The sequence below is a fragment of the Oncorhynchus gorbuscha genome, linkage group LG16, assembly GCF_021184085.1.
Source record: "Oncorhynchus gorbuscha isolate QuinsamMale2020 ecotype Even-year linkage group LG16, OgorEven_v1.0, whole genome shotgun sequence".
NCBI lineage: Eukaryota > Metazoa > Chordata > Actinopteri > Salmoniformes > Salmonidae > Oncorhynchus > Oncorhynchus gorbuscha.
The window spans coordinates 80641635-80711881 of record NC_060188.1 but is presented as its reverse complement, the minus strand read 5'-3'; the positions used below and the strand labels follow the sequence as shown (position 1 = coordinate 80711881).

General features: G+C 43.3%; 6 protein-coding genes across 14 annotated transcripts in view; 4 read left to right on the top strand and 2 right to left on the bottom strand.

Moving 5' to 3' along the window:
- Positions 1 to 25462, bottom strand: part of sbno1 (strawberry notch homolog 1 (Drosophila)) — a 34106-nt gene extending 8644 nt beyond the window's left edge. The window contains exons 1-16 of one of the 3 annotated variants that reach the window (XM_046306104.1): positions 25161 to 25462; positions 23517 to 23633; positions 21963 to 22049; positions 21369 to 21605; positions 21005 to 21143; positions 20103 to 20200; positions 19853 to 19943; positions 19498 to 19658; positions 6711 to 6844; positions 6514 to 6604; positions 6164 to 6325; positions 5815 to 5950; positions 2531 to 2636; positions 2046 to 2199; positions 1753 to 1935; positions 1418 to 1515 (exon numbers count right to left, since the gene is read on the bottom strand). In XM_046306104.1, the coding sequence (XP_046162060.1) occupies positions 1418 to 1515; positions 1753 to 1935; positions 2046 to 2199; positions 2531 to 2636; positions 5815 to 5950; positions 6164 to 6325; positions 6514 to 6604; positions 6711 to 6844; positions 19498 to 19658; positions 19853 to 19943; positions 20103 to 20200; positions 21005 to 21143; positions 21369 to 21605; positions 21963 to 22049; positions 23517 to 23633 (1994 nt within the window). In that variant the 5' untranslated portion in view covers positions 25161 to 25462. The remainder of the gene's footprint in view (positions 1 to 1417; positions 1516 to 1752; positions 1936 to 2045; positions 2200 to 2530; positions 2637 to 5814; positions 5951 to 6163; positions 6326 to 6513; positions 6605 to 6710; positions 6845 to 19497; positions 19659 to 19852; positions 19944 to 20102; positions 20201 to 21004; positions 21144 to 21368; positions 21606 to 21962; positions 22050 to 23516; positions 23634 to 25160) is intronic. The other 2 variants (XM_046306106.1, XM_046306105.1) reach the window with 2 other exon arrangements.
- Positions 25463 to 27501: 2039 nt separating this feature from the next.
- kmt5aa (lysine methyltransferase 5Aa) lies at positions 27502 to 34526 on the top strand. Of its 4 annotated transcripts, none has more exons than XM_046305597.1 (7): positions 27502 to 27763; positions 29313 to 29463; positions 29916 to 30195; positions 31792 to 31879; positions 32950 to 33009; positions 33220 to 33410; positions 33602 to 34526. In XM_046305597.1, exons 1-7 carry the CDS (start codon positions 27755 to 27757, stop codon positions 33810 to 33812), a joined length of 990 nt encoding a protein of 329 aa, XP_046161553.1. In that variant the 5' UTR covers positions 27502 to 27754; the 3' UTR covers positions 33813 to 34526. The 4 variants fall into 4 exon arrangements, with proteins under 4 accessions (XP_046161553.1, XP_046161552.1, XP_046161551.1 ...); XM_046305596.1 differs by having other exon boundaries at positions 29313 to 29469; XM_046305595.1 differs by having other exon boundaries at positions 29313 to 29469; positions 29913 to 30195.
- Positions 34527 to 34775: 249 nt separating this feature from the next.
- On the top strand, positions 34776 to 36872 carry snrnp35 (small nuclear ribonucleoprotein 35 (U11/U12)). The gene is made up of 2 exons (XM_046305461.1): positions 34776 to 35721; positions 35806 to 36872. Exon 2 carries the CDS (start codon positions 35837 to 35839, stop codon positions 36641 to 36643), a length of 807 nt encoding a protein of 268 aa, XP_046161417.1. The 5' UTR covers positions 34776 to 35721; positions 35806 to 35836; the 3' UTR covers positions 36644 to 36872.
- A 30-nt stretch (positions 36873 to 36902) lies between these two features.
- On the bottom strand, positions 36903 to 51473 carry LOC123999565 (RILP-like protein 1). 2 transcript variants are annotated; one of them, XM_046305459.1, is made up of 9 exons: positions 50878 to 51473; positions 46443 to 46590; positions 44025 to 44143; positions 43513 to 43611; positions 43260 to 43406; positions 39695 to 39745; positions 39452 to 39606; positions 39176 to 39283; positions 36903 to 38702 (listed from the first exon to the last, which is right to left on the bottom strand). In XM_046305459.1, exons 1-9 carry the CDS (start codon positions 51163 to 51165, stop codon positions 38570 to 38572), a joined length of 1248 nt encoding a protein of 415 aa, XP_046161415.1. In that variant the 5' UTR covers positions 51166 to 51473; the 3' UTR covers positions 36903 to 38569. The 2 variants fall into 2 exon arrangements, with proteins under 2 accessions (XP_046161415.1, XP_046161416.1); XM_046305460.1 differs by lacking the exon at positions 39695 to 39745.
- A 10014-nt stretch (positions 51474 to 61487) lies between these two features.
- Positions 61488 to 69185, top strand: LOC124000339 (density-regulated protein-like). Of its 3 annotated transcripts, none has more exons than XM_046306623.1 (7): positions 61488 to 61665; positions 63743 to 63861; positions 64000 to 64104; positions 64218 to 64298; positions 68190 to 68306; positions 68418 to 68557; positions 68870 to 69185. In XM_046306623.1, the coding sequence occupies exons 2-7, from the start codon at positions 63753 to 63755 to the stop codon at positions 68912 to 68914; spliced, it is 597 nt and encodes a 198-aa protein (XP_046162579.1). In that variant the 5' UTR covers positions 61488 to 61665; positions 63743 to 63752; the 3' UTR covers positions 68915 to 69185. The 3 variants fall into 3 exon arrangements, with proteins under 3 accessions (XP_046162579.1, XP_046162578.1, XP_046162577.1); XM_046306622.1 differs by having other exon boundaries at positions 64209 to 64298; XM_046306621.1 differs by having other exon boundaries at positions 61488 to 61696; positions 64209 to 64298.
- Positions 69186 to 69337: 152 nt separating this feature from the next.
- The window catches only part of LOC124000338 (hydroxycarboxylic acid receptor 2-like), a 2563-nt gene continuing 1653 nt past the window's right edge, over positions 69338 to 70247 (top strand). The window contains exon 1 of the mRNA XM_046306620.1: positions 69338 to 70247. This exon is cut by the window's right edge and continues 1653 nt beyond it. Coding sequence (XP_046162576.1) covers positions 69904 to 70247 — 344 coding nt within the window. The 5' untranslated portion in view covers positions 69338 to 69903.

The window sequence follows — 70247 nt, the reverse complement described above, 5'->3', positions numbered from 1 at the left end:
ACCGTCCAACAACTGTCCCAGAGTCTGTTTGGACTAGTTCCTTCTCAACAGTCTGACCAATAGAATGGGTACACTTTTCTACTATGTGGGATGATCGACTGACATAGCCTTATGGACGCGTCACCTACGAGCATAAGGGAAACATTCCCGAAGTAAATGGAATTATATTGCCAATATTACTTAGCCTACTCCGGTCTATAGAGAAATACATAAAAATCATTCATTAGGCCACTAAAGCATGATTTGGCCACAAGATCATTAGCGTTGTCTAGCCTTAAAAAATAAACACGTTTTAAAATCGCATTACAAACAGTCGGAAGGAAAAGCAGTGCACACAAATACCAAATAGATGATTGTGACTGTCAGTGAAAAGTAGAGGCCCAGCCAGGCATATCGAAATATTTTAAAATTCAATCGTGGGACAACAGCTTGGAAAGCAAATGGCTATTACTGTAAAGAAAGACTAACGTCTTATCAAAATTCTCTACTTAAATAGAGTGAACAACAGTAGGCCTATAGACTTATCTTATTGACACCAGCAGAGCAAATCGGCCATGTCCCCGGTGAGTGCGCACTCCACATATTCACTCCATCATTGTTGGGTCAGTTCCACTTTAAAGTTAGTTTTTGGACAATAATTTCTTCCTCCAGTTTAGACGGATGTCATTCTATTTGTGTCTCCTTTTATTCATCTGTTAGTCAGTGTCAGCAGAGTAGGCAAAAAAAAAAAAATCCTAACATTTCTAAAAACCCATTATGCGGTATTGTGTGTAGATTGATGAGTACAATTGTTTTATTTAACCCATTTCAGAATAAGGCTGTAACATAAAATGTGGAAAAAGTCAAGAGGTATGAATATTTTCCGAATGCATTGTATATTACTACATTATGACTATTCAATCTACTCATCACATTACGAAGAGTAGACTTTTTAACATGTAAATGCGATGATGCATGGAATGCATTATTATAAAGGTCCATTGTTATGGCAAAAATGTGCATCCCCAAACTTGAAACTTGCGTGCCGCCTATGTATAGGCTAGTGACTTTGCTGTTGGTTACTGGTCTTGTTGACTGAGGAAAAGGAAATGTGGACAGTAATTCTAACATCTTCAAAGTGCACAGTAAGGTCACAAGTCATTGCATCCTTTACTTGCATATTCTGTTAAGATGAATTACCATCGTCTAAATGTAATTACCGTCATCCTGAGCACCGTGGGTAGACGTCCTAATCAGGTTATACACTCTATGCATATGGGTCCAGTACATTTCTCAAATGTCCGGTGCCACATTTTCCTAACAGAAACCCTGGTTTGTGTGTATGCGTGTTTGTATATCAGTGGTTGGATTCAAGCAGAAGACATGTCCATCACATATGGACTAATCAAGTATACAAAGTCTGGGTGAAAAAAATTACTTGGCGGTGGAGACAAAGTCGTTGAGCTCTCCTCCTCCTTCCTCCAGGGCCTCCAGTGTTCTGGCCTCTCCTGTCGACTGGAGACCAATCACAACACACTGCAGAGAGCGAGAAAGACAGGACGAGAGTCGCACACAGTCTGACGGTAAACAGCTAAATGTCTGGGGGACCACCAGTCACCTCTCCCCAAACCAACCACAGGAACTCAAATACACCAGAACCAATATGCAGTAATATGACAAAAGTATTCCTGATCTCTAAAATCTGAAGTCAGAAAATGTATGATTTCTGGAATAACAATCTCATCTTTCTACCTTCTGAAACCTCCCACCCACCTTGCCGTTTTTGACCTCCTCCCTGGCGAGCTGCACCACCCTGCGGACCTTGGACGCAATGCAGAGGTACTTGAAGAACCTCTGGTGGGCCGACCAGAACTGACCCCACATGGACTTCTTCATCCGCTGCTCTGCATCCATCAGGTTAGCAGCCGCCTGAAACTTCTCCCGCGCAGCCACCCACTGAAACATGGAGAGGACGGGGTTAAAACAACAGTTTCCGTTTCAAGCTTACTGAAAAGAGCCCAGGGAAAACTTATGTTTAGGTTTGGGATTAGGTCAAGGTTCCTTACCAGGTGTACAGACTTGTTGTACATCTTGATGTAGTGGGTTGTCAAAGGAACCTGCTCAATCTTGAACGTGACACCCGTGAAGCTCAGCTGCCTGGCGATGTACATCCCCCTCAGCTTCATATCCATGGCAACTATCTCCATAGCACCCACACCTCTGAGGACAAGGCAATACAAGGGAGGATTTAAACATTTGTTGAATAGGTATTTAGTTAAGGATAAATGTAATTTGTGATATACTAGATATCAATAGGTATAGAGAAGGTGAGGTGTAACAAGACTTTGCAGGAGAAGTTGTCCTACCAACAGACTTATTGGCATAGTCGTGTTTTGTAACAGTTCTAATGGGTTGAAGACGTTCTGCCTCTACAGATTCCATCTGCAAGTCAGAACTTTAAGGTGGCTTGCTGCATCCATTTCGTGGCTGTTTTTTAAAAGACACATACTCTGCACCACTACGAAGAGTTACGAGTGTCTGTCTCGCTCACCGGCGCTCCACAGCCTGAATGAAGTTGCTAAACTCTCTGAAGGGGGTCCCCTCCCCCCATATGCCCAGCCGGCTCATGTAGGCCATGTTACGGGGCTCAGACGCACCTGGACACGGACACACACAATTAGATGGAGAACACTTCCATTCATTTAAAACTATATTATTCCTGCACGATATACAGTACCTGTCAAAAGTTTAGACAAACCTACTCATTCAAGGGTTTTCCTTATTTTTACTATATTATAAAATAATAGTGAAGAAATCAAAACTATGAAGTAACACATATGGAATCATGTAGTAACCAAAAAAGGTGTTACACAAAACGATTCTTCAAAGTAGCCACCCTTTGCCCTAATGACAGCTTTGCACACTCTTGGCATTCGCTCAACCGGCGTCATGACGTAGACACCTGGAATGCATTTAATTTAACATGTGTGCCTTGTTAACAGTTAATTTGTGGAATTTCTGTCCTGCTTAATGCATTTGAGCCAATCAGTTGTGTGGTGACAAGGTAGAGGTGGTATACAGAAGATAACCCTATTTAGTAAAAGACCAAGTCCATATTATGGCAAGAACAGCTCAAATAAGCAAAGAGAAACAGTCCATTACTTTAAGACGAAGGTCAGTCAATCCAGAAAATGTTAAGAAAATTTCTTCATGTGCAGTCGCAAAAACCACCAAGCGTTATGAAGAAACTGTCACTCATGAGGACTGCCACAGGAAAGGAGGACCCAGCGTTACCTCTGCTGCAGAGGATAAGTTCAGTAGAGTTAACTGCACCTCAGATTCCAGCCCAAATAAATGCTTCACAGAGTTCAATTAACAGACATCTCAACATCAATTGTTCAGAGGAGACTGTAAATCAGGCCTTCATGGTCGTATTTCTGCAAAGAAACCACTACTAAAAGGACACCAATAAGAGACTTGCTTTGGCCAAGAAACTCGAGCAATGGACATTAGAGACTGGTGGAAACCTGTCCTTTGGTCCAAATTTGATTTTTGGTTCCAACCGCCTGTCTTTGTGAGACGCAGAGTAGGCGAACGGATGATCTCCGCATGTGGAGTTCCCACCGTGAAGCATGGAGGTGGTGGTGTGATGGTGCTTTGCTGGAGACACCGATTTATTTTGAATTCATGGCACACTTAACCAGCATGGCTACCACCGCATTCTGCAGCGATACGCCATTTCATCTGGTTTACGCTTAGTGGGACTGTCATTTGTTTTTCAACAGGACAATGATCCAACACACCTCCAGGCTGTGTAAGGACTATTTGACGAAGGAGAGTGATGGAGTGCTGCATCAGATGACCTCAACCCAATTGAGATGGTTTTGGATGGGTTGGACTGCATTGGTTGGACTGCAGAGTGAAGGAAAAGCAGCCAACAAGTGCTCATCATATGTGGGAACTCCTTCAAGACTGTTGGAAAAGCATTCCAGGTGAAGATGGTTGAGAGTATGCCAAACGTGTGCAAAGCTGTCAAGGCAAAGGGTGGCTACCTTGAAGAATCTCAAATATATTTTGATTTGTTTAATACTTTTTGTTACTACATGATTACATATGTTTGATTTCATAGTTTTGATGTCTAGTTATGGCCTAAAGTTTTGAGAATGACAAATATTCATTTCCACAAAGTTTGCTGCATCAATGTCTTTAGTTATTTTTGTCAGATGTTACTATGGAGTATTGAGGTATAATTACAATCTTTTCATAACTGTCAAAGGCTTTTATTGACAATTACATGAAGTTGATGCAGAGTCAATATTTGCTTTGTTGACCGTTCTTTTTCAAGACCTCTGCAATCCGCTCTGGCATGCTGTCAATTAACTTCTGGGCCACATCCTGACTGATGGCAGCCCATTCTTGCATTATCAATGCTTGGGAGTTTGTCAGAATTTGTGGGTTTTTGTTTGTCCACCCACCTCTTGAGGATTGACCACAAATTCTCAATGGGATTAAGGTCTGGGGAGTTTCCTATCCATGGACCCAAAATATTGATGTTTTGTTCACCGAGCCACTTAGTTATCACTTTTGCCTTATGGCAAGGTGCTCCATCATGCTGGAAAAGGCATTGTTAGTCACCAAACTGTTCCTGGAAAGTTGGGAGAAGTTGCTCATGGAGGATGTTTCGTTACCATTCTTTATTCATGGCCGTGTTCTTAGCCAAAATTGTGAGTGAGCCCATTCCATTGGCTGAGAAGCAACACCACACATGGTCTCAGGATGCTTTACTGTTGGCATGACACAGGACTACTGATGGTAGCGCTCACCTTGTATTTTCCAGACAAGCTTTTTTCCTGATGCCCCAAACAATCAAAAAGGGGATTCATCAGAGGAAATGACTTTACCCCAGTCCTCAGCAGTCCAATCCCTGTACCTTTTGCAGAATATCAGTCTGTCCCTGATGTCTATCCTGGAGAGAAGTGGCTTCTTTGCTGACCTTCTTGACACCAGACCATCTTCCTAAAGTCTTCGCCTCACTGTGAGATGCATTCACACCTGCCAGCTGCCATTCCTGAGCAAGCTCTTTACTGGTGGTGCCCCAATCCCTCAGCTGAATCAACTTTAGGAGACGGTCCTGGCACTTGCTGGACTTTCTTGGGCGCCCTGAAGCCTTCTTCACAACAATTGAACCGCTGTCCTTGAAGTTCTTGATGATCCGATAAATAGTTGATTTAGGTGCAATCTTACTTGCAGCAATATCCTTGCCTGCGAAGCCCTTTTTTATGCAAAGCAATGATGACGGCACGTGTTTCCTTGCAGGTAACCATGATTGACAGAGGAAGAACAATGATTCCAAGCACCACCCTCCTTTTGAAGCTCTGTTATTCGAACTCAATCAGCATGACAGAGTGATCTCCAGCCTTGTCCTTGTCAACACTCACACCTGTGTTAACGAGAGAGTCACTGACATGATGTCAGCTGGTCCTTTTGTGGCAGGGCTGAAATGCATTGAAAATATTTTTGGGGTAATTCAGTTAATTTGCATGGCAAAGAGGGACTTTGCAATTAATTGCAATTCATCTGATCACTCTTCATAACATTCTGGAGTATATGCAAATTGCTATCATACAAACTGAGGCAGCAGACTGAAAATTAATGTGTGTCATTCTCAAAACTTTTGGCCACGACTGTACACTATTATAATACAATGTAGAAAATAGTCAAAATAAAAAGCCTTGAATAAGACGGTGTCCCCAAACTGTTGACTGGTATTGTAATATTGATTCCACTCAACACTGAAAGTGTGACAACATCAGAAGCCTGTGCTTAGTGACGTACCAGTGGCACTAGCGTACACCACCCGCGCCTTGGGCAGTTTGTTTTGCAGCTCCAGGACGGCCAGTCCAGTCTTGGTGGGTTTGGACGAGCCGATGGGACAGACATTTTTTGCTTTGTGACACTCGTCATAAACAATCTGAACGGGCTTGGGTTAAGGAAAGGTGGTGTTATCTTCACTAAACAATTGACATTTCTAACTACCAGTTACTACTACTTCTAAGGGCAGTTACATAGACCCAGATGACATTCAATATAATTTGGACAAATTGAATTGAGAGTATCACAAGGGAAATTAAGTTTCTATTTTTTTTCTTTACAGTAGTCCGGTGGTCAGCCAATGAAAAGATACGACTCCGTCAAAGACCTGTCCACACCAGTGGAGCAGCTGTTTGAAGCGCGTCTTATACTTCCCTCCAGACTGGCTCTCTCCTATCAGAGAGGAGTACGTAGCGAAGATCACCCCCTTCTTCACACTGCCGTTGTGTTTGGACGAGATCTTACCATACTTAAACTGGGAAACAGACAAAATAGGACATGTTTTTAAGTGAAGGAGAACAATACCCTTTTATGCATGTTAACATCTCTTTTTGTCAGGCAAATATGAAAAGGATATCCAGTGTAAAGGAACCTCCTCAATTTTTGACCACGTACATCACCATGCATGTTTCTTACATCTGCACCCACTGGACAACCTCTTACCTTGTTGAGGGAATAGACTGGAATGTTCTTGGCTCCTATGTCTTTCAGATCCCTCTCTGCATCATATTTCAGGTCATTAGAAACACTGAACCTGTGAAGGAGATGGAATAGCTTTTGTGAAATGGGAAAGTGTGTGTGTGTCCCATCATCCCCCTTAATTGGCGGGACGTATCATATAATCCTAGTTGTGGTGTTACCAGAGTGATCTCTTTCTGCCCAGGAGGTAGTTCTCGTAGATTATCCCAGCGATGGTCCGGCCCTTCCCCACTCCGGCCCCGTCTCCTATCAGATAGGATGCTCGGTCGCCATTAGGGAGGAATGTTTCATGTTGCTATGGAGACAAGAAACATTTCAGTACATTCAGTTAATTCCCAGTACAAGGTATGCGAATACTTATCTACACTGGTACATGAAGTAGTGCCAAACTGTGGTAGGGTCTATATCTGGCCAGGCGAGCGTGACAGTGGCAAGCTGTAGTAGGGTCTATATCTGGCCAGGCGAGCATGCAGTAGTGCCAAGCTGTAGTAGGGTCTATATATGGCCAGGCGAGCATGCAGTAGTGCCAAGCTGTTGTAGGGTCTATATCTGGCCAGGCGAGCATGCAGTAGTGCCAAGCTGTGGTAGGGTTTATATCGGGCCAGGCGAGCATGACATGGCGCGAAGATGTAGTAGGGTCTATATCTGGCCGGGCGAGCATGAAATAACGCCAAGCTGAAGTAGGGTCTAGATCTGGCCGGGCAAGCATGAAATAACGCCAAGCTGAAGTAGGGTCTATATTCAGACCTGCCAACCTAGTCCAACGCGTGAAAAATTGGAGTTCTTTCCCCCAGAGAGTCTTGATTGCAATTATAGAATTGTACCAAATCAAGTCTATAAAAAGGTTGGAATACTTTTTCTTGACAGCATTCCATTTACACACATAGTGACTTTAACCAACATCTAATTAGAAAGAACACACAAAGGTCCTTTATTCTTGGAGATTTTATTAAACAAATAATAAGTTATTTGTTTAGGTACAAAAGTCTATGATAAAAATAATTTTTTTAAACTGATATGATAACAACAAATGTTTGAAGTAGAGGTCGACCGATTAATCAGGGCCGATTTCAAGTTTTCATAAATCGGAAAATCTGTATTTTTGGACACCTATTTGGCCGATTTTTTTCTTTAACACACCTTTATTTAACTAGGCAAGTCAGTTAAGAACACGTTCTTATTTTCAATGACGGCCTAGGAACAGTGGGTTAATTGCCTTGTTCAGGGGCAGAACAGATTTTTACCTTGTCGGCTCGGGGATTCAATCTTGCAACCTTCCAGTTATCTAGTCCAACGCTCTAACCACCTGCCTCTCATTGCACTCCACGAGGAGCCTGCCTGTTACGCGAATGCAGTAAGAAGCCAAGGTAAGTTGCTAGCTAGCATTAAACTTCTTATAAAAAACAATCACTAGTTAACTACACATGGTTGATGATATTACTAGTTTCTGGCGTGTCCTGCGTTTCATATAATCGGTGCGGTGCGTATTCGCAAAAAAGGACTGTCGTTGCTCCGTGTACCTAAAAATAAACAAATGCCTTTCTTAATCAATACACAAGTATATATTTTTAAACCTGCATATTTAGTTAATATTGCATGCCAACATGACTCGTTGCGAACTGTGTGAAGACTATTGCTTCCTAACAAAGACAGCCAACTTTGCCAAACGGGGGATGATTTAACAAAAGCGCATTTGCGAAAAAAGCACAATCGTTGCACGACTGTACCTAACCATAAACATCAATGCCTTTCTTAAAATCAATACACAGAAGTATACATCTTTAAACCTGCATAATTTAGCTAAAAGAAATCCAGGTTAGCAGGCAATATTAACCAGGTGAAATTGTGTCACTTCTCTTGCATTCATTGCACGCAGAGTCAGTGTATATGCAACAGTTTGGGCCGCTTAATTTGCCAAAATTTTACGTAATTATGACATAACATTGACGGTTGTGCAATGTAACCAGAATATTTAGACTTATGGATGCCACCCGTTAGATAAAATACGGATGTAACGGCATTCTTCGTCTGTCAAAAGAGATTCGGACCGAAATGCAGCGTGGTGGTTACTCATGTCTTTAATGAAGGAAGAGCGATACATGAAATAACTATACAAATGCAAAACAACAAAACGGAACGTGAAACCTAATACAGCCTATCTGGTGACTCCCGGACGCACCTCAAAACCATAGGGAGGGTCCGGGTGGGCGTCTGTCCATGGTGGCGGTTCCGGCTCGGGACGTGGACCCCACTCCATTAATGTCCTAGTTCCTCCCCTTCGCGTCCTGGGATAATCCACCCTCGCCGCTGACCATGGCCTAATAGTCCTCACCCAGAACCCCACTGAACTGAGGATCAGCTCGTGACTGAGGGGCAGCCCGGGACTGAGATGAAGAGACTCAGGCAGGTTGTAGGCTCTGGAAGAGACTGGTTGACTGGCGGATCTGGAAGAGACTGGTTGACTGGCGGATCTGGAAGAGACTGGTTGACTGGCGGATCTGGAAGAGACTGGTTGACTGGCGGATCTGGAAGAGACTGGTTGACTGGCGGATCTGGAAGAGACTGGCTGATCTGGAAGAGACTGGCTGATCTGGAAGAGACTGGCTGACTGGATCTGGAAGAGACTGGATCTGGAAGAGACTGGCTGATCTGGAAGAGACTGGATCTGGAAGAGACTGGCTGACTGGCGGATCTGGAAGAGACTGGCTGACTGGCGGATCTGGAAGAGACTGGCTGATCTGGAAGAGACTGGCTGATCTGGAAGAGACTGGCTGATCTGGAAGAGACTGGCGGATCTGGAAGAGACTGGCTGACTGGCGGATCTGGAAGAGACTGGCTGACTGGCGGATCTGGAAGAGACTGGCTGACTGGCGGATCTGGAAGAGACTGGCTGACTGGCGGATCTGGAAGAGACTGGCTGACTGGCGGATCTGGAAGAGACTGGCTGACTGGCGGATCTGGAAGAGACTGGCTGACTGGCGGATCTGGAAGAGACTGGCTGACTGGCGGATCTGGAAGAGACTGGCTGACTGGCGGATCTGGAAGAGACTGGCTGACTGGCGGATCTGGAAGAGACTGGCTGACTGGCGGATCTGGAAGAGACTGGTTGACTGGCGGATCTGGCTGCTCTATGCAGACTGACAGCTCCGGCTGCTCCATGCAGGCTGACAGCTCCGACAGCTCCATGCAGACTGACAGCTCCGACTGCTTCATGCAGACTGACAGCTCCGACTGCTTCATGCAGACTGACAGCTCCGACTGCTTCATGCAGACTGACAGCTCCGACTGCTTCATGCAGACTGACAGCTCCGACTGCTTCATGCAGACTGACAGCTCCGACTGCTTCATGCAGACTGACAGCTCCGACTGCTTCATGCAGACTGACAGCTCCGACTGCTTCATGCAGACTGACAGCTCCGACTGCTTCATGCAGACTGGCAGCTCCGACTCTGGAAGAGACTGGTTGACTGCTTCATGCAGACTGCTCTGCTTCATGCAGACTGACAGCTCCGACTGCTCATGCAGACTGACAGCTCCGACTGCTTCATGCAGACTGACAGCTCCGACTGCTTCATGCAGACTGAGACTGACAGCTCCGACTGCTCCATGCAGGCAGCTCCTTGCAGACTGGCAGCTCCTTGCAGACTGGCAGCTCCTTGCAGACTGGCAGCTCCTTGCAGACTGGCAGCTCCTTGCAGACTGGCAGCTCCTTGCAGACTGGCAGCTCCTTGCAGACTGGCAGCTTCCTTGCAGACTGGCAGCTCCTTGCAGACTGGCAGCTCCTTGCAGACTGGCAGCTCCTTGCAGACTGGCAGCTCCTTGCAGACTGGCAGCTCCTTGCAGACTGGCAGCTCTGACTGCTTCATACAGACTGACAGCTCTGGCTGCTCCATGCAGGCTGACAGTACCCTGCAGACTGGCAGCTCCTTGCAGACTGGCAGCTCCTTGCAGACTGGCAGCTCCTTGCAGACTGGCAGCTCTGACTGCTTCATACAGACTGACAGCTCTGGCTGCTCCATGCAGGCTGACAGCTCCTTGCAGACTGGCAGCTCCTTGCAGACTGGCAGCTCCTTGCAGACTGGCAGCTCCTTGCAGACTGGCAGCTCCTTGCAGACTGGCAGCTCTGACTGCTTCATACAGACTGACAGCTCTGGCTGCTCCATGCAGGCTGACAGTACCCTGCAGACTGACAGCTCCTTGCAGACTGGCAGCGCCTTGCAGACTGGCAGCGCCTTGCAGACTGGCAGCGCCTTGCAGACTGGCAGCGCCTTGCAGACTGGCAGCGCCTTGCAGACTGGCAGCGCCTTGCAGACTGGCAGCTCTGACTGCTTCATACAGACTGACAGCTCTGGCTGCTCCATGCAGGCTGACAGTACCCTGCAGACTGACAGCTCCTTGCAGACTGACAGCTCCTTGCAGACTGACAGCTCCTTGCAGACTGACAGCTCCTTGCAGACTGACAGCTCCTTGCAGACTGACAGCTCTGGCTGCTTCATGCAGACTGACAGCACCTTGCAGACTGACAGCTCCCTGCAGACTGACAGCTCAGGCTGCTCCGAACAGGCAGGAGGCTCTGGCAGCGCTGTAGAGGAGGAAGGCTCTGATAGCGCTGAACAGGCGGGAGACTCCGACAGCGCAGGAGGGAAGGAAGGCTCTGGCTGTGCTGAACAGACAGGAGACTCCGACAGCGCAGGAGGGAAGGAAGGCTCTGGCTGTGCTGAACAGGCGAGGCGCACAGAAGGCCTGGTGCGTGGTGCTGGAACTGGTGCTACAGGATCGAGGACACGCCCAGGAAGCCTGGTGCGGGGAGCTGCTACCGGAGGACTGGTGTGTGGAGGTGGCTCTGGATAGACCGGACCGTGCAGGCGCACTGGAGCTCTTGAGCACCGAGCCTGCCCAAGCTTACCTGGCTCGATGCCCACTCTAGCCCGGCCAATACGAAGGGTTGGTATGAACCGCACCGGGCTATGCACCCGCACTGGAAACACTGTGCGCTCCATAGCATAACACTGTGTCTGCCCGGTCTCTCTAGCCCACCGGTAAGCACAGGGAGTTTGCGCAGGTCTCCTACCTGGCATAGCCATACTCCCATTAAGCCCCCCCCCCCCAATATTTTTTTTTGGGCTGCTTTTCGGGCTTCCATCCGCGTCGCCGTGCTGCCTCCTCATACCAGTGCCTCTCCGCTTTTTCCGCCTCTATTTCCTCCTTGGGGCGGCGATATTCACCAGGCTGAGCCCAGAGTCCTTTTCCATCCAGTTCTTCCTCCCATGTCCAATTCTCCAAGTAGTAGTGCAGGTAACGATGCTTCGAGGGTGGCTGTTGTCGATGTGTTCCTGGTTTGAGCGAGGAGAAGGCTATACTGTTACACTGGCAATACTAAAGTGCCTATAAGAACATCCAATAGTCAAAAGGTATATGAAATACAAATCGTAGAGAGAAATAGTCCTATAATTCCTATAATAACTAGAACCTAAAACTTCTTACCTGGGAATATTGAAGACTCATGTTAAAAGGAACCCCCAGCTTTCATATGTTCTGAGCAAGGAACTAAAACATTTTTTTTTTTACATGGCACATATTGCACTTTTACTTTCTTCTCCAACACTTTGTTTTTGCATTATTTAAACCAAATTGAACGTTTCATTATTTACTCGAGGCTAAATTTATTTTATGTATTATATTAAGTTAAGTGTTCATTCAGTATTGTTGTAATTGTCATTATTACAAAAAAATAAAAAATAATATTCCGATTAAATCGGTACCCGGCTTTTTTTTGGTCCTCCAATAATCGGTATCAGCGTTAAAATCATAAAATTGGTCGACCTCTAGTTTGAAGCATAGCGTCAGTATCCATTTTTTATTATTATTATGGATAACATGTTTAAAAAGCTATGATAGGAAACAGTGGGTGAGAACAAATATTCTGGAGACCTTCAAATGTTAAGGAAATAATTTCCTAGACAGATTTGCCTTAAGCAGCAGGGCTTCAGTGTCAACTTTTCTGTGGTAAACAGTTCCTCTGGCAATCATTGCAACCTTGGTAACAAGGGCACTCAGCAAGTCTGTACGGAGGAAGGCTCTGTACTGGGTTTTGTTCTTGTAATGAGACTGAATACACATTTCAGTCGGCATTGCAATGGAATATGACCAAAACCCCAGCATCACAACCAAAAGGTGGGAGTAGACCAGGCTGCCCCCCCCCTTTTCATTGTGCTGATTTCTCTCCAGGCCTGATGCGTGCGCATGTTGACCAGACTCTGCTCAAAGTTGTTGCCTGATAGAGTCTAAACTCATCTTCCACCAGCTCAGAGGCTCCCACAGGAATAATGCAGGGAAAGCGTGCCATGAAAAGGTTGAGGGATGAGAACTTGGCAGTCTGCCTGTTGGCAATGTTAGCAACCACTGCATGCTGGAGGAGCACATCTCCAAATGTAAATTTCAGCAACATGTCGTCAGAAACGTATTTTCTTCTGCAGTAGACATCTGCATAGAAGGTCTTCAGATCCAGCTTGCCTTGGCTTCCTATGCAGGTGCGGATGTCCTGGTCAATGGACAGCTCCTCGTCAGGAAGCTGGTTGTCGCTCTCCAGGGAGGGTGTAGGCTTGACACCACTACTCGTTTGTGCCATCATGGTATTGACAGTGTCTGACTTGCAGAAGGATAACATTAGTTTCAGCAGTTGAGAGTTAAATTTGAATGCACGGCTCCTCTCATTGTAGAATCATACCAAAAATTGGTATGACTCTAAAAAGTATGCATAGATTTTGATACCGGTTCTGAGAGAAATAGCTGGACTTACATGTTTTGTAAGATATTTTGGTCCTTCGCTTTATTTTTTGCCTTTTGTTTTGCCACTTTGTCCCAATATCCCTTTGCTTGAACAGATACGGAGTCAGGTCGAAGGTTGTCAGTAGGTCCACATTTGGTGGGGGGGTAGCGTGACTTTGCTCCCAGAGGAGCCAGGCGGGGGTATTGGCAATGTGGTGATGGTGGAGGAGGAGGAAAAACGCTTGGGCTGCCTAGCAGAGGGCTCAAGTGAGGACGAGGAGGAAGATATAGCTGTTGTGGTGGAGCTTGGGGGCACAGTGGTCTTCTTTCCCGATACCTCATTGGCAAAGAACACTGTGAGATGATCCCATTGCTGCAGAAGGCGGTTGATACACTGGCCAAGGGATAACCACCTTGTAGATACCAGCTTCAAAATCTTCCTGACAGTGTCCTACAGGATCTGTAGGTCACGCAGAGAAGCTTTTCTCTTGCTACTCTTGTCGAGATAGTAAAAGATGGTTACGAGAAAGTCTTCAGTATTAACAATGAGCTGCCTCGACAACTTCTCTGCAGCTATGTGTATCAAATGGCAGGCACAACCAACCAAGTACTCATTTTCATTTTGGGTCTTCAGAAATGCTGCCAACTCTTTTCCCAGACCTTGCATGACAACAGTCTTATCTGCTGCAAAACTCACAATTGGACCACGGAATGTTCTTCATTTCAGTGTCAATTATGTCAAATACAGCTCTTCCTGTAGACTCTCTCGATTCACATAGCTTAAGCAATAACACTACTACCATGCTGATACTTGCACTGAAGAACCGTAATACATTCGGATACATTTTGACATCCTCCATGTCAGTACTGCCATCGGTAGCCAGGCTGAAGGGACACCTCTTCATCGGTTCTGTGATTCCTTGCTCATCATCAAGGGCCAGTGTCTTGATTATGTTTGCAGTCTTCGTCCTGGCACAGCCATACTGCACTGCGATGTCACTGTCGGGAAACATCTTTTGAAAAAGTGGCCCTGCATGGTCTGCCACAGCCAATGGCAGGTTGTGTTCAACAATATATACTACCGTTCAAAAGTTTGCGGTCACTTAGAAATGTCCTTGTTTTCCATGAAAACATACATGAAATGAGTTGCAAAATGAATAGGAAATATAGTCAAGACGTTGATAAGGTTATAAATAATGATTATTAATTTAAATAAGTGTCCTTCAAACTTTGCCTTCGTCAAAAAAAAAAACAAAAAAAATTGTCCGTTTGCAGCAATTACAGCCTTGCAGACCTTTGGCATTCTAGTATTCAATTTGTTAAGGTAATCTGAAGAGATTTCACCCATACTTCCTGAAGCACCTCCCACAAATTGGATTGATGGGCACTTCTTACGTACCATACGGTCAAACTGCTCCCACAACAGCTCAATAGGGTTGAGATCCGGTGACTGTGCTAGCAACTCCTCTGTACAGTGTCTGTTCTTTTGTCCTTAAATATTTTTATTGGCCTGTCTGAGATATGTCTTTTTCTTGGCAACTCTGCCTAGAAGGCCAGCATCCCGGAGGCACCTCTTCACTGTTAATGTTAAGACTGGTGTTTTACGGGTACTATTAAATGAGGCTGCCAGTTGAGGACTTGTGAGGCGTCCGTTTCTCTAACTGGACACTAATGTACTTGTTCTCTTGCTCAGTTGTGCACCAGGGCCTCCCACTCCTCTTTCTATTCTGGTTAGACAGTTTGCACTGTTCTGTGAAGGGAGTAGTACACAGCGTTGTACGAGATCTTCAGTTTCTTGGCAATTTTTCGCATGGAATAGCCTTCATTTCTTAGAACAAGAATAGACTGACAAGTTTCAGAAGAAAGGTCTTTGTTTCTGGCCATTTTGAGCCAGTAATCAAACCCACAAATGCTAACGCTCCAGATATTCAACTAGTCTAAAGAAGGCCAGATTTATTGCTTCTTTAATCAGAACAGCAGTTTTCAGCTGTGCTAACATAATTGCAAAAGGGTTTTCTAATGATCAATTCACCTTTTAAAATGCTAAACTTGGATTAGCTAACAACGTGCCATTGGAACGCAGGAGTGATGGTTGCTGATAATGGGCCTCTTTACGCCTATGTAGATATTCCATTAAAAACCTGGAAATGGCAGCAACAAAAGTAATTTACAACATTAACAATGTCTACAATGTATTCCTGATTAATTTTATGTTATTTTAATGCGCAAAAAGTGCTTTTCTTTCAAAAACAAGGACATTTCTAGGTGACCCCAAACTTTTGAAAGGCAGTGTATGTAGTAAAGAGGGTTTCAGATCACTGGCTTGGTGGAAAAAGGTTGTTATAGCTGGGGTTGATACTGTAGCTGCCAGAAGCTTCTGATGCTTTTTCCCATCCACATGACTTTAACAATCTAAAAGTTGAAAGAGCAACCACATTGTACAATAAATTGGGGGGGGGGTTAATAACATGGCCATAGTATTCTTTTCAAATTTTCACGATCCATTTATTCAAGTCGTTAAGTAATATGCAGTGGGGCAAAAAAGTATTTAGTCAGCCACCAATTGTGCAAGTTCTCCCACTTAAAAATATAAGAGAGGCCTGTAATTTTCATCATAGGTACACTTCAATTATGAAAGACAAAATGAGAAGGAAAAAAATCCAGGAAATCACATTGTAGGATTTTATGAATTTATTTGCAAATTATGGTGGAAAATAAGTATTTGGTCACCTACAAACAAGCAAGATTTCTGGCTCTCACAGACCTGTAACTTCTTCTTTAAGAGGATCCTCTGTCCTCCACTCGTTACCTGTATCAATGGCACCTGTTTGAACTTGTTATCGGTATAAAAGACACCTGTCCACAAACTCAAACAGTCACACTCCAAACTCCACTATGACCAAGACCAAAGAGCTGTCAAAGGACACCAGAAACAAAATTGTAGACCTGCACCAGGCTGGGAAGACTGAATCTGCAATAGGTAAGCAGCTTGGTTTGAAGAAATCAACTGTGGGAGCCATTATTAGGACATGGAAGACATACAAGACCACTGATAAGACCTCGATCTGGGGCTCCACGCAAGATCTCACCCCGTGGGGTCAATGATCACAAGAACGGTGAGCAAAAATCCCAGAACCACACGGGGGGACCTAGTGAATGACCTGCAGAGAGCTGGGACCAAAGTAACAAAGCCTACCATCAGTAACACACTACGCCGCCAGGGACTCAAATCCTGCAGTGCCAGAAGTGTCCCCCTGCTTAAGCCAGTACATGTCCAGGCCCATCTGAAGTTTGCTAGAGAGCATTTGGATGATCCAGAAGAAGATTGGGAGAATGTCATATGGTCAGATGAAACCAAAATATAACTTTTTGGTAAAAATTCAACTCATCGTGTTTGGAGGACAAAGAATGCCGAGTTGCATCCAAAGAACACCATACCTACTGTGAAGCATGGGGGTGGAAACATCATTCTTTGGGCTGTTTTTCTGCAAAGGGACCAGGACGACTGATCCATGTAAAGGAAAGAATGAATGGGGCCATGTATTGTGAGATTTTGAGTGAAAACCTCCTTCCATCAGCAAGGGCATTGAAGATGAAACGTGGCTGGGTCTTTCAGCATGACAATGATCCCAAACACACCGCCCGGGCAACCACGGAGTGGCTTCGTAAGAAGCATTTCAAGGTCCTGGAGTGGCCTAGCCAGTCTCCAGATCTCAACCCCATAGAAAATATTTTGAGGGAGTTGTAAGTCCGTGTTTCCCAGCAACAGCCTCAAAACATCACTGCTCTAGAGGAGATCTGCATGGAGGAATGGGCCAAAATTACAGCAACCGTGTGTGAAAACCTTGTCAAACGTCTTCACCTCTGTCATTGCCAACAAAGGAAATATAACAAAGTATTGAGATAAACTTTTGTTATTGGCCAAATACTTATTTTCCACCATAATTTGCAAATTAATTAATAAAAAAATCCTACAATGTGATTTTCTGGATTTTTTTTCTCATTGTCTGTCATAGTTGAAGTCTGCCTATGATGAAAATTACAGGCCTCTCATCTTTTTAAGTGGGAGAACTTGCCCAATTGGTGGCTGACTAAATACTTTTTTGCCCCACTGTATGAGTCACTTAAAGGCAATAGTAATATTATGCAATATATCTTAGGATCAAATAATTTAGCATCCTTATATGAAAGCCCTTACCTGAGCTTCCTTGATGATTGATGTCAACATCATCCTTGTACAAAAAGCATGATCTGGTAGCTTGGATTGCGTCAAGCATGACCACTTCTCCTGGTATCGAGGAAGGAAGGTCTGAGGCGCGTGTACTCTGATTTTTTTGGGTTCGGGGCTACTGTTGCTGCTCTGTCTGTTTCTCTCAGTCTCCTCACTCTCATAGTGTGACATCGCTTTACTGACTGGCTGCAGTAACAATGATTTGCCAAATTAGCTGCTCATTTGGTTATTGCATGGAACCTACACTTGTTTTTCAAGAGCACGTGCTTAGACAAACATTATGGATCACACCTGGTTCAGTTCAGTCTTCTGAAAAGGTATTTACAAAATTCATACTGATAAGTACAGACCATACAAAATAAATATGTTTTGTGGAATTAGCACAGATTGGCTATGTTTATTCCATTACATGTACAGTATAGATAATTATTTTATATAAATAAAATGTTTTTCTTAGCACATGCCCCCAAGTTTAGTCTCTATAGTAGAGGAACGCTTGTCACCTCTCAAACAGGGCCAATCACTAGGGCCAGCTCACAAGTATTGGGGTGGCAGGTAGCCTAGTGGTTAGAGTGTTGGACTAGTAACCGAAAGGTTGCTAGATAAAATCTGTCGTTCTGCCCCTGAACAAGGCAGTTAACCCACTGTTCCTAGGCAGTCATTGTAAATAAGAATTGGTTCTTAACTGACTTTCCTACTAAAAGGTAAAAAAATATATTTAATTGCTTTTTAGACACGTTTTCTAATCAAAACTATAAGCTAAATCATTTTGAAAACAAAAAAAACGAAGGATTGCATCGACACAGACCGCCAACTGGCTACACGAAGTGCAGTATGCTTCCGCAAAGGGAATCTGAACGCTGTTCGCTAGAAGAGTCTGCTGTTTCAGCCTATGTAAAATACTATTGTATTTCTTTGCAGCACATACATGATTTTAGATATTGATAAAATCTCAAATCTAGTGCCACGGTATTTTAGAAGAACTGCCTCTTTAGCGAATACCGGACACTCATTCATTCTTAGTTACAGTCTTCTAAACTCCTCACTCCATTTAATGCCCAGATGTATTCTTTTATTATACTTTTATAATGATTGTGACGTGGATCATAATTACAGTTACAGTCTATCAGGTTGTGTGATCCTCGTAATGTTACATGGAAAATACAACCAATGGGATGCAGAATTAAATGTATATCACACTCGCACAAATGCGACCAGTTATTTTTCACATTTGCATTTAATTTCTCCCACTAGCAAATGCGAGTGAACTGCTGGCACTTTAGAGCCCACTGAAAGTTCATCTTATATTCACTAACAGCTTGAAACAATTACTTTCCACAACACACAGAGTCGAAAAGGGAGTTGTCCATGTGTTTACGTACAGCTGACAGTCAGAAAACTCTGCATCACAACAAACAGGAGGGGCAAACACGGTACTACGTCCAATAATGATGTACTCATCTCCATATCCGTTGACAAACTCTCTACATGTCTGTGTGTTGCAGCTCGAGAATCGGGATGTTAGATTTACTCGATATATTTTTTATTAAAATGTTATATATAAACAAATATTTACAACAAAAAAAAATATATAAAAAAAAAAAAAAAATCAGGCCCTATTCATTTCTGCTTAATTTTTTTACTCGGATCTCGTACCTGAACAGAGAATTACGTTTTTGATATGCAAAATACGTGCATGTTGGCAGGTCTGTATATCTGGCCAGGTGTTCATAAAGTAGTGCCAAGCTGTAGTAGGGTCTATATCTGGCCAGGTGAGCATAAAGTAGTGCCAAGCTGTAGTATGGTCTATATCTGGCCAGGTGAGCATAAAGTTGTGCCAAGCTGTAGTAGGGTCTATATCTGGCCAGGTGAGCATAAAGTTGTGCCAAGCTGTAGAAGGGTCTAGATCTGGCCAGGTGAGCAGTAGTGTAAAGGTGTAGGATCTTTACCTGGGAAGCGTATGTGATGGCCTCCAGCTGTAGAGCAGACAGCCAGCCACGGTCGATGGTCTCCTCCGGTATGGACATTCTGTACCACACGTTGGGAGGATTCACACTGGACAGGGAGCTTGTCTCCACAACCGGGTCTGGGTGACGCAGCCCGATCCGCACTGGAACAAGCAACATGATCAGTCAGTCAACCAACTAATCAATGAAACCATTTTGAATCAACTCCTCTGCTCCCCAAAGACAAAGTGACTCAGTGTGAACCTCTGCATGGGCTCCACCCATCTTTCATCAGTCAATAGCTTCAGTAAAGGTGAAAGAACACTAAATAGTTGGGAGTACTCATATTAAAGCCTACATTTCATGGGCATGTACTCGGCGTATGTCTCAGCATGACCCAACTCTTCATCCTCCTCTTCCTCAGCCTCCTCCTCCATTCCTGGGAGTTTCTATAAAAACACATCACTGATTATAAAGCAGACTGAAGTATTTCAAAGAAACTCAGGTTCTGTCATTCAACATGGAGAACGGGTAGAGATTTTATTAGGACTACCACGACCTCTGCCTTTTGGTTAAGAGTCAGTGATTGGACGATGCCACAAACTCACTAGTGTAGGTGAGAAGCTCCGCACTTTCACGTCGTCGTTCACCCAGACCCGAGCGGAGTCTTTACCCGACACCTCCTTTATCCCGTTGTTCAGTTCCGCTGTGAGAACAGACAGAATCATTAGTGTAAAAACAGACAACTGACCAAGTCCATTATAAACAAAGACATTCACACACTTAGGCATGATTCACTTGAACTGAACAGCCCAGGGTCACTTAAGTCACTTCACTGCTTCCCAAGTGTAAACCAACCTTAAGTAAAGTGGGTGTGAACTGTGGAAGTGCCATACAGGTGTGAAAACTGGACCCTTTTACAAAAACCCTTTCCTTTCCCATCCTGTGATACACAACACTAGTTTCTGAGAGGATTCCTGATCATCTTGTCCATACCCGTTTTATGCATCATCTTTGTCGAGACCAGTATTATCTCTGCGAGAATGAGAGCATTGAACATAGACATGTTTGGTACACATTAATGATCCTGTGAGTTAAGTTAATACTCTGTACAGTGAAGGGTTTTGACATGGCTGTTACATCCTGGTCAGCCTTTCCCAAACTAAACTTAAAAGAGCAAAATAGACATGGGAATGGCATGAATGGATTGAACACTGGTACTCAAAATAACATGGGCAGAAAATGTCTATGGCTACATGACCTCATTCTCGACCGCTTCTTCTAACTGAAATATCTGCACCTTTAAATAAGAGCAGTTTCAGCCCTTCAAAGGATTCCATCCCTTGACAAGGTCACCTCTGATCTTAGAAAATGGTATAGAATAGGCGAGACCCCTATGGTAGTGACATCGAGTGTTCTTGTTTTCTCAAAAAGCAAGAGGCTGGGAAAAGAAAAGCCATTTTTGGAGCCATTGGAACCCAGTCACGGTTCAATTAGTACTGTGACTCACTGGTACCTGTGGCTATTGCTGTGGCGACCGGCTGGGCGATGTCGTGAGGCGGCTTGAGCCTCATGAGTTCCACCAGACTACTACCCTTCATGGTGCTGCCCTTCAGACCGCCTGTCCTCAACAGGTCCTTCAGCTGGATCTGACACACAGGGGGAAAGATATGTTATAACACGGAAGGCTTTATATCTAAAGTTCAGTAGTCCCTACATTTAAAAAAATATATTTTGCAAGAGGCAGCACAGGAAGTGAAGAACCTCTCAGCCCTCCTGAACTCTACCAAATCAGAGAGCACACACACACATTTGTATATTTTTCATTTCCAGCTGCATTTTTGTCCAAGGGCAAAAGCATTTCCTCCACTGACCTGCTCTAGACTGGAAGAAACCACTGTGGAGACTGCGGAGGGGAGGGCCGTGGAGGAGGTGAGTGTGGAAGTGGACCCCCGCAGGGCTGAGGGAGTGGTATGGACTACCTTGGTGACTGTGATGGTATGTCTGGCAGTGCCTCCAGTTGAGGGCTTGGTCACAACGATTGTTCCCAGCGATGGCAACTGATTCAGTTGATTTAAGACAAATGTGGTGGTTGAGGGTTGAGGTTTGTGCTGGTGGACCAGTGAGCAGAGTAAAGAAACAGGGGAAGAGGGTGAGATGTTACCACACAGACAATATACTACAGTACAACACTAGACAATTAGAGTCAATACACAAATTGCAAATAGGTCAAATAGTTTTTAAATTGATGGTCTATGTTCTCAAAATGTGTAGACAACGTACAAATATTCTGGGTCCTTTTTAGATGGGAACAAACATGTGAAAACATTCTCAAATGGAAAGCAAACTTGCTGGGCAAGTTTAGGCAGTGGCTAGCTTCTCCATTTCAAAACCCTGTTTACCAGTTGACTGAATAGGTTTCTTAGTAACAGCAAACTAAACAATATTTAGTTGAATAGAGTTCCTACCCTGATTGTGCCTGTAGGATTGGGTGGAGCTGTGACTCCCGTTGGCTCCATCCCCGAGTCAACACCCAGGGCACTGATGGAGATGGACTGGAGAGAAACAAAACTCACATCAGCACCAGAGAACACTACACATTAAAAGCAGCGCCCAGGCTGTCCTTTAGTTATGTATTCATGCAGATCAAAGGAAAAGATACTACTGAGATTCTGGGAGGAGGCCACTATAACCTATCGAGATAACTATATAGTAGAGGTCGACCGATTATGATTTTTCAACGGCGATACCAATACTGATTATTGGAGGACCAGAAAGGCCGATACCGATTAATTGGCCAACAGCCACACTCGAAGCATCGTTACCCATCGCTCCACAAAAGCTGCGGCCCTTGCAGCGCAAGGGGAATAACTACTCAAAATCTAAAAGCGAGTGACGTTTAAACCAGTAATAGCGGACACCCAGCTAACTAGCTAGCCATTTCACATTGGTTACACCAGCCATTAGGCTGATGGGCTTGAAGTCATAAACAGCGCTGTGCTTGCGAAGCGCTGGTGGCAAAACGCACAAAAGTGCTGTTTGAATGAATTATTACGGGCCTGCTGCTGCTCGGTCAGAATGCTCTATCAAATCAGACTTAATTATAACATAATAACACACAGAAATACGAGCGTTTGGTCATTAATATGATCGAATCCAGGAAACTATCATTATGAAAACAAAACGATTATTTCAACGAAATACGGAACGTTCGAGTGGCATCCCTAAGTCTAAATATGCTTGTTACATTGCACAACCTTCAATGCATTGCATAATTACGTAAAATTCTGGCAAATTAGTTTGCAATGAGCAAGGCAGCCCAAACTGTTGCATATACCCTGACTCTGCGTAAAATGAACGCAAGAGAAATTACACAATTTCACCTGGTTAATATTGCCTGCTAAACTGGATTAGTAGTTATAACTACTGATTATGATTGATTGTTTTTTATAAGATAAGTTTAATGCTAGCCAGCAATTTACCTTGGCTTCTACTGCATTCACGTAACAGGCAGGCTACTCGTGGAGTGCAATGGTTAGAGCGTTGGACTAGTTAACTGTGCGGTTTCAAGATTGAAACCCCTGAGCTGACAAGGTGAGAATCTGTCATTCTGCCCCTGAACAAGGCAGTTAACCCACAGTTCCTAGGCAGTCATTGAAAATAAGAATGTGTTCTTAACTGACTTGCCTAGTTAAATAAAAGGAATAAAAATTAAAATTGGCGCCCAAAAATACAGATTTCCGATTGTTATGAAAAATTGAAATCTACCCTAATTAAATCGGCCATTCTGATGAATCGGTCGAACTCTACTATATAGTGCTTTTCATTCAGAAGAACTAGAAGTAGAGGTGGCACAATTACTGTGTAACCAACATTTATGGATGAAGATGGATGATAATAAAATAAGCTAGTCAAATGGTTATAACGGTGCCAGTGGTCATTTGGCTGATCAATGACCGTCATAGCTCTAGCTAAAAGACACTTTGGAGTACTGGGAAGATGCCTCCCTCAGTTTCACCTACCTGTGGGGTGGGAGAGGGCATTGCAGCATCCTGAGGGTCAAAGTCAAACAGGTCGTTGGGGCAGATGCCGCTCTCGCTCAGGGCTGCTAGGAGCAAATCCTGTCCAGGATCCATCATCTGCAAACAGCAACAAACTGGTGAGTGACATCCGCGGGGGACAGATTGGGCAAGGCCTCTCTATCCACTGCTAGTGATCTAACCAAAACAACCATCTTTAGTTAAGACTGTTGTACATTGGACTCTCTGACACCTTGGATTTAACAGTTTACCATCTGTAGCACACCCTGCTACAACACACTATTTCACACAGGGAAATAGAAGCATTATAGCGCAAAGAAAATAATTCAAACCACACCGAATAAAGGTTGGGAGTTTTCAATCAACAGATATTTCTCAGACAGACATTAGGACCATCTAATGCGCAGCACCATGTGGCAGGGGTGTGATCACTGACTGTGTAAACCTTATTTATCTAACAGTTAATAAAACCATCAGACCAGAGAACTTCACTCAGCTACATAGTGACTAGATGTGCACCAATAAAGTAGTGTTGGTTGTTGCTGTAGATGTTTGTTGGTCATTTAAAAAAATGATGCCATCCAGATGAGAACGAGCGTCTTGACTGGCATGTGGCACCTGCCGGAATGCTGCAGCATGTTGGACAGTTTCCAAAAACAACTCGGTCAAGGTAGACCGCAAAAATATTCTGTGTGTACACACTTAAATGCAATATGTAGATCCAGGAGTATGATCTTGAGAACTTGCCTGGTTACAAAGTGACTCAGACCCCGGCACGTGTTTGCACTGACCGACTCCCTCGTCTCAACTTCCTGGTGTGACGTGGTTGTTCGCTAATGTTAAATCGAACTTGTTCTAAAACGTGCTTATTAGGCAAAGACAGTCAATTATGAATAGGCCAGCTAGAAAACCACACACCCTCTAAAAAAAGTGAACAGCGTTACAATATTCGTACTCACTGTGTGGCAATATTAGCTAACTAACGTTAGTTCACTAGCTAGCATGCTTCCAACTAAATTGATCATTAATAACAGTTAACGTTATAGTAACTGGCCACATAAATAATAAGTAAAGTTACTATCGTATCAAAAAACATCGATATGCAACGGTTTCTGTGGGAGACATTTGTTTGCATGCAACATAACTAACGTTAGCTTGGCTGGTCGCTAGCTTGCTGGATAACCTAGTTAGCAGGCTAACCCCTATACATTTAACTACACTCAGCAAATCAATGTAACGTTACTAAAAGATAACCCCATATAACGCAGTCGCTAGCATTATTAGCCATAGCTAATGTATCTACAATAACAATAAACAGTTTGCTAGCTGATACTAGTAATGTTACAAGAGTATTTAGCTACCCAAAGTTAGTTAGCTCAAGTTACCCTAGTTAGCTAGCTAATATCAAACTAAGATGTTTTGTGTTATGTTCAGTCACAGTTACTAAAGATAGCTAGCTACTGTACAGTAAGTTAGACGCTAACAGCTAAAGGTAACTGTCATGAATTGAAAGAGGGCACCAAAATTCAATTTCACGAAAGCAACACGTCACAGCCTCTCTTTTACTGTGATCCTCGGGAAATCCTCAACCTTTTTCAGACATTTGTGCCTGGTAACAACACTCACATATCAGTGAACGGGCGTTCCGTTAATCGCTGCCTTAACCGGGATATTACCCTGTTGGCTCCTCTGTTTTCTAACCACCTTCCGCCATCTTTACCAAGCAGCCAGTCGCGGGTTGGTCACGTGACGTTTAACCCGAGCGCTGGAATTTTCAGTCGAGAATTCTTTCTGCTCCGTCGACAAAAACGTATTTCCAAATGGCCGCGGGGCGTCCGTTGGCGATCCTCAATCGATAAAGAAAATAATGTTGGCATTTCAAGCATAATTTTTTAAACCTCACAATCCAGAAACCGAGCGCTAAAACCGTGTCACGTGTCTTTGGAGGAAGTGACGTTTGGCACACATTTTGCAACATATGTAATTTGGAACGCCCATGTTGGTAAGGTCAAATATATAAATAATCACATTAAAACGTTAGCCGGTCTTGATCAGAGGTCTGTGTGTCATGATTTCAAATCATGAGAGAGAGAGAAAGAGATCCCAAAGCAGCAGCACAAAGCAAGGAAAATCTCCCTGGAAAGTACAAACCTTGAGAGGAACCAGACTCAGATGGGGACCCCTCAGGCTTTTCAATTCATGCTCTTACTAGCAGCAATAATAAACAGATAAATCTATATGATTCATAATAAAATAATATTTTACACAATCATTAAATGTAATACCTTTTAAGTAAAAAATGCTGTAAAAGATTTTGAAAAAGGCAGTCTGAAAAGTTTGCTTACAAACAAAACATGAAAACAAAATATAAAAGCCACAAACAAAACATGACACACCTGAACACAAAACTACAGAGAGCAAGAGAGATATGACTATGAATTTGATTATGTACAGACCTGGCTCTCAAGAGAAGACAGGCTATGTGCACACTGCCCACAAAATGAGGTGGAAACTGAGCTGCACTTCCTAACCTCCTGCCAAATGTATGACCATAATAGAGACACATATTTCCCTCAAATTACACAGACACACAAAGAATTCGAAATCAAATTGAGATAAAAGTGTGCCATCACAGCAGCAAGATTTGTGACCTGTTGCCACAATTAAAGGGCAACCAGTGTAGAACAAACGCCATCGTAAATACAACCTATATTTATGTTTATTTATTTTCCCTTTTGTTCTTTAACTATTTGCACATCATTACAACACTGCTTATATACATAATATGACATTTGAAATGAATATTCTTCTGGAACTTTTTTAAGTGTAATGTTTACTGTACATTTTTTGTTTACTTCACTATTGTTTATGATCTATTTCACTTGCTTTGTCAATGTAAACATATATTTCCTATGCCAATAAAGCCCTAACAATTGTATTTAATTGAGAAAGAGCATTTACACAGTTTAGTCAGAATATTCAGATTCTGTAAAACGATTATTTTCTTCAACAAATGATCAGGGTTACATAAGTATCAAACATACATTAGTAATGGAAAGGAAACAGACTCTTTGTTTACGTATTACAAAATACTCCTTTAGTAATATCATTTGTAGGTAGAAGTTGGTAAAGAAAACAGTATAACAGTATATGATATTTTCTCCCCAAGTTCTGCAAAATGTCTAAGACATCCTGTAACTCATACAGCCTCCCAAATCCCCCTTACGTAATTTTCCCTGGCAACAACATTTTAGTAAATCTAACCTCCCCCTGACAGCAGGAACCATCTCATCAGCAAGTAAAAACTCAGAAGTGGGTTTAACCGAAACTTGACCTTTCATCGCAAGTATAGATAGGGTCATGACAAGGTGAACGAGTGTAAGCATCTTCAGACAGGTGGCTATTTTCATCAGGTCTGTGGCAGCCTTGTGTTCTCATAAAACCAGATAACCACAGTGGGATCCAGACAGGAGGAGTCTGAATGTCGACGCCTTCTGACAGTGTCTGAAGGTCACAACACTCAAAACAGGTTTTAACACACACACACACACACACACACACACACACACACACACACACACACACACACACACACACACACACACACACACACACACACACACACACACACACACACACACACACACACAGGTCTCCTACATTTACATTTAAAGTCATTTAGCAGACGCTCTTATCCAGAGCGACTTACAAATTGGTGCATTCACCTTATGACATCCATGAGAATACCTTACAGTTTATCATAACATAATTTATTAACCCTTTAAAATGCATAAGGCCTTGGTTTAACGCTCTTTAGATTTGTTTAATGATGATTGATGATAATGATTTATGTTGATTAATAAAATCAAATGCTTTGTGTGAAAGCTCTCGGAAGCCAAATCCCCGAAACACTGTCAGACAGCGCCTCCTGCTGACCTTACATTATAAATACAGTCACAAATGTTGACATGGACCCTCGAGAGAATGAGTTACAATAAAAGATGGCGGAGGGAAGGAACCGTGGAAATTATATGGGCTGAATAATTTCAAAGCAAAACATACAAAAAAGTATCCTTTGTGGAGACGGAGGAGAGTGTACAAAGGCAGAGGAGAGATGACTGTTGTGTGACGCAGGGGCTGTTGGATATTTTTTTTACTGCAACAGAAGAGTGGACCGAAAGCCTTTCGCATAAAAAGACAAAAAACAAAATAAGACAGAAATGAACGGGGTACGTTGGCTGTAGCTGGCATGGTTAGCCAGCTAATCTAGCTGTATATGTTATCCTCTCTAACCCGGCACTAGCTAGCTACTCTATCGGTTGAATTAGCTTATGGTCGAAATTAAAAGTTAGTCGCTTTCAGTGGGCAATAGGCATTTGTAGCTGAATTATCCAGTCACGTTTGGCATGTTGTCGAAAACAGCCGTGTCACAATTTAACGTGATAAATGAAGGGATTCAGCTAACAACTATGGAGCCCGTAAAGGTGCATCAAAACTGACCGAGAGACTGAAAAATCAGCTTGTCTGATTTGTCACTTTACAACTGGTTGGTCACTTTACATGTTTACATACTTTTACCCACTCTATCTATATAATGTATTCTAGTCAAGGCTTATCTTATATAACCACAGCTGTACACACTTTCTATTAATTTACTGTGTATATATATATATACACACACACACACATTGAGTGTACAAATAATTAAGAACATCTTCCTAATATTGAGTTGCACCCCTTTCGCCCTCAGAACAGCCTCAATTTGTTGGGTATGGACTCTACAAGGTGTCGAAGCATTCCTCACGGATGCTGGCCCATGTTGACTCCAATACTTCCAACAGTTGTGTCAAGTTGGGTGGTGGACCATTCTTGATACACACAGTAAATGGTTGTGTGAAAAACCCAGCAGCGTTTGCAGTTCTTGACACACTCAAACCGGTGCGCCTGGCACCTACTATCATACCCTGTTCAAAAACACAATTAAATATTTTGTCTTGCCCATTCACACTCTGAATGGCGCACATACACAATCCCATGTCCGAAGGCTTAAATCCAATCCTTCTTTAACCTGTCTCCTCTCCTTCATCTACACTGATTGAAGTGGATTTAGCAGGTGACGTCAATAAGGATCATAGCTTTCACCTGGTCAGTCTGTCATGGAAAGAGCAGGTGTTCTTAATGTTATTGTTCATTTTGATATTATTTTTATGAATTGCGTTTGTAAATTTACCCCCCTTTTCTCCCCAATTTTGTGATATTACAATCTTGTCTCATCGCTGCAACTCCCCAACAGGCTTGGGAGAGGTTAAGTTCAAGTCATGTGTCCTCTGAAACATGACCTGCGAAACCGTGCTTCTTAACCCCCACTCGCTTAACCAGGAAGCCAACCGCACCAATTGTGTTGGAAGAAACCCTCCCCTAATCCGGACAGCGCTGGCCCAATTGTGCGCCGCTCTATGGGACTCCCGGTCACGGCCGGTTATAACACAGCCTGGGATCAAACCCCAGGCCCCAGGCTGTAGTGATGCCGCGATGCAGTGCCTTCAGTCTGCTCCACCACTCGAGAGGCCCCGTTCTGATATTTCTTAATTTATTTTTGTATTATGTGTGTATTGCTAGATATTACTGCACAGTTGGATCTAGAAACACAAGCATTGTATTGCACCTGTGATAACATCTGCAAATTTGTGTACACAACCAATAAACTTTGATTTGACAGTCGCACACACATACACAAAGCAACAAATAATTGATGGCGTCCACCTCTTTCTTTGACAGGACATGTTACTAAACAGCCACTCCATCACTCTCCGAAACCAGAACCACAGCAAGTCCAAATCACCTGCCCTTGATGAGATGACCATCAAACTCATACAGGAGGGAAAGTACACAGGGCGCTGCTCTATACAGAATGATGCACAGAGACAAGGTGACGGTATGTAGTGTGTCGTAGCCTGATTATTTAACTACTGCAGTGCATTCACGTCCTACTCTTTCCATTATGCAGTTCTGCTTGATCAGTTATCTTGTTGAGTGTGCAACAGATCTTGTTGATTAATCCACTCAAGTTGCAAGTGTTTGATCAATGTATTGTGTATAATTGAAAAGGCCTAGATGTGTAAATTCAGTGTAGAGACTTTTTATTTGCATTGTGAATGCCAAGTAGGTAAACTTAAAAGGTTTGTTAAGAGGTTGGCTTCATCAGGATCCATCACTTCAGCCCTCCTTTACAAGTCAAATCTTCTCATCACAAGTAAGAAGGAGCTGGGGGATTTGGTCTGAGCAGCATCTCAACAGTTTAAAGGGGTTTCCTCTCCTCATTTACCATTTTACATTGGTGTTCTTAAGCAGACTTTCCTCTCTGCTTTCCCCACCCAGTAGCCAGGAAACTGAACTCTGAGGCGGCATTCGTCCTGAAGCTGGCGGATTGTGAGGAGAGCCACAGCCAGCGGCCCTGCAGGACAGAAGAGCACCAGGCCCCCCAGCAGCTTCTCCACTTCTCCCCAGTCTCCTGCCTCCACGCCCCATCCGAGCACTCCTCCCCTCCTGCCCCCAGTAACATCACCCACACCCTCCTCGCCAACAGCACCGCCGTTCACCTCGCCAACCAAAGGAGGGACATCCGACGCAAGGCCAAAGGAAAGAAGTCAACACTTAGAATGTAAGCTACCACTGGATATCATCAAAAACATCTGGTGTTTTCATACCTTGGGATGTCATAAATGCATGCACTAATCTGGAGCATGTAGATCATTAAGTAAAAGGGTGTATTTGGATTGAGACTGGTGAACTGCACATAGTTGGCACTTCTCCCATGTGTACCTATCTGGAGTACACTAAACTGAACTTGAGGTAGTGGAAGCTTGGGTACTTGTGTTTTTCTGCTTCCAACAACGCCTACATTGTTGACTTGCCAAACAGAATCAATTTGTCAAAACCTGTTTGGCAAGAAAGTTACAGATTTGCTGAAGTAGAAACAGGCTAGCACCCATATATGTTTCTGTTGGACACATTGTGCTTCTGTTGGACACATTGTGCTTCTGTTGGACACATTGTGTTTCTGTTGGACACATTGTGTTTCTGTTGGACACATTGTGTTTCTGTTGGACACATTGTGCTTCTGTTGGACACATTGTGTTTCTGTTGGACACATTGTGTTTCTGTTGGACACATTGTGTTTCTGTTGGACACATTGTGTTTCTGTTGGACACATTGTGCTTCTGTTGGACACATTGTGTTTCTGTTGGACACATTGTGTTTCTGTTGGACACATTGTGTTTCTGTTGGACACATTGTGTTTCTGTTGGACACATTGTGTTTCTGTTGGACACATTGTGCTTCTGTTGGACACATTGTGCTTCTGTTGGACACATTGTGCTTCTGTTGGACACATTGTGTTTCTGTTGGACACATTGTGTTTCTGTTGGACACATTGTGTTTCTGTTGGACACATTGTGTTTCTTTGGACACTGTTGTGCTTCTGTTGGACACATTGTGTTTCTGTTGGACACATTGTGCTTCTGTTGGACACATTGTGCTTCTGTTGGACACATTGTGTTTCTGTTGGACACATTGTGTTTCTGTTGGACACATTGTGTTTCTGTTGGACACATTCTGTGCTTCTGTTGGACACATTGTGTTTCTGTTGGACACATTGTGTTTCTGTTGGACACATTGTGTTCTGTTGGACACATTGTGCTTCTGTTGGACACATTGTGTTTCTGTTGGACACATTGTGCTTCTGTTGGACACATTGTGCTTCTGTTGGACACATTGTGTTTCTGTTGGACACATTGTGCTTCTGTTGGACACATTGTGCTTCTGTTGGACACATTGTGCTTCTGTTGGACACATTGTGCTTCTGTTGGACACATTGTGCTTCTGTTGGACACATTGTGCTTCTGTTGGACACATTGTGCTTCTGTTGGACACATTGTGCTTCTGTTGGACACATTGTGCTTCTGTTGGACACATTGTGCTTCTGTTGGACACATTGTGCTTCTGTTGGACACATTGTGCTTCTGTTGGACACATTGTGCTTCTGTTGGACACATTGTGCTTCTGTTGGACACATTGTGCTTCTGTTGGACACATTGTGCTTCTGTTGGACACATTGTGCTTCTGTTGGACACATTGTGCTTCTGTTGGACACATTGTGCTTGTTCACTTTCACAAGAATGTGGACATGGCTCATATGTACCCGTAGATTTAAAAATGGTATTGATTGTTAATGTCAGTGCATACGTTTCCTTTCCAGGGCAGAGAGCGGAAATTCCCAAAACCGCAAAGTAACAGACTACTATCCTATAAGGAGAAGCTCCAGGAAAAGCAGATCAGAGCTGAAGGTGAGAGTAAAGGGCATGTATTACCTTGTACCACTAAAATATTGACCAATATCATGCTGTTGTTATTAAGCAGTGTCCTGTACAGCGTATTGAAAGATAAACAAAGCTAGTGTGGAATGAGAACCTAGTTTACATTTACATTACATTTAAGTCATTTAGCAGACGCTCTTATCCAGAGCGACTTACAAATTGGTGCATTCACCTTATGACATCCAGTGGGACAGTCAATTAACAATAGTGCATCTAAAACTTAGGGTTGTTTGAACACCCGTCATTCTGTTTTATCAGTCGCTCAGGGTTCATAAGGTCACGAAAAGTCATGGCATTTTAAAATGGCATTTTCCAACCCTGGAAAATGACCAAATCTGAAAAGTTTTGGGAAAGTCATAGAAATTAATTTAATAATTTCTGTTAATGTAATTTATTTACGCAGGTTTATAAAATGTTTGATCAATCAAACAAAAATCAACATATCAGCCAGGATCGCAATGACAATTTAGCGTGCCTGTGTTTGCACACATCACCTGCATGCCATTAAGTTGTTTGATGCAGTGTTTCTGCTGCAGTCATTTAGCCATTTTAGAATTAGGCTGTAACGTAATAAAATGTGGAAAGGGGGAAGGGGTCTGAATACTTTTCGAATGCACTGTATGTCTGCCTCGCCGCTCACAGAATGGAATTTGCAACACAACAAGCTCCCAGGTTTTTAAAGTGTTCAAATGTTTTCGACCCACAATGTAATTGTTCTGAACCGCAACCCAACCCCCGGGTTGAAAGAATGTGTTCAGGCCACCCGCCAGCTGATTTTCAGAGGAAACACTGGTTTGAGGGCTTTTTGTTTGTTTATTTATCAACAAGGATTTGGTATATTTTGACCAAACAAAATATCAAACAAAGCTGACCCTTTTATGTTTGCAGTGTAACTTTGTTCTTCCTAAATGGAAAAGGTTCATAAAATGTATAAGATGAAATTGACTATAATGGCATTAGCAACTATAAGGACTTGTGTTCTTCAATTAGTCTTATGACATAGTGATCATTACATGTCCTCTGTGCTTGTCTTCTCATAGTGTGAACAAAAGAAACACATCGATGATCTGATCATAAATGGGGTCGAGGAAGGAATGGAGGTACACTCATTGATCACAGCTTTTGAAACTTCACTATCAGACTGGCATGATTATTTGCAGACATGACATGCATCTCACATGCAATGTCCCCCCCCCCTCCCCTGATTATTTAGAAATGCTTTGTTACCTTTTTTTAGCTTGTCATTTTTTTTAGCTTGACTTTTGGACTATATTATATTCCAATATCTGAGTGAAATGTATCTGGTTCAGGTGCAGCATATTGATGGGAAGGGTCGAGGAGTGTTTGCCACCCAGTGTTTCCAGAAGGGCCAGTATGTAGTGGAGTACCATGGAGACCTGCTGCAGATCACCGATGCCAAAACAAAGGAGGCCGAATACGCTCTCAACCCTACCACCGGCTGCTACATGTACTACTTTCAGTATATCTGCAAAACCTACTGGTAGGTCAAAACACTTCCTCTTTTATGTGTGTGGCATTTCTGGCATAGCCGCAAAGCAATTTCAGTGTTCTCAATGTTTGCAGCACTAATGCAGTCTTTGTTTTAGTTTCATGATACAATATATTTGCAATCATAACCAACGTGTTAGATTAACTTAATACCAGCATTCTTTCAATTGCTTCTTCCTCTAGTGTGGACGCCACGAAAGAAACTGGTCGCATGGGTCGTCTGATCAACCACAGTAAGAACGGCAACTGTCAAACCAAACTCCATGATATCAACGGGATACCTCACCTCATCCTGGTGGCATCGCGAGATGTCGATGAGGGCGAGGAGCTGCTCTACGACTATGGTGACCGCAGCAAATCTTCCATCGCATCCCACCCCTGGCTTAAACATTGATGGAGACAGCTCGAAGAAGAATGCTAACACACATGGTTTCTTAATAGATTGTTTTTTTAATGTAAAAATTGCCTTAGCAACAGAATGTGTTAGCACATTTTTTTCAGAGGGGAATGGGTGTGTGTGTGCGCACAACCTAGGAGGAGGCCGTTTCGAGGATGGGTTAGGTTACAGTGACTTACACACATTTAGATCCAGATACATCTTCTAAATGTTTGCTGACATCAATACTTTTTAATATATTTATCCGTCTATATGAAACATGCTAGTTTTTTCCAGCACATTTCTTGTAGTATATTTTGTATAACTGGTAGAGCAGTGCTTCCACGGCATGCAGGTTGTAGTTTAGTGTAATGCATTTTTATACAAAGTTTTTCATAATCGGTTGTATACTAGTTAGTTGCTCAGCAATAATTATATTTATGGTGCCAGAGCCCTTTCTGATTGATGCAGAAATATGAGATGCAAACTTATGAGCCCTCTTGAAAAGTTTCCAAAAACTGGAATATGATTACAACCATTGAAACTTACAATATTTTAAATGTAAATTTTATGCCATGTTAAGTAGAGTTGTTTTATGAACTTGAACAAATCTATACCTAACACACAAAACTGTAAAAATGTCCACAAACAAATGCTCCACCAGGAAGTATTTAAATAAATATGTATGCTCGGGTGGAGGCATTGTTGAATAAACATGTTTTATGCAAAGTATATATTTTTTCTCTATTTTATTACTTGTATTACTACTGTCCTGAGAGCATCAGACAGATCACCTCTGTTATTTGATGTGATGATTGCATGAGGTTGTCCTTCCCTGAAACACATTGATATAAAAGGTTTTATTAATACACTGTTTAAAGGCACAGTAACACCTGTTTCTATTTAAAAACGTCTATAGAAGGACTTGCTTTATTACGGGGTGGGCTTGTTCATAGGTGTCACCAAGAGAAGTTCTGCGATGGTCGGGAAGGGAAATGGCGAGAATTGTGGACGCAATGGAAAAAAATAGAGAAAAGGTTGGAGAAGCAACAGCTGTGCTGGAGTGCGATCAATATGGATGACCGTGCTGATGATATGGAGCGGGAGGATGAGGGTCAAGGATCTGAATGGTCTCGTGGAAAGAAAGGAAGAAGAGGGATCATACTGAAAGTAGTGGAGAGTAGTGTAGAAAGCAAAAAGGGCAAGGTGGGACAAAAGAGTAATAATGTGTCCGAGTGAATGGTTTGATGAGATCACATGGACTCATTTACAACCTATCCGTCTAACTAATGCCGTATAGAAAGAGACCCCAGTTCATTAGAAATGGTAGGTTAATATTTAGTTAGTGCCAGGCTCAGCAAGGGAATCTTCTGCAAATGGAAAAGCTTAATGGGAAGATTAAAAGCAATGTACCTGGAGCTTATTTGAGGTGAGTCGTCACGGTGGTCCCAATATCTATGTCCACAGATGATATTAAATAAAATGATAAGGGAGGCAGAGTGACTAAGGCCAAAAGGTTGATCAGTAGGAACGCGGGTCAAATAAGTGAAAGCTTATCAGTGATGCTGAGGTTTGAGAAAGTTTTGCCGGGAAAAGTATAGATAGGATTCCTTAGTTTCAATGTCAGAGAATGATGAGGTTGTGGTAGAAGTTAGTAGCGATTTATTTTGTTTTTACTTGTATTTTTCATGGAAGTACAGAATTGGGCAGATCATGACTGATTGTACATTTCAGCAGAGTAGGTGGCAGCATGTACTTTAAATGTTTGTTTGCGGACCGCCATGATATCGAAGAAGAAGAACGCAGGCCTTACTGAGACACATTTCTTTCCGGAACGTACGGAATTAAAACATTTCCTACACGGACTGTTTTGAGTGATGCACAATTCTTTAGATTCCGACTGGTGTCCAACTTGCAGCGACGTCTTGTAAGTAATGACCCACCCAAAAATGATCAGTAGCTATGTTGCAAACTTATGTACAGTTTTTTAAAACTATTTGTTTTTTTTCAGCCACATTGTTTAGTGTCAGAGAAAGAGAGTTATGAATGACTGGAGTCCAGTGGCAAAAGTCTACGACCCTCTCAAGGCGGGCAGCATCGATGGCACAGACGTGGAGCCCCATGACCGGGCCGTCTGGAGAGCCATGGTCGCCCGCTACAAACCCAACAAAGCCGTGGTGGGGGACCCGCTCCTCACTCTATTCGTGGCCCGCTTGAACCCACAAACAACGGAGGAGAAGCTGAATGAAGTGTTTTCCAATTACGGGGATATCCGCCGGCTGCGCCTGGTGAGGGACATAGTGACTGGGTTCTCTAAAGGCTATGCCTTTGTTGAATACAAAGAGGAGAGGTCCGTGGTCAGGGCGAGGCGAGACGCCAACAAACTAGTGGTGGACCAAAGTGAGTTGTTTGTGGACTTCGAGCAGGAGAGGACCCTGAAGGGATGGGTACCTCGTCGGCTGGGCGGAGGGCAGGGGGGCAAGAAGGAGTCTGGTCAGCTACGGTTTGGTGGGAAGGACAGACCCTTCCGCAAACCCATCAACCTTCCTGTCACCATGAACCAGGAATGGGGTGGTGGTAGCAGAGAGTGTGAGAGAGGAGGAGAGAGGGAGGAGCGCTACAGAGATGGGTCCCTGAGCCGTGAGAGAGAGACTGATTGGGGGAGTAGGGGGAGGAGAGATGACCGAGACAGAGGGAGAGAGAGAGAGAGGGGTGTAGAAAGGGACTACCACCGAGAGAGGAGGGATAGGAGTCATGAGCGGGAGTCGACGAGAGAGCGGGATGACAGGAGAGAGAAGGATGACAGAAGACACAGGGATGATAAGTACAGACACAGAGACAGGAGATGAAACTCAGTGGTTCCTCTGACTTCTCTGACATCTGAAAGGATGCATGGGTGGAGAGTGAGGTGGAGCAAGTAATACAAAAACGTGTGGACTACATTGGTCTTTTTTTTCCTCACCTGGATGGTGCGGACAGGTGATGTCATCTGTAACCTTCTGCTGGCCTGGCTCAACAGGGTGTTATTATCTACCTGTTGTTCTTTATGCAGTGAATAAAGTTTGTTTTACAATCTGATTTTGAAGAAAGTTGACATAATACATGAAACATTCTGGGGATCACCATATTTATTGAGTTTGTATATCTGAAAAAAAGACAACAAGCTGTATGAAAACTGAGACCTTTATCATATTTAAAATCCTTCCAATAGAAATCTACTTGGTGTGAAGCGGGTCCATAAAGTTTGTTGCAAAAGAAGGATGTCTTGCATATATTGACATCTTCCCTCATCTTCCCTTGTTTGGATAGATTGTGTATTTATTTCCCCTTTGTGTACATTTTGGTGTGATGTTGCCACCAGACAAGATATAACCTTTCTCGACTATCAATCCCTTTTGTCACAAATAAGTGTTGCCCTAGTTTTGCGCCTTGATTAAGTTGCATCATAAAATAAATGATTGAAAAGTTGTCCAGTCATAGTAATAGTATTAATGATCTCTTAGCATAGTGAGGCTGAGGCGTTATGTCTGCCTGACTGCTGAAGTCAGGACTACTCATTATCAAGAACCTCCCTCATCCACACTATCCATTTTACTTCTCACAAACCATCTTGCAGCCACAGCAGAGTTTGGCAAACTGTCATCCATGTTTAAACCAAATATTCCACGACATTCAAATTTGCATTCTCAATGTTGTTTTTAGTTTGTGTTGTCACATTTGGTTCCAACATGACGCCCATTCAAAATGTACATGTATATATCAAATACAGTTAGCCAAACTTGCATATTTTTGTCTCTTGCTTCATATGTACACCACTTGGCTAGTCCTGAAAACAAAAAAGCAGCAGCAAGCAGCATCTAGTTAAATAATTTCAAAACAAAAATACTGTCTTTCCATAAGACATTGTAAAACTACAACCTTCTGTGCTTCATTCACCACTGGAAAAATATAAACCCATAACATTTTCTTTAATTTGGGCAATCCCATCTCAACACCCAGTAATGTATTCATTTATGTGCAAGGTCGATCTGTAAAAAAAACACCACATCTGTTCACACACTTTTTAGCTGGTGAGGTGGGTCTAGCCATAGTGCTCTCTAGCTGCCTCTAAGGACATGACGGGTCTAGCTCAGGGCCAAGGGAGTATAAAGATGGTACAGAACCTACTACATCTGGGTCAGCACTGCCAACTTGTCTTCAAGGTTTCTTTACTGGATTGAACCCCCCTCTTTCTTCTTCTGTGTCCCATGATTCTCTATCTGGAGTGTCTCGTGTGGTTCCTCTATCTCGCTTCCTGTCACCTCGTTCCACAATCCTTCCAAGCCTGACTCTGTGTATCTCTCACACGCCTAGTGTATCCCTGCCTGTTCTAACACAAAGGGAACCGCTCTGAGCATCCATCAATTCTGGTGGGTTTCACTTTGGGATAAAGAAAGGCTCCTCTTCACCCTCAACCCTCTGTGATTCCTGTCACTTAGAAGCAAAAATGTCACACAATCCCATTGTGCTGCAGCAGGCACACTAAGCACAGTCCCAAGGCAAGGCAAGGATTATACTGCCAAAGACAGGGTGGTTACTCTAGATGCTGGGTGAATGACTCTGTTACTTAGAGCTGATGGTATTTCAGTGTCAGTATGTATTTCAGTAGGTGGATGGCTGTGCTGAGCTGTAGGTGTGTGTACTGTGCAATAAGCTAACCTTTACGATGCCTTTAAGTGCATTGCAACGTTACTGGGAAAGAGTTCTGAGTGACATCATCAAACGCTGTCCAATCACTACATGTGCTGCAAAGCTTCCTGGGCCTGTTCCGTGTACACCTCATCATTCCCCACCCACGAGTTGAAGCTGTCATCAAACTGTGCATTCCGCTGGGAGTTCTGCCTCTTGTCACGAGAGAAGAAGCTAAACCTGGGAGAGAAGAGGAAGCAAGGAAGAACAGAGGAGGGAAGAGTCGAGAAGGACAGAGAAAAAGAGAGACACAAAAGTGGACTTCACTACTCAGCGTCATTGTTCCTTTATGTTCTCCAGACATATTATTTAGAGTCCTGGTTATAACTGTTAAAATACATAGAAGTGAGATGCATTTCTACACATGTATAAATACACACACGCGTATACCCGCACAAGCACATACACACACAGACATTCACAAAGAGGCAAGCAGAGAGAGAGAGACAGAGGGAGAGGGACCACATCAACCACAGCCCATTTCATTTATATTCTTCTGCTGTGAGATGTAGCCATGTTACTGGTGTTGTTGCCAGATGGTGGTTACTTTAAACCACACATGCTGATTTAGTTGGCCAGGAGATAAATGCACATACTCATCATAAATGCGATATGTTAAAGGTATCCAGTGTATCTGTGTGATTGGTACGTACAGGCGTTTGATTCCTGACTCAGGCTGTGCGTTGTGTCGAGGCCGTGCCCTCAGCTGTTCGGGGGATGGGGAAGGAGTGGGAGGCCCGGTCTCATCCTCCACCTCTTCACTGGAGAGAGGAAGAACAGTCATCACTCCACTACCATCATCATCAGCATTGTCAATATAGTTCACTTTTAACTTCTTAAATTAAACTGACAAACTGTGATAATCTCATCTGATTGTTTATATTTTTCTAAACATGTTCTGTTTGTATGGTCAAAATAAAGATGGCTGCCTTTTGTAGTAGGCGACCTCCTCCTGCAGCACGAACACTTTGGACTTGAGCTCGTTCCTCTCATGCAGAACGTCTCTCAGCTCCTGTAGTGTGAACCGGGGCCTGTTGGGATCCTTCTGGTCAAGGCCGTCCACCTCCTCATCACATAGTGCCTCCTAGTGGGGGACAGTCACATTACATCATGGGATGATGAAAGGAAGAGAAGAGGGCAGGAAAGGAAGGAATAGAAGAAAGGAGGGATACCTTGGTAAAATGTTGAAACAGAGCAGGTGTGTCCTGATCACACATCGCCTCCTGGTGGCACAGGAAGAGAACTGTAGGTCAGACCCTGGGCCCTGTTACAATACTAAGGCAATGCACCCTTCTCTCCTTCCTGCCTTCCTTCCTTACCTCAGATACTGAGCTTCAGACTAACTCATTGCTTGCAACCAACAGAGGTCAGTCATGCAGCAAACAGTCTTTTAGCAAGTCACTGTGTAGCAAATGAAGCGTGACAAAAAGAGGCATGAACAACCAGTCATGCTATTATCATGACTGGCTAAACTAACGTTCTAATGCTCTAAGTTCTGTTGGTGCCAACTACATACTTTGCCATTGCAGGTGAAAGGGAAGGGACTGAACTAGTCCATGGGGTGTCAGTGCAGTCTATGATTAGATGCGACAGCTGCAGTGGTACAGTCTGACCCAGTTATCACACACACACACACGCACACGCACACACACACACACATACACACACACACAGACATAGTTGGTAGAGGGACACTTAATTCACACATGCTCTGTGCCATCTAAATCAACATTTAGGGTGTTCAAACTGGGGTAGTAGAACTGCAGGCAGGAGCACACACACACTCCCACATACACACTGTGCATGTACAGTAGCTGGCAAAAGTTTGGACACACCTGCTCATTCAATGGTTTTTCTTTATTTTTACTATTTTCTATATTGTAGAATAATAGTGAAGACATCAAAACTATGAAATAACACATGGAATCATGTAGTAACCAAAAAAGTATTAAACAAACAAAATATATTTGAGATTCTTTAAAGTAGCCACCCTTTGCCTTGATGACAGCTTTGCTCAACCAGCTTCATGAGGTAGTCACCTAGAATGCATGTCAATTAACAGGTGTGCCTTGTTAAAAGTTCATTTGTGGAATTGGTATACAGAAGATAGCCCTATTTGGTAAAATACCAAGTCCATATTATGACAAGAACAACTCAAATAAGCAAAGAGAAACGACAGCCCTTCATGACTTTAAAGACATGAAGGTTAATCAATCCGGAATATTTCAAGAACTTTGAAAGTTTCTTCAAGTGCAGTCGCAAAAACCATCAAGCGCTATGATGAAATATGAGAACCGCCACAGGAAAGGAAGTTATGGTTACCTCTGCTGCAGAGGATACGTTCATTAGAGTTACCTCTGCTGCAGAGGATACGTTCATTAGAGTTACCTCTGCTGCAGAGGATACGTTCATTAGAGTTACCTCTGCTGCAGAGGATACGTTCATTAGAGTTACCTCTGCTGCAGAGGATACGTTCATTAGAGTTACCTCTGCTGCAGAGGATACGTTCATTAGAGTTACCTCTGCTGCAGAGGATACGTTCATTAGAGTTACCTCTGCTGCAGAGGATACGTTCATTAGAGTTAACTGCAGAGGATACGTTCATCTGCTGCAAAGAGGATTCACAGACACATCTCATTCAACTATTCAGAGTTAATCAGGTCTTCTGCTGCAGAACCCACTACTAAAGGACACCAATAAAAAGAAGCGTTCATTGGGCCAAGAAACACGTTGGACATTAGACTCTGTCCTGCAGAAATGGATTTTGGGTTCCAACTGCTGTCTTTGTGAGAGTTACCTCTGCTGCCCAGAGGCATGGAGGTGGTGGTGCTTTGCTGGTGACACACTATTTAGTTACCTCTGCTGCAGAGGATACGTTTCACCTGGTTTGCTCTTAGTGGGACTATCATTTGTTTTTCAACAGGACTCTGCTGCAGAGGGATACATCAGATTCTGGCCTCCACAATCACCCAACCTAAACACAATTGAGTTTTGGGATGAGTTGGACCTCTGCTGCAGAGGATTCCTTCAAGACTGTTCATTAGAGTTACCTCTGCTGCAGAGGAAAGCTGTCATCAAGTTCAAGAATCTCAAATATAAAATATATTTAGACTTGTTTAACACTCTGCTGCAGAGGATACGTTAGTAAAAATAAAGGAAAACCTGTGAATTAGAAACTTTTGTTACCTCTGCTGCAGAGGATAACGTTCACAATCCCTCACTCTTCATCTTACTCTCAAATACACACTTATGAAAGTTACCTCTGCTGCAGAGGTTTGCTGGATCAAAAACACAGTTCATTAGAAACCAGTTACCTCTGCTGCAGAGGATTCGTTCATTAGAGTTACCTCTGCAGGGACGGGAGACGCGGGGCAGGATCGTAACGCCCCAACCGCAGCTCTGGGGGGTAGTGTCTGTCTGGTTCGTGCCAGCCCACACCCTGAATCCCCGCCTCTGAGGAGGGAATACCAGGCTGGTGGGAGGGGGAGGGGAGTTATTGTACCTTTTTTTATCCAGGTTAGTCTCACTGAGATCAAATCTCTCTAGAAAATTCTTACAGACATTGTAAAAGGAAAGTGAAAACATAAATTGTACTGCAGAGTATTGTGGGTGATGAGTGTACAACTGAGTGTACAACACATTAAGAACACCTTCCTAAATATTGAGTTGCACAGCACCTCAGAACAGCCTCAATTTGTCAGAGCATGGACTCTACAAGGTGTCGAAAGATTTCCACAGGGATGCTGGCCCATGTTGACTCCAATGCTTCCCACAGTTGTGTCAAGATGACTGGATGTTCTGGGTGGTGGACCATCCTTGATACACATGGAAAACTATTGAGCGTGAAAAACCAAGCAGTGTTGCAGTTCTTGAGGTACACAAACCGGTGCACCTGACACCTACTACCAAACTATATTCAAAGGCACTTCAATCTTTTGTCTTGCCCATTCACCCTCTGAGTGACACACACACACAATCCATGTCTAAATTGTCTCAAGGATTAACAGTCCTTCCTTAACCTGCCTCCTCCCCTTCATCTACACTGATTAAATGTGATTTAATAAATGACATCCGTGAGGGATCACATCTTTCACCTGGATTCACCTGGTCAGTCTATGTCATGGAAAGTGCAGGTGTTCATAATGTTTTGTCCACTCAGTGTACGTGTTACACTTGCTGTATGAAGTCTTTGAAAAATCTATGTTTAATTTGGCTACCAGTGAACCCATTTGGTGACTATACAGGTCATTGTCAGGTCACTTTTAGCTGTCCTGAATTTTCTGGCTGCCATTCTGTCTCTTTTTATATCCCTCTGGTTGGCTGGTTGGCTGGCTGGTTGGCTGACTGTGGAGGGGTAGAAGGGAGGAAGGCTATTTCTGTCCTGGCCCCCTCCCTCCACCTCCAACCCCTCATATGATAGCTAGGTCATGTTTTCCGATGAGGCAGAGACTCCATGCTCCCTGACTCACTAGCTACAGCCAGGCTCTACAGGCTGTGAGTCAGACTGCTATAAATTAACTCAGGCTGCAAAGATACTCTCATAGATGTGGAAAGAAAAGAGAATACCAGCACATTGCGTGTGACTCTGCCAGAGGCTTCCAGGGTTATAATGTAGCACCTGGGTCTGCTGGGAGCATGTCTGCCTGTATAAACTGTATAGTTACATGTGCAGGTGAGTGTTTCCTGTGTAGCTGTGCCTGGCTGGGTTTGTGCCACCTGAGCAGGTGTTGTTATTACCTGTGCAGGGGATGGGAGCTGGGGAGGAGGCACCTCTGGACCCTGAGGGGGCATGTCTCCTTGTAGTCGCTCCCTTAAACGTGTAACTTCCTGCCGGAGTGATCCCATTTCCTGTACCCGTGCCTGAGCTCCCGCCTCCAGTTCTACCTTAAACATACAAATATAATACATTTTACAAATAATTCTGAACTCTTTTGTTTTGCAAATACAGTTGGTAAAACAATATGTATTACACATCCTAAAGGCTTGGAACCTTCTGCTCAATGAGGGCTTTCCCTTGAGCTTCCACCACAGAGATCTTATGGCGCAGGTCATGGTTGATCTTCATCAGACGAGACTGCTGCTGCTGGAGCTAGAAAGAGGTTGGAGGGGAAGGGAGATGCAGGGATATGGATGGATGAGGTGGAGATAGAGATAGAGGGGGGAGAAATGAGAAGAAGTGTGAGAGAGAATTAGGGGACAGGCAGAACAGAGAGCGGGTCACAGAGAGAGAACAAGTACAGGGGGATGTAATAAAGAGGGAAACAGAGAAAGAGAGAGAGAAGAGAGTTAATTGATCCATCAAATCAATACACTTGAATAAATAAACAGATTCCCCACACCCTACAAGGAGTCCCTGACCCCTGACCACTGACTTAAGGTCAGCTTTGTGTTCTCCCTCCTAATGGCTAAGGGTAGAATTGGGGAAGGGTTAGCTGATCTTAGGTCTATGTATAGGGAGGGACAACTTCTACCCCAAGCAAGCACCCATCCTGCCGCCCTTACTGCCTCAACGTCCTCGTTCTTGAGCGTGAGCTCGCGGTCTTTGGCTCGGATCTCGTCTCTCTGCTTGTCCACCACCTCCTTCAGCTTCTTCATCACCTGGCGCTCCCGCTCCGACATACCTGGCAACGCAGCAAATCAACATCAGATCTGACAACCTGAGATGCAGAGCAGAGAGGGGTAAGTATAGAGGAACAATATAAAGGCCCGGCAGCCAAGACACAGGAGAAAGGAGCCAAGTTAGAACAACATGAATACCCTGTGTGTGTTATGTGTACACATGTTGAACTGCATGGGAGAATACATCAAGTGAATATGAGCACAGCAGCGGAATTCCTGTCTGTGAGCCTGACGAGGTTTAAAATAGAAAACAGCACACACACCTGATTTCTCTGACACAGACACTGCGTACCCCTGGCTGACACAGCCCTGAATATAAACGATGGAGGAAGCAAGAATTTTAAACTTCAGTCAGGACTCACTGAGCAGGTGGAGTGGACTTTGTGGAGACTTACGTGTGCGTGAAGCATGATTATGCAGTGTGTGTGTGTCTAGCAGGTGTACGGAACACTGAGGGTGGTCTGTCCGTCTTCTTGTATGTGTGTGTGTGTGTGTGTGTGTGTGTGTGTGTGTGTGTGTGTGTGTGCGTCAGGGGGACTGTATCCCCTCTGTGATATCACAACAGAGCCACTCATGCAGTGATGAGACTGGCTCAGCCTCAAACACAGAGAAGGCCTCCTTTGTGTGTGTGTGTGTGTGTGTGTGTGTGTGTGTGCGTGCGTGCGTGCGTGTGTGTGTGTGTGTGTGTGTGTGTGTGTGTGTGCGTGTGTGCGTGTGTGCGTGCGTGTGTACGTGTGTGTGTGTGAGAGAGAGAGAGAGAGCGAGGGAGCGACGGTGTACATTGAGTGTACAAAACATTAGGAACACCTACTACTTCCATGACGGACTGAGCAGGTGAATCCAGGTGAAAGCTGCGATCTCACTCACTTCAATGTAGATGAAGGGGAGGAGACAGGTTAAAGAAGGATTTTTAAGCCTTGAGACAATTGAGACATTGATTGTGTATGTGTGTCATTCAGATGGTGAATGGACAAGACAAAACATTTAAGTGCCTTTGAACAGGGTATGGTGGTAGTAGGTGTCAGGTGCACCTGTTTGAGTGTGTCAAGAACTGCAACGCTGCTGGGTTTTTCCCACTCAACAGTTTCCAGTGTGTATCAAGAATGGTACACCACCCAAAGGACAACTGTGGGATGTTTTGGAGTCAGCATGGGCCAGCATCCCGTGGAATGCTTTCAACCCCTTGTAGAGTCCATGCCCTGACAAATTGAGGCTGTTCTGAGGGTGTTTGTATAGTATGTATGTGTAACCCACATTCTTTCAATATTGATATTGTGTGTGCACTGTAAACCTAATGTGCCCCATTACTAAACACTTTTGAGGAAACCTGTTGCATTTAATATACTGTATCGTTTAATATATGATTTTGTAGTCATTACTCAAACTGATAGAGTCACTGTGACCCTGTAGGGGGTCCAGATTTAAGTTGTATCAGCTTAAAATGTTTGAGTAATGTCTCCCAATATAATTTCCTAGTGTGTCTTGCCTTTTCAACTGAATTGTAGTTACCACCCATGACTGTATTTGTTAGTGACAGAGCCATGGTTGTTCAATTCGTTCATTCTCAGTCAAAGTGAGTTCCTAGGTGAATGTTATCATTATAATTAAACTCATAACAATACATTCATATCTCATAAAGTCTTACTTTGAGGCCAAGCTTTACCTGTCACGTTCTGACCATAGTTCTTTTGTATTTTTTGTTTTAGTGTGGTCAGGGCGTGCAGGCCACATCAGGCCTACAAAATTCCGGTAACTTTATTGAAATTCCCATATTAAAATTTTTCAAAATCCCACAAAGGATTTCCAGGAATAATCCAACCGCGATTTCTGGAAAACTTGGAAAATTTACCAGAATTAAGCAACCCCAGGTGCAAGTCACATTATATTGGCTTTCAAAGTGATGTGTAATTCCTATTAGTGTCCAGCTGAAGTTAGGATATCCAACAGTTTCAATGTTGATTCACCTGAAACCTGCATTCATAATGACTGACATGTTTAGGAGCAGTGTGAGCAGGCAACCTAAGCCATATAAACTGGAACAACATTTTCAGTAACGGGTGCAAAAAATCTAACTAAATGATTGGATTAGTTTAGTATACGATTAATCAATCACTCAATGTACATGCAAAAACACCGATTTTAAAATCAATTTTAAAGAAGTTCATTTGTTATCATAACTTAAATGGAGTTGATGTGACTTCTCATTAAGTTTTGAGACAGTACCAGATAAACATTTAAATTAATAATGCATGTGTGGGTTAAGAGTCCAGGGTGTAGAGTGAGGGGTTTAGGGTTGAGTACCTTCATGCCTCTGTAGGTCCTCTTCACTCATGGGATCTTTGATGGACATGTTAGTGAGAAGAGTCTTGTTCTCTTCCTGAAGTTGAGCGATCTGAGACAACAGGTCCTGGGCCTCCCCTCGCCATACATCTTCTACCAGCTCCAACTCCTACACACACACACACACACACACACACACACACACACACACACACACACACACACATACACACACATAGAGTTAACATATACACACACACAGAGATACCTCGTCTGCCCTGAAAGAACTTCACTTGACTCTATGTAAACTGGATACCATACATCCTGAGGCTGCCTTTACATACATCCTGCATTTACATACAGCCTTTACATACGTCCTGAGGCTGCCTTTACATACATCCTGCATTTACATACAGCCTTTACATACATCCTGAGGCTGCCTTTACATACATCCTGCATTTACATACAGCCTTTACATACATCCTGAGGCTGCCTTTACATACATCCTGCATTTACATACAGCCTTTACATACATCCTGAGGCTGCCTTTACATACATCCTGCCTTTACATACAGCCTTTCCATACGTCCTGAGGCTGCATTTATTATAACCGGGGATTTTAACAAAGCTAACCTGAGAACTAGACTTCCTAAATTCTATCAGCATATTGAATGCGCGACACGGGCTGCTAGCATTCTGGATCATTGCTTCTCTAACTTCCGTGATGCATACAAAGCCCTCCCCCGCCCTGCTTTCGGCAAATCTGACCATGACTCCATTTTGTTGCTCCCAGCCTATAGACAGACACTAAAATAGGAAACGCCCGTGCTCCGTTCTGTCCCACACTGGTCTGACCAATTGGATTCCACTCTTCAGGATTGCTTCGATCACATGGACTGAGATATGTTCCAGATAGCCTCAGACAACAACATTGATGTATACGCTAACTTATTAGCAAGTGCATCAGAGATGTCGTACCCTCTGTGACTATTTAAAACATTTCCTAACCATAAACCGTGGATTGATGGCAGCATTCGTGCAAAAATGAAAGTGCGAACCACTGCTTTTAATCATGGCAAGACGACTGGAAACATGACCGAATACAAACAGTGCAGCTATTCCCTCCGCAAGGCAATCAAACATGCAAAGCATCAGTATAGAGACAAAGTAGAGTCGCAATTCAACGGCTCAAACACAAGACGTATGTGGCAGGGTCTACAGACAATCACGGATTACAAAAAGAAAACCAGCCCCGTTGCGGACATCAACGTCTTGCTCCCAGACAAATTAAACAACTTCTTTGCTTGCTTTGAGGACAATACAGCGCCACTGACACGGCCCGCTACCAAAGCCTGTGGGCTCTCCTTCTCCGTGGCCAAAGTGAGCAAAACATTTAAACGTGTTAACCCTCGCAAGGCTGCCGTGTTAACCCTCGCAAGGCTGCCTCAGAGCATGCGCAGACCAGCAGGCTGGTGTGTTCACGGACATATTCAATCCATCCCTATCCCAGTCTGTTGTCCCCACATGCTTCAAGATAGCCACCATTGTTCCTGTTCCCAAGAAAGCTAAGGTAACTGAACTAAATGACTATCGTCCCGTTGCACTCACTTCTGTCATCACAAAGTGCTTTGAGAGTCAAGGAGCATATCGTCTCTACCATACCTGATACCCTATACCCACTCCAATTTGCTTACCGCCCCAATAGGTCCACTGACGATGCAATCGCCATCACACTGCACACTGGCCTATCCCATCTGGACAAGAGGAATACCTATGTAAGAATGCTGTTCATTGACTACAGTTCAGCATTTAATACCATAGTACCCTCCAAACTCGTCATTAAGCTCAAGACCCTGGGTCTCAACCCCGCCCTGTGCAACTGTGTCTTGGAATTTCTGACGGGCCGCCCCCAGGTGGTGAAGATAGGAAACAACATCTCCACCCCGCTGATCCTCAACACTGGGGCCCCACAAGGGTGCGTTCTCAGCCCTCTCCTGTACTCCCTGTTCACCCATGACTGCGTGGCCATGCACGCCTCTCACTCAATCATCAAGTTTGCAGACGACACTACAGTGGTAGGCTTGGTTACCAACAACGACCAGACGGCCTACAGGGAGGAGGTGAGGGACCTTGGAGTGTGGTGTCAGGAAAATAACCTCTCACTCAATGTCAAAAAAACAAAGGAGATGATCATGAACTTCAGGAAAGAGTCAGGCATATACCCTGACTCTGCGTGCAATGAACGCAAGAGAAGTGACACAATTTCACCTGGTTAATATTGCCTGCTAACCTGGTTTTCTTTTAGCTATATACTTCTGTGTATTGATTTTAAGAAGGGCATTGATGTTTATAGTTAGGTTTATAGTTAGGTGCAACGATTGTGCTTTTTTTGTAAATGCGCTTTTGTTAAATCATCCCCGTGTGGTGAAGTTGGCTGTCTTTGTTAGGAAGAAATAGTCTTCACACAGTTCGCAACAAGCCAGGCACCTTGTACCTTGTCAGCTCAGGGATTTGAACTTGCAACCTTTAGGTTACTAGTCCAATGCTCTAACCACTTGGCCACCCTGCCACCCCTTGATTGATTGTTTTTTATAAGATCAATTTAATGCTAGCTAGTAATTTACCTTGGCTTCTTACTGCATTGGCGTAACAGGCAGGCTCCTTGTGGAGTGCAATGAGGCAGGTGGTTAGAGCGTTGGACTAGTTAACTGTAAGGTTGCAAGATTGAATCCCTGAGCTGACAAGGTAAAAATCTGTTGTTCTGCCCCTGAACAAGGCAGTTAACCAAGCGTTCCTAGGCCGTCATTGAAAATAAGAATGTGTTCTTAACTGACTTGCCTAGTTAAATAAATAAAGGTGTAAAAAATGTATATATAAATAAATAAATCTGCCAAATCGGTGTCCAAAAATAAAGATTTCCGATTGTTATGAAAACGTAAAATCGGCCCTAATTAATCAGCCATTCCGATTAATCGGTCGACCTCTAGTGTGAGGTGCATCTTCCTGGCATGGTTTAGGACCACTCATTGGCGCATTAAAGCTTCTGTTGGTGTTTCCTTTATTTTTCCAGTTACCTGTATGCGCTTGTGATAAAACTTAAAACATATTTTTTTATAGAGAAGTTATTGATCGTCTGTGGCTAAGTTAAGCTCTCTGGTTTATTTTGAAAATTTGAATCCAGCTCCTGTGGTTCCAGTAATGTATGTTTTATACATATATAATATTAATTCTGCCCCTGGGCCCCCTACGGGCTTGGGCCCAGGGCAGAGGAACATAACTAGGGATAGAGATATAGGTTTCATGTAAATGTGACATGTTATAGACCTACTAGCAAATTGGATGCAGTCTATCACAGTGCCATCCGTTTTGTCGCCAAAGCCCCAAATACTACCCACCACTGCGTCCTGTACGCACTCGTCGCCTGGTCCTTGCTACATATTTGTCGCCAAATAAGTAAAGCTTCACCTTATCTCAGCTCACTGGTCACCATAGCAGCACCCACCTGTAGCATGCGCTCCCCAAAGCCAACACCTGCACATCTATCACTCCAGTGTCAATTGCTAAATTGTAATTACTTTGCCACTATGGCCTATTTAATGCCTTACCTCCTAACTTCATTTGCACACATGGTATACAGATCTTCTATTGTCTAATTGACTGTACGTTTGTTTATTCCATGTGTAACTTTGTGTTGTTGTTTTTGTCGCACTGCTTTGCTTTATCTTGGCCAGGTCGCAGTTGTAAATGAAAACTTGTTCTCAACTGGCCTACCTGGTTAAATAAAGGTGAAATAACGCCCAATTTTTCAGTTTTTGATTTGTTAAAAAAGTTTGAAATATCCAATAAATGTCATTCCACTTCATGATTGTGTCCCACTTGTTGTTGATTCCTCACAAAAAAATACAGTTTTATATCTTTATGTTTGAAGCCTGAAATGTGGCAAAAGGTCGCAAAGTTCAATGGGACCCGAATACTTTCACAAGGCAATGTATAAATATTCTTTTTTCATATTTCTGTGACATAACAGCCCACACATAGCAATACAAGAAGTGAAATGTAACAATGTAGCCTATCCACAGTCAATCAAGTTGTCATTAATGTCAGATTCATATTTTAGAGGGGGTATATCAGTGGTTAGATTTTCAATTATATTAATATATACTATCGGCCAACTATTCAAAATGCCTAGTACACTTTTCAAAGTTATTGTTATAACAATGTAATTGCATTATTCTCATGATGGCAAATTATTTGCCTTCTGTTTCTTTCTATTTGTTTTCTTTCTTTCTTTTCTATTTTTTGTTACCAGTATTGTCATATCTTCACCTTAAATGATTAGGCTATTTTGCCTATTATTAGGCCTGCTGTTTTAAATTAGGCTACGTTTGGTAACAACTACCCCTATTATTAATCTCAGGCCTATGATTTATCTCATCCTGTATAAGATAATTGTGACCTTCTTGTGTTTCTTCTCTTTCTCCAGCCGGTCCATCCTCTCCAGCCGTAGTTTATCCAGCTCCAGCCTCAGCTCATCTGTCTCCGGGCTGATGCTGTTCCTACTGACCATCACCTCCACGATTTCCAGCACCCGCACTACTTTGGGCATGAGCCTGGACAGAGCCTCACAGCCGTACTGATCAATGATCCTCTCAAACTCTTGGCCCACTACCGCGGCTATGTCATACACGTCCATAACCGTTAAATCGGTCACATTCTTTTCCAACGCTGACCCGAACTCCTCCATGTCTGGCTGGGTGGGTGAGTTTTGTATTCTGACTGTACCCCGCTCTGGCTGCTTTCCGCAGACCCACCCTGCCTACCCGGTCTATTATATTTCCTTCGCCACAATAAACTTCCTCCCTTAGAAAAAACTATTGACTTTTCGTCGTTCGGCTCGTTCTGTGTGTATCTGATCCACTTCAAGTCCTTAAATGCGTATCGTTTGCGTTTTTCTACTCCTGTCGGACGTCTTGTAAGGGATTTTTGATAAATTTGATGAAATCACCCGGCACTGTCCCATTGTGCTCTTGTCTTTGCTGTCGTTCTTTTCCGATTCTGTGGTCAGATTGCAGTTTGTAATGCGCATGTCAGGAATATCAGTCGCATGAGGTCGCTGCTAGGTTGAATTTGGAAAAAAGAATAGAACATGACATCTCAGTCTGAGTGGTATATTATCTCCCACTAGTGGCAAAAAAACATTCAGTTGTGAAGGAAAACAGGGCATATAGCCATATTTTTCCCTTAGTCGGCTGAGGGATTTGAACCGTCAGCCTTTTGTTTACTGACACAACAGTCTTAGCCACTAGGCTACCCGCCATCCTATGATCATAATTAATGAGGGGAGAAGGATTAGACATAGGCATCATAATTAATCCCACAATATTAGAAATCAGATCAGTGTAATGACTGGATTGTGTTTATTATAGAAAGGATAACATTGACTATGGAAATCCACCCTGCACTACAGTATACTGTCAAATGAAAAATGTACAATATAATAAACTTAAAATAGTAATCAATAAAAATACATACATTGGTCCAATATGTAAACACATACTTCAAGTAGTAGACTTTAAGGCCTAACACATATACAGATAAAACTATTCTGAAAATGTGGCTAACCACGCTTCTTTTCTTTCATTGAGTCAGTTTTGTAGGAGGAGGAGGAATTGATTTACATTTTATTTAACTAGGCAAGTCACTTAAGAACAAATTCTTATTTACAATGGTGGCCTACTCCAGCCAAACCTGGACAACGCTGGGACAATTTTGCGCTGCCCTATGGGACTCCCAATCACAGCATGTTGTGATACAGCCTGGAATCAAACCAGAGTCTGTAGTGACGTCTCTAGCACTGAGATGCAGTACCTTAGATCACTGCGCCACTCGAGAGGGGGAGGAGGAGGAAGAGGATGGTGAGGGGAAGGAGGAGGAAGATGAGGAAGAGCAGGGAGGAGGAGGAGGAGAGGAGGAACAAACAGAGAGAAACAAACAAAGCAAGGGGTAATGACATAGCTGTAGGGAAGTGAAACTAAACAGGAGATTTACATGATGATACACTGGAACTTGGTACTGATTCACTGGACCTTAAAACAACATACTGGTAAGTGGAAAGACAGAAATACCTAGAAACAATAGAATACATGCAATGGGCTTTTCTAGTTTTTATGTTACCATTGAGGGATAGTTGAGTTTATCTTACCAAAAATCAGATTGTGAGGATAAAACACAGCACAAAATGTGATATTAGTGCATAATTTAATACTGCATTTGAACTTATGGTTTAAGGCTATTGAATGTGTTGAGGTACAGTACTTTGTGTACTTAGTGGGTAGATAAACTCAGCAAAAAAAGAAATGTCCTCACTGTCAACTGCGTTTATTTTCAGCAAACTTAACATGTGTAAATATTTGTATGAACATAACAAGATTCAACAACTGAGACATAAACTGAACAAGTTCCACAGACATGTGACTAACAGAAATTGAATAATGTGTCCCTGAACAAAGGCGGGGTCAAAATCAAATGTAACAGTCAGTATCTGGTGTGGCCACCAGCTGCATTAAGTACTGCTGTGCATCTCCTCCTCATGGACTGCACCAGATTTGCCAGTTCTTGCTGTGAGATGTTACCCCACTCTTCCACTAAGGCACCTGCAAGTTCCCAGACATTTCTGGGGGGAATAGCCCTAGTCCTCACCCTCCGATCCAACAGGTCCCAGACATGATCAATGGGATTGAGATCCGGGCTCTTCGCTGGCCATAGCAGGACACTGACATTCCTGTCTTGCAGAAAATCATGCACAGAACGAGCAGTATGGCTGGTGGCATTGTCATGCTGGAGGGTCATGTCAGGATGAACCTGCAGGAAAGGTACCACATGAGTGACAAGGATGTCTTCCCTGTAACACACAGTGTTGAGATTGCCAGCAATGACAACAAGCTCAGTCCAATGATAATGTGATACATTGCCCCAGGCCATGACGGACCCTCCACCTACAAATCGATCCCGCTCCAGAGTGTAATGCTCATTCCTTCAACGATAAACGCAAATCTGACCGTCTCCCCTGGTGAGACAAAACTGCGACTCATCAGTGAAGAGCACTTTTGCCAGTCCTGTCTGGTCCAGCGACAGTGGGTTTGTGACCAAAGGCGACATTGTTGCTGGTGAGGACATGCCTTACATCAGGCCTACAAGCCCTCAGTCCAGCCTCTCTCAGCCTATTGCAGACAGCCTGAGCATTGATGGAGGGATTGTGCGTTCCTGGTGTAACTCAGGCAGTTGTTGTTGCTATCCTGTACCTGTCACACAGGTGTGATTTACGGATGTACCGATCCTGTGCAGGTGTTGTTACACGTGGTCTGCCACTGCTAGGACAATCAGCTGTCTGTCCTGTCTCCCTGTAACACTGTCTTAGGCTTTTCACAGTACGGACATTGCAATTTATTGCCCTGGCCACATCTGCAGTCCTCATGCCTCCTTGCAGCATGCCTAAGGCACATTCACGCAGATGAGCAGGGACCCTGGGCATCTTTCTTTTGGTGTTTTTCAGAGTCAGTAGAAAGGCCTCTTTAGTTTTCTTTAACTGTGACCTTAATTGCCTAATCTGTAAGTTGTTGGTGTTTTGACGACCGTTCCACATGGCCTGTTTAAACTTTAATGTCCTAAGTTTTTTATATAACTGTAACAGCTTAATTGCCTACCATCTGTAAGTTGTTGGTGTTTTGACCTCTTCTGGCTGTGCCGGGTAGAGATTGTAACAGAACATGACCAAGATGTTCAAATGTTCACATGTCAAATAATAATAAGCAGTGTTCATTAATTGTTTATGGTTCTTTCAACAAGCATCCTCTTCTGGGAAACAGTGTTTAAACCCAGCATTTGAATAATAGTAAGGCAATGAAGATCTGTTATTTGGGGACATTTTTGAAACTGGAGCAGCAGCATTGGACTGGGGACTTTGAAAGGCACAGGGTCCTGAAAAAAAGGGAGAGAAGGAGAGAATTAGAGAACGCGTTTCAGTTTTTGCTGACTTTATGATTTGCTCTGTAAACTGAAATAGGAGTGTTGTCATACTGCCATTTTATACTGTACAACATCAGATGAGATAACATTCCTAGAACTCATCATAGTTTCTCAGATATCAGCATTGGTGCTGTTCCTGTTGCATTAGAGAGGCTCGAGGCCCCAAAGCGGTCTGGTGGCAAAGCCTCTCTTCCTGCAGCTGTTCCTTAGGGAACAGGGAATCTCCAGACTGGTGCAACAGTGGAAAGATGAAATCATTCAATAATAAAATGTCATGGTTTACAACAGGTAAGGAAGTAATGCTTTGAGATGTGTAGTCTGTGTATTGTGCTAGTCTGAGTTTGTTTCTGTGGATATTTTTTTACTTCTTCAAATATAGCATTTATTCATAGTGTTTTTTGTATGTTGTGCATTTTTCAGAGTTGCAGAAAAGTACAGACACATTCCCACCATACCTACTGTACCTAACCATACTGTACCTAACTTACTGGAATGAACCAGTACAATACATTCATCACTGTACACAATCAGCATTCAGGAATAGACCCACCCGTTGTATAATTAAGCAGTAAGGTACGAGGGGGTGTGGTATATGGACAATATACCATGGCTAAGGGCTGTTCTTAGGCACAACACAATAATCCTTCTCACCCCCCCCCCTTTAAAAGATTTAGATGCACTATTGTAAAGTGACTGTTCCACTGGATGTCATAAGGTGAATGCACCAATTTGTAAGTCGCTCTGGATAAGAGCGTCTGCTAAATGACTTAAATGGAATGTAAATGTAATATGGAGTGCTTGGATACAGCACTTAGCCGTGGTATATTGGCCATATTCCACAAACCCTCAAGGTGCCTTATTGCTATTATAAACTGGTTACCAATGTAAAAATACATGTTTTGACATACCCGTGGTACATGGTCTAATATTCCACGGCTGTCAGCCAATCAGCATCCAGGGCTCGAACCACCCAGTTTATAAAACTACATAAACACTGTATTCACTATGTACACTTTGCTCAGCGGGCAACTATGTCTTTCTTGATTCTCCACAGTGGATGTGATTCTGGATCCGGATACGGCTCATCTCTCTCTCTTCCTCCTGTCTGCAGACGGGAAACAAGTGACCCGGAGAGACCCTAGAAGAGGAGAGCAAAGAAAGAATCTTCCAGGATAATTGAATCTGATCGTCAGTGTCCTGGGAAAGGAGGGCTTTTCCACAGGGTGGTGTTATTACAAAGTAATGGTGAAGGGGAAGACTGACTGGACGTTAGGAGTGGCGAGAGTGTCCATAAACAGGAAGGGTAGTGTTTTACGCAACCCTGAGAAAAAATACTAGTTGATATGGCTGAGAGATGGGAGCACATACAAAGCTCTTGGTGACTCTCCTGTACCTCTCTCCTTGACCCCAGGGTCAGGGTGTACGTAGACTTTTATGATGTGGGAGCTCAATGCCATATCTACTTCTTCATGGGCTACAACTTGAAGGCATCAAATTGTAGAACTGACTTCATTTTGCAAGTCCCCAGGAAGAGTAGCTGCTGCCTTGGCATAATAATATCTGGAATCAAGGTGAGACCCAAGTGCAGACTGTGTGAAGTAATGATGTTTATTGTAACACCTGTGTCATTGTGTTCTTGAACGTAGCCCTGTCTTTAATTTTTGTTCATTGATTTCACCTGTGTTAGTTACTCACCTAGTCTCATCAGCTCCTTATTTAGTTCAGTTCATTCTGTTTGGGCACTTGTGAGGTATTGTTTGTTTTGACTGTACTAAGCCTTTTCCTAGCTCATTTGTGAGAACCAGTTATAGCCTTCAGTCCTAGTTTTGATTCACCTACCTGTCCTGTCTGTCCCTTAATCATACTCTTACACCCATATTCAGGGGACTCCATCCTCTCCACTAGAGAACCGGCATTTGTACTGATTCCACCCTCACGCAACGATTCCCTGCATTATTTTCTGACGATCCCTGATGGCTGTTGTGCGATACTCTGCCCGACTCAGGGAACCCACATTCCCGCTGTTATTACCACCAAAATTCCCTCTAACTCCACTCTGACTCTGTGTCCCTCTACCTTCTTTTCCTGAAGTTCCCTGGTGGCTGTAGTTCGAGACTCTGTCACTAAGGCTAACTTAATTGGGAGTATTGAGTTGCCCTCAGAACAGCCTCATTTTGTTGGGTAATGGAGTCTACAAGGTGTTGAAAGCGTTCCACAGGGATGCTGGCCCATGTTGACTACAATGCTTCCCACAGTTGTGTCAAATTGGCTGGATGTCTTTGGAGGACCTCCAATCGCGAATTTGCTACCAACGGGACTCTTGAAACTGCAATATTCTTTGCTTTTCTGAAACATGACTCGGACAAGATACCGCCCATGACTATCCAACTCAATGGATTCTCCTTTCACAGGGCAGACAGGACAGTGGAGTCTGGGAAACCGAGGAGGGGATTACATCAACACCAACTGGTGTGCCAACTCCAGCGCGGTGGAAATGTCGATCCACTGTGTCACGCCCTGGTCTAAGTATTTTGTGTTTTTCTTCATGTATTGGGTCAGGCCAGGGTGTGGCATGGAGTTTTTGTATTGTGGTGTGTTTTGTCTTGGGGTTTTGGTGTGTATGTATTTGGGATTGTAGCTAGTGGGGTTATCTAGCAAAGTCTATGGCTGTCTGGAGTGGTTCTCAATCAGAGGCAGGTGCTTATCGTTGTCTCTGATTGGGAACCATATTTAGGCAGCCATATTCTTTGAGTTTGTCGTGGGTGATTGTCCTGAGTGTCTTGATGTCCTTAGTCTGTGTTAGTTTGCACCAGTTAAGGCTGTTTCGGTTTTCACTACGTTTATTGTTTTGTAGAGTTTGTGTTTTGGATTCGTGTTACTTGTGTGATTAAACATGGATCGCAATATACACGCTGCAGTTTGGTCCGACTCTCCTTCACCACATGAAAACCGTGACACACCGTCCCATCTTGGAATACTTGATGGTCAAATGCTGACCCTTCTACCTCCCGAGGGAATTTTCAGCTGTTATCGTGACTGTTGTATTACATTCCGCCTCAGGACATGGAAAATAACAAGCTGGTACTTAATGAACTGTACAAGGCTATAAATAAGGCTATAAATAAGCAAGACAATCTACATCCAGAGGCTGCCTTTCTGGTTGCCGGCGATTTAAATTCCACGTCACTAAATCACGTGATGCCCAACTTCCATCAACACGTCTCCAATGCCACTAAGGACGATAAAGTCATAGACCACTCTTATTCTACCCACTAGCAAGCATACAAGGCCCTCCCTCATCTCCCATTAGGCAAATCAGATCATGACTCCATACTACTTCTTCTTGTTTACAAGCAGAAACACAAACAGGGAGTACCTGTGACTTGCTCTGTTGAGAAATGATCACCAGAATCAGAAATTATGCTACAGGACTGCTTTGCTAGTGCTGATTGGAATATGTTTAGAGACTCCGCCAATAACATTGTCGAGCTAACCACCTCAGTCACCGGCTTCATGTATCGGCAACATTGTCCCCAAGGTGAGAGTTCGCTGCTTCCCCAATCAAAAGCCCTGGATTAACACAGAGGTTGGCGCTAAACTAAAGGACAGAGTTACCGCACACAGGGCTATCGCAAACAACCCTGAGGACAGGAATAAGTACAAGGAGTCCCGATATGACCTCCAGAGTCATCAAAGGAGCAAAAGTACAATATACGAATAAGGTGGAATCATATTACACAGGCTCTGATGCCTGCCGCATGTGGCAGGGGCTACAGTCCATTACAGATTACAAAGGAAGACCCAACTGTGATCTGCCCAACGATGCCTCTCTACCAGACTAACTCAATGCAATTTATTCACGCTTTGACAACAACATTGTGCCGGGTGTGAGGGCCGTCACCGACCCAGTGGATTGGGTGATCTCGCGCTCTGAGGCCAACGTAAGAAAGGTCTTTGATCAGGTTAACACCCACAAGGTCACGGGGCCCAACAGTATTCCAGGGCGTGTTCTCAGAGCATGCGCAGAACAGCTGGCAGGCATATTCACTGTAATTTTCAACCTCTCCTCTCTCCCAATCTGTAATCCACACGTTTTAACATGACCACCAACATTCCTGTCCCCAATAACTCTAAGGCTTCATGACACAATGACTACCACCCTGTAGCACTCACTTATGTAATCATGATGGCACACATTAACTCCACCATCCCAGACACCCTACACCCACTCCAATTTGCATACCGCCCCAACAGATCCATAGATGATTCAACCTCAATTCCTCTCCACACTGCCATCACCCACCTAGATAAGAGGAATAACTATGTGAGAATGCTGTTGACTACCACTCATCATTCAACACCAATTGTCCCTTCCAAGCTCATCACCAAGCTTAGGACTCTGGGTCTGAACACCTCCCTCTGCAACTGGATCCTGGACTTTCTGACAGGCCGAACCCAGGTGGTGTCATGACGTTGTCCTGTTGGTGAGGTTTATGACCCCCCCATAAATACCTTTCCCCTTTTCTCTCTCTACTCTACTGAATGGACTCTTGGAAAGCCCTTTGTTAACATAGAGAGAGTATGGTAACATCAAAAGGTTGGGAACGGAACGATATTTCTGGAATCCAACCAGTTGAATGTATCTGTTGGTACTTAAAGTATATGATGTCAGATCAGTTGTTGTCTGAAACATTATTACTGATGTGAGGACGACATAAATTGTATCTTGGAAAGTCTACACATTCTAGTTATTGGATTAACATGAAATTGTTGTGCAATTGAAATGTTTAAATATGATACTATTTGTTAAAAGATTTAAGGTAATTAGAGTTTTTAAAATTAGATCATTGTTTTCACAAGTAAAATATGCTCACGCAGTGGCCACGCCCAAGTAAATAGGTATTGGTTGGAAATTATGAACCAACCCCGTTTCTACATTTCTATAAGAGCCCCCGTGACGCAAATCACGGCAGACTAAGCCAACCCCAGCGTGAGCTGTGGTTGCTAATGGTTGAATGACTACAACCTAACGAAATTAACATTGTGTTCCCGATGACGCGAGGATTGATGTCCATACATTTAAAAGGGTTAATTTCAATGTGGAGGTGAAGATCGCCACGCTGGAAGGATTAATTTTGACTACACCAGCCAGAATATAGCATGAGTTGAGTATGGCAACTTGGTATGAACATTGAACAAACCCACAAATGCTGATGCTCCAGATATTCAACTAGTCTAAAGAAGGCCAATTTTATTGCTTCTTTAATCAGAACAGCAGTTTTCAGCTGTGCTAACCTAATTGCAAAAGGGGTTTCTAGTGATCAATTAGCCCTTTAAAATTATAAACTTGAATTAGCTAACACAACGTGCCATTGGACACAAGAGTTATGGTTGTTGATAATGGGCCTCTGTACGCCTATGTAGATATTCCATAAAAAATCACGTTTCCAGCTACAATAGTCATTTACAACATTAACAATGTCTACACTGTATTTCTGATCAATTTTATTTTATTTTAATGGACAAGAAAATGTGCTTTTCTTAAAAAAAAAACATTTCTAAGTGACCCCAAACTTTTGAACGGTAGTGTACCTGTCTAGGTTGGAACTGTTGCTGTTAAAATACAATAAATAATTTAATTCTGAACTGGAATAAACTGATTGATCACATCACATAGATGTAGCCCAAAAAACACATATACACACAGTCCTAATGAGAGGTGTGTGGGCTGGTTGAAGTTTTCAACAAGCATGTCTATTCTGGGCTGTTTTTGACAGTGAAACACTGAGGTCATGCTCAGCATTGACACTGTTTCTGTACTTGAGAACCCCGACTTGCAGAGGTATGTGGTGCCAAACTGGATCTACTGCTTTCTCAGTCAGGCAGGAGATCGCTTCCTACTGTAGATGAGCAACCCAGAACTGTGTGTGGGCGCCTCAAAAAGCATCTTGCTTTCTAAAATCAGTGTACTCCAGTTCAGAATAAAAATTATTACTTGTATTTTCAACAGCAAACAGTTCAAACCTAGACTTGTTTTCAATAATAAGTTCTACAGTAAAATGTACAGTAGGCCTGATCATTTTCATCTTCATCTGTACTGTTTCTTAGGGGTTGTTTCTTAAGGATTGCTTGAAAGATAAACTCACAGCTACTACGATAGCACTCGCTTATTTCTGCTTATCATAACCTGTTATAAAATGACAACAATGCCTTGGTAGTTTACTTATTTTTCCACTTTCGAAGCGTTCTGCCCCGTTCTGAAAGAACTCACTTGGTTTACTGTCATGTTGTACCTGGATATTTGGCCAGGAGCGTGTCGTTTTATTAACTTGTTCGTTTTGAGAGACTCATTACTAAGCACTTCCCCACACAAAACACATTGTGGGCGCTCCTCGTTATTTCTCAAAATTTGTATGAAAAAGACAAAGTCGTCACTGTATTTGCATTTCATAACGATTGGGCTCAGTCAGAACTTGTGGCTAGCACGACAGCGGTGAGCGATGCCGAGCGGGAATAACTAGTCAGTGGCTTGAACGACAGCGCTGCAGTGTGTGGGTCGCGGAGTGATCTTCAAGAAAACTGCAGAAAAAATATCCGGTAAACCGCGAAGCACACGGGCATCTCCCTCTCCCACTTGCGCAGCTGCCAAACGGAGCAGAGACCACCGCTTAGCAGAGAGCGCACTGAACCGAACGCGCAGTTCACTTTGCCAAATCAATTCCAATAATTAATGAAGTAATTATACCTTTACGTCGCGACCCATACTTTAAGAAACGCTGGTGTAACGCAATAAAAATAAACATGTGATGGGTGCGGATGAGTGTCAAGACATACATGCGAATGCCTGTCGTATAACGTCAATATAAACCATAATAGGAGTTACATGTGTTCGATATTTTCAACTTCATTTTTCATTACATTGTCATTTTTATATTAAATGCAATTTATTGCTATTTCTTTGACAAAGTGTTTGTCTTTATAGAAGTGATAATGCAGGCAACGAAGACAACGCCTACTATTTATTGCCGTAGACGTGCGTGCGTTCCAAGAGGCATTGATAGGACCCCTAGCCAAATCAGGCTTTAGGTGTGAGCCTCAAGCTGTTAAAACCAGTGGTTATAACTAAGCATTATTCTAATTAAACGATTTGCTTTAACTTTACTTGATAATGCTTACGGGTTTGTTAAACAGTCAACAATATTAAGGTCGTATTCGAGGGGTATGTTGTCTTTCCGTTGATTGACTTGGAGGTAATGCAAGCTAGCTACTGCTGTGTAACATTGACTGCGCCGTTAGTTAGTATAGCTAGGTAACTAGCCAGCTATGAATGAAGTATCAGCCAAGAAACCAGGCAGTTGTCAAAAATATTAGCTATCCCATCAGCTCTTGACGCTAGCTCGCCAGTTACCATAGCGATCTAACTTGTAGCTAGTCTTGGATATATCCTAGCTATGATTATGTCTGTGTATGATTGGTCACCGTTTACAATAAAATGTTACCTTCCAATTTTGTCTGGCAAAGGCACCAGAATATAGGCATCATGCAAGTTAGCAATTTAACGCAATTGCTGGCTAATTATGTCTGATAGACTGAGTTTCAACAGCAGATGTAAGGAAATTGTCCTATAATTCTACCTATCTTTGACTTCGTGAATGAATATCAATCATCTTTGTGGCTAGAGATTGATCCTCAGCCTGTAAGCTAGCTAAGACCGAGGTACACTACATGACCAAACGTATGTGGACACCTGCTCTTTGAACATATCATTTCAAAGTCATGGTCATTAATATGGAGTTGGTCCCCCGCACTTTGCTGCTATAACAGCCTCCACTCTTCTGGGAAGGCTTTCCACTAGATTCTTGAAACATTGCTGCGGGGATTTGCTTCCATTCAGCCACACGTGCATTAGTGAGGTTGGGCACTGATGTTGAGTAATTAGGCCTGGCTCGCAGTCAGCGATCCAATTCATCCCAAAGGTGTTCGATGGGGTTGAGGTTAGGGCTCTGTGCAGGCCAGTTAAGTTCTTCCACACAGATCTTGACCAGCCATTTCTGTATAGACCTTGCCTTGTGCACAGGGGCATTGTCATGCTGAATCATGAAATGGCCTTCCCCAAAATGTTTCCAGAATGTGGGAAGCACAGAATCGTCTTAAATGTCATTGTATGCTGCAGTGTTAAGATTTCCCTTCACTTGAACTAAGGGGCCTAGCCCAAACCATGAAAAACAGCCCCATACCATTATTCTTCCTCCACCAAACTTTACAGTTGGCACTATGCATTCGGGCAGGTAGCGTTCTCCTGGCATCCGCCAAAACCAGATTCGTACTTCGGACTGCCAGATTGTGAAGTGTGGTTCATCACTACAGAAAGCGTTTCCACTGCTCCAGAGTCCAATGGCAAAGAGCTTTACACCACTCCAGCCAACGCTTGGCATTGCGCATGTTGAGCTTAGGCTTGTGTGCGACTGCTCGGCCATGGAAACCCATTTCAAGAAGCTCCGACGGACGGCTCTTGTGCTGTTGTTGCTTCCAGAGGCAGTTTGGAACTTTGTAGTGAGTGTTGCAAGTGAGGACAGATTATTTTTTACACGTATCAGCACTCAGTGGTCCCGTTCTGTGAGCTTGTGTGGCCTACCATTTCGCAGCTGAGCCGTTGTTGCTCCCAGACATTTCCACTTCACAATAACAGCACTTACAGTTGACCGGGGCAGCTCTACCAGGACAGAAATTTGACTAACTGACATGTTGGAAAGGTGGCATCCTATGATGTTTCCATGTTGAAAGTCACTGAGCTATTCATTAAGGCCATTCTGCTGTCAATGTTTGTCTATGGAGATTGCATGGCTGTGTGCTCAATTTTATACACCTGTCAGCAAGGGGTGTGGCTGAACTAGCCGAATCTACTAATTTGAAGGGGAGTCCACATACTTCTGTATATATAATGTATGACATGTAGCTGCTTAGCTGAAGATGGGGTGTTGGCTAATTTATTGAGTTGCAATGTCACTGCAATAGCAGCAGCAGCACTATTCTGCCAAAAATATATTGCAGCAGTTTACGTGGTGAAGTTTGGTGTTATGCGTCCATGTTGACTGACATGGCAGGCCATGACAGGCTTCTGTTTTCAGTGCTTTGACAATGTATATTTGCTGTCATCAGACCAATCCATTGTTGAGGGTCCAGGATCATGACTAAGCCATGTTGTTAGTGGTAAAATACTGATTGTCTATGATTCTCACTGTTCGTTCGATTTGAAGGCATACTTTACCTAATGAACCTTTTCCCCCTCTGTTCAGATAATCGATCATGGCTACTACTGAGAATGCAGAGACGGGTTTACCAGAAAACAAAGGAGACCATCATGGGAGTGCTTACCCGAACACAAAGCACCCAACCAAAGTCCAGTACTGTGGAGGTAAGTGTATGACCGTGTCCGAAATGGAACGCTATTCTAGTGATCTATAGATGATAATGGCCAATTCCTAAAACATTGTTTTGTAATGTCACATTATTGTCAAGGTCTAACACTTCTCTATTTACTTTTTTTTTGCAGTGTGCTCCTTGCCAACAGAGTATTGTGAGTACATGCCTGAGCCAGCCAAATGCAGGCAGTGGCTGGAGAAGAACTTCCCAGATTTGTTTGCCAGAATGAGTGTAGGTGAGTTCCATCAGACAGTCTCCAACTCCCTCCCTTATTTTTCCTATCAGGAAGATGGGTGCTGTTATATTAAAATACTTTTTTTTCTTTTTTCTGCCTTACTGGTCCGGTAGGAAATGCTCCCAAGCAGGACACCGGCTGTGAAGAGGCGCCACCTGTTGGAGAGGAGGAGGAGAGGAAGAAGCAGAAGAGAGGTCTGAGTTCAACTCTTCAGTTTTAGTTTTGAATTCTTAAAAAATGCTTCCTTCCTCCTCAAATCCTAACCCAGTATTTCCCGGCACACTCTTCAGGGACCCCCTAGCCAGTCTACATACTTGTTATATTCCAGACTATTGTTGTAGTCATCAAGCTCTTAATTGGCAGTTGCATTGCGTGTTTAAAATTACAGTAACCCGTTAGGCAAAAAAATTGTAGGAACTCCATCGGGGGCTCGGCTTACTGTTTAGAGTTAGAATCGTAGAATAGACCAGGTGTAATTTTGAAATTTGTTTCTGCCTCAGCAGTTTTTCTCTTATGTTTGTCAGTCACTGACAGTCACTCAATTAGCCACTCAATGTCAGCAAAACATTTTTTTTTATAAGTTAGTCTAGCAGCCAGCGATCTAAACTTTTAGTAGTCATGGTCGAGCTACTGGCCAGGGTGGGCCCCATTGATTTTGTAAGTCACGCTCACTCAGATATCATTCAAAACTGCAAACATTTCTCTTCACCCTATGGAAAAATGTGTAGAATTGCAGGAAATTGGCTGTAAAACGGCCATTTTTTCCCCCTTTGCCCCATGGCAAAATGAGTCGAATCTCATGAAATCAGTTATAAAATTGCAAAATCTTCTCTCCACCCTATGGCAAAATGTGTAGAATTGCAGTGAACTTGCTTTAAAACTGCAACGTTTTCTCTATGCTCCATGGCAAAATATCTAGAATTGCAGTAAATTAACTCTAAAACGTACATTTTAGGGCTCACAAAAGTGTAGGGCTGTGGGTACGCAGACAGCGAGCAACTGCAGCCCCTCATTACGAGTTCACATTTTTTGGGCCCCCACTCCCATCAAAGCTGCCCATCCCTGACCCTCAGCATGGTCAATCAAGTTCATGTTTCCTACATTTTCTAACTACTAAACAGTTATTGACTTAGAACCATGGAGAGTTACCGCAAGTCGCAAAGGAAATAGGAGCTGCCTCCGCTATTCTAGCATCATTTCAACATCATCAAATCAACTATAGCCTATGCTTAGTTTAATGAAGTTAAAGAAACCAAAAACAATTTAGTCCAATCAACGTAAGCTAAATATAATGTGGCTGTCCATGGTACTGTTTTGTTTGCTCGTGCATGTCGAAAACTTGTTGACACGCTAATGCCATCCTACCCGCTTTCATGTTTCCACAATGGTCTGACTGTCATACAGTACATACTTTTAGTTTTTGTTGTCCTAGACTAGGCTGCCTGGGTAAAATGTTTGCCAGCCAACTTCCTCGCATGGGCAACGATGATAGTTAACGTTAGCCTTCTTACATCTAGCTACATATTGAACTTCCATCCACTCAGGCCAGGGGCACAATGTATGTTTAATGGTTTGATCAGCATCAAGTCCAAATCCCCATTTAGGGAAGGGCCGATGTTCTAGCTAACTAGCCACTGGAGGACAACGACGAAACATGTTTTTTTTCTGTCAATGACGTTTTGTTTTTATGTGATTTGATTGGTGTGAAGCTTGGCCTCCCTTAACTTTTTTTGGGGTGTACCAGGACCGGGTTTAGCTAAACCCTGATTGGCTATTATTTTTTGTAGGCTTCCCTTGCTATACGGTATGAAAGTCCCGCCAACTTCCTGGATCATGTCCTACAGGATTTTTTGAATGGCCTCCAATATTATATAATCAAATTCATGAAAACACAGTTATATGTAAAATTCTATTTTTATTTGTAGATTAATTAAATTCTACCCTGTGACTGTTTTATAAAAATAAAATGCAATCGAAAACCTTCATGAAAGGCATCATTTAGAAGTAAATTATTCCACGAATACAATTTTACATATGACCGTTTGTTCATGAATTTGATTATATAATATTGAAGGCCATTCAAAAATAGGGACATGATTCAGAAACGAGGCAGGACTTTCATACCGTTGTATTGAATTCAATAGACGAGTTGGTTGTTTAGCAACAAAACCGATGCGTGCGCAACTATGGGGCAAAATATACTGGGTTGGATTAGATTGTCGACAACATGTAAACTATATTTAGTTTCCAATGTTTATTGAATGCATAAAGTTGCACAATGAGCACTTGTTGTCTGTCAAATCTGTTGTTACAGTTGTTGGTTAGCTAGCTAGCGAATTTTATATTGACGTGACATCAGTCAACACCTCGACATGGTATCAAGAACAAACTAAAACTAGCTGAAATGAGCCACGTACGATTCCCCACATGGCAGTTTCCTGTCATTGTTGCTCGCTTTCTGGCCATCCAGAATCACAACAACACATGTACTTCTGCCCAATTGAAGCGTACATGACATTTTCGTGATGTTCTCTGCTAACTTGGCTAAGAGTTGAAGAAAGACTGACTGCATCACTTCTTATTTTTACGAGAAACAATGTGTTGGAAATTCAAAATTGTTTGCATAGTCAACTTACACACAGCACTGAAACACACACGTACCCCACCAGATATGCCACCAGTGGTCTTTTCATAGTCCCCAGGTCCAGAACAAATTCAAGAAACGTACAGTATTCTACAGAGCCAACTCCCTTCCATCTCATATAGCGCAAGTGAACAACAAACCTGGTTTCAAAAAATAAATAAAGCAACACCTCATGGCCGGTAGGGACATCCTTGTCTCATCGCGCACCAGTGACTACTGTGGCAGGCCGGGTTCGGTGTGAACTAACCAAGGTCGCCAGGTGCACGGTGTTTCCTCCGACACATTGGTGCGGCTGGCTTCCGGGTTGGATGCGCGCTGTGTTAAGAAGCAGTGCGGCTTGGTTTGGTTGTGTTTCGGAGGACGCATGACTTTTGACCTTCGTCTCTCCCGAGCCCGTACGGGAGTTGTAGCGATGAGACCAGATAGTAACTACTAATAATTGGATACCACGAAATTGGGGAGGAAAAGGGGGTAAAATAAAATAAAAAGATTCCCTTTTGTTGTTCAGTGAAATCATCCCGTGTGAAGTGTCAACTCATTTAATTCAAATGAAATTCGTAGCTAAAAATTTCTATTGGAAGGATTTAATCATTTGCAATTATGTCTACTTATGATAAGGTAAAAGGTTTCTGTCTCAATTTGATATGGTAAATATATACAATGCAAAAAAAATCTACATTTAAAGGGTATTAATATTAATTTGCATACGTTAATTTTCCGTTAATTCCCACGGAAAATTTCCACCTCTGAATATTCGGCGAAATCTTCAACCCTAATATCTACATATGTTTTTGACACATTTATTACATTAGACACCTCAATGCGCACCTTTTAAAATTATATTATGAGAGTTACATAAAACGAGGTTTTCCATTTTTTTTTTGCTGAGAATACTAATGTTACTGTCCCCACTACAACAACAAAATATTTAAATACATGTAATTTGAACTGAAATACTGTAGAATGGACTGCTCCTACTAGGGTGTGCCAATATTGCCGACTGGTAGCTTCAAAGCCGCTCAATGGCCAGTACGTAGCGTCAGCAATAGAGGGTTTATATACATCATTGGTCGGACCCTAGCAAGACTAGCTGTTGCCATTGGCGTCAGCTCAGGGGCATCCTAATAAAATATGCATCTAAACCTGTCTATGCTATGGGCAGAAACATGTCATACACTTTTTGGCCAGACAGTATCAGATACATGGGCTACACCTACTGAGACAGAGGGGCGCTGTTTCCCTCGCTCTGATGAGAGACAATATTTGTATTATAATTTTTTTATTGGTCAAATTTTTGGGAATCCTGGCCTCCCTTGGCATCCATGACTACTGTTGAGTCCGGTGTGTTAGTCCTGGTATAGAACAAACATGCAACGGCTACGGGTGTCTGAGGACTGGTTTCGGAGACTCCTGTTCTAATCTGTTTGTTCTGTCTGTCCAGGAGGCAGAGGACAGATCAAACAGAAAAAGAAGACTGTGCCTCAAAAAATAACAATAGCTAAAATCCCCCGCGCCAAGAAGAAATACGTCACAAGGGTCTGTGGAATGAACACATTTGGTAAGACTGCTGACTGTCACACACACCTTTACTGTAACCACCTCTTTAAAGACATGGACAGACCAGTAACCTTGTTTTTCTTGCTTGTGACTGTGGATGTCCTCTCTGCAGACATTGACCTTAAAGAGGCTCAGAGATTCTTTGCTCAGAAGTTCTCCTGCGGCGCCTCTGTGACGGCAGAGGATGAAATCATCATTCAGGGAGATTTTACAGATGACATCATCGATGTCATTCAGGAGAAGTGGCCTGAGGTAAGAAAGCTGCGTTTACTCTCCCTCGTCACATAGATGATAGAAAATAGTTACAGGAAATGGAAAGATTAGCCTGTGTGTAACTCAATGAGGGCCGTCACTAGTTGCCACAGTCATAAACCCTGCCCATTTCTACAAAAAAACATTTTTTAAATGTGATTTTAAACTTAACCCCACTGCTAACCTTATGCCTAACCTTAAACCCCAAAAGCTAATTGTTTTCTTTTGTGGCTGTGGTAACTAGTGCAAAACCCCAATGAGACATCACAGCCCTACACACGCTCTAGCCATCTGTCTTTCTGTTCATTGTAGGTGGATGACGACAGTATTGATGATCTTGGAGAAGTCAAGAAGTGAAGACCTGACGTGTGCTTTTAGTGAGAATGGATGTGCCCTGTAACAACAACAATAACTTGGCCAAATGTACACATTAACATTAAAGAAGGAGTCGTTTTATATCTATTTTATTTACTGTATAGAAACTGTGGACTCGGCCACCCCACTTGACATTTTTCAGTTTTTGATAGCTGCTCTCTTGTTTGCCAAAGGTCTGGTCTGATGATCTGAATCCTTCCAAAACGCTTTTCACTCGGTAAGCTTGTAGGGTAATAAATGTCTGTCTCAATCACTTGTTCACGCTTTAGTCCTTCATCATATCACTCTGTGTATGTACACGTCTCACTATACTGTCTGCACTGTGTTCATCCTGCCTTTGTGTAATTTAATTTCATAAGACACTTCTGTGGTCATTCTGTGGGCAAGGGGCAGGGTCATCCACTCGGGCATTTTACCAGTAAGTCTATGGTCTAATGAGTCTTTTCAAATACATCCTGTGGATAGGCCAAGTACCCCCAGTGGTCCTAGTATCCTTGGTTGGGAACCACTGTCCTAAAACAATGATAAAAATACATTGGTACAGGTCAAGGTCTGAGAGTACCTCACTTTGAAACATCTTCATTCGGAGTGTTTTCCATTTCGTGCCTACTGAACATGACCCTGTTTATGACCTTTATTGTTGTTTTCTGGGAACCCTTTGATGTCCCTTATATACCCATGAGTATAATATTTCCACCAGCATAATAGTTTTATAATGAAGCCATAATCCCTGGGCTGTTAGTGTACACACGCAGAGCCATTTCCCTATGGACAAATAGCACCCCACAAGAGAGAACACACTACGTACACACACTCTCCAAGTTGTTGGCGCTGGAAGCTTGTTTGCATGAGCACAAACAAAATCCCTGATCCCATGAGGTGCGTAGTACACCCTATCTCCAGGTTGACTCTTCAGAGGGGAGCAAAGTTGCACACAGACGCTCTCTAGTCCATAGCGTATCGTTTGACCCATGGCGAACTTCACTACTATGGATGACAACTGCTGCGCCTTCGAATCTCCCATTCTGGACCTGGTCCTGCCTCCTATCCTGGTGCTGGAGTTCATGTTCGGGCTGATGGGGAACATTGTGGCTCTGTGGATGTTTATCTTCCACATGGACACCTGGAAGCCCAACTCTGTTTACCTCACACACCTTGCCGTGGCTGACTCCATCGTCCTGTTCTGTCTGCCCTTCAGAGCCGACTACTACAGACGTGGCAAACACTGGATCCATGGTGATGTCCTGTGCCGGCTTATGCTGTTCCTGTTGGCGGCCAACCGTGCCGCTGGTATCTTCTTCCTTACTGCGGTGGC

Coding starts and splice junctions, on each gene's coding strand:
- snrnp35 (XM_046305461.1), top strand. CDS start 35,837: ATGAATGACTGGAGTCCAGTGGCAAAAGTCTACGACCCTCTCAAGGCG.
- LOC124000339 (XM_046306622.1), top strand. CDS start 63,753: ATGGCTACTACTGAGAATGCAGAGACGGGTTTACCAGAAAACAAAGGA. Junction 63,862..63,999: donor CAAAGTCCAGTACTGTGGAG/GTAAGTGTATGA, acceptor TTTTTTTTGCAG/TGTGCTCCTTGCCAACAGAG. Junction 68,558..68,869: donor TTCAGGAGAAGTGGCCTGAG/GTAAGAAAGCTG, acceptor TGTTCATTGTAG/GTGGATGACGACAGTATTGA.
- LOC123999565 (XM_046305459.1), bottom strand. CDS start 51,165: ATGGAGGAGTTCGGGTCAGCGTTGGAAAAGAATGTGACCGATTTAACG. Junction 46,591..50,877: donor AAGAGAAGAAACACAAGAAG/GTCACAATTATC, acceptor GTGTGTGTGTAG/GAGTTGGAGCTGGTAGAAGA. Junction 43,612..44,024: donor AGAACGAGGACGTTGAGGCA/GTAAGGGCGGCA, acceptor ACCTCTTTCTAG/CTCCAGCAGCAGCAGTCTCG.
- kmt5aa (XM_046305595.1), top strand. Junction 33,010..33,219: donor GGGTCGAGGAAGGAATGGAG/GTACACTCATTG, acceptor TATCTGGTTCAG/GTGCAGCATATTGATGGGAA. Junction 33,411..33,601: donor TATATCTGCAAAACCTACTG/GTAGGTCAAAAC, acceptor TTCTTCCTCTAG/TGTGGACGCCACGAAAGAAA.